General features: G+C 34.8%; 10 protein-coding genes across 15 annotated transcripts; 5 read left to right on the top strand and 5 right to left on the bottom strand.

Moving 5' to 3' along the window:
- The first annotated feature begins 4,696 nt into the window (after nucleotides 1–4,696).
- On the top strand, nucleotides 4,697–7,012 carry LOC140873868 (protein FAR1-RELATED SEQUENCE 5-like). The gene is made up of 3 exons (XM_073277141.1): nucleotides 4,697–6,521; nucleotides 6,840–6,892; nucleotides 6,986–7,012. The coding sequence occupies exons 1-3, from the start codon at nucleotides 4,697–4,699 to the stop codon at nucleotides 7,010–7,012; spliced, it is 1,905 nt and encodes a 634-aa protein (XP_073133242.1).
- Nucleotides 7,013–10,410: 3,398 nt separating this feature from the next.
- On the top strand, nucleotides 10,411–16,200 carry LOC140873844 (bZIP transcription factor 16-like). 2 transcript variants are annotated; one of them, XM_073277115.1, is made up of 13 exons: nucleotides 10,411–10,695; nucleotides 11,130–11,223; nucleotides 11,324–11,377; nucleotides 11,463–11,537; nucleotides 12,772–12,849; nucleotides 12,941–13,000; nucleotides 13,093–13,259; nucleotides 13,725–13,779; nucleotides 14,635–14,686; nucleotides 14,761–15,035; nucleotides 15,159–15,236; nucleotides 15,360–15,485; nucleotides 15,782–16,200. In XM_073277115.1, exons 2-13 carry the CDS (start codon nucleotides 11,152–11,154, stop codon nucleotides 15,857–15,859), a joined length of 1,170 nt encoding a protein of 389 aa, XP_073133216.1. In that variant the 5' UTR covers nucleotides 10,411–10,695; nucleotides 11,130–11,151; the 3' UTR covers nucleotides 15,860–16,200. The 2 variants fall into 2 exon arrangements, with proteins under 2 accessions (XP_073133216.1, XP_073133217.1); XM_073277116.1 differs by having other exon boundaries at nucleotides 14,635–14,671; nucleotides 15,782–16,199.
- Nucleotides 16,201–16,466: 266 nt separating this feature from the next.
- On the bottom strand, nucleotides 16,467–19,362 carry LOC140873861 (26S proteasome non-ATPase regulatory subunit 8 homolog A-like). Its single transcript, XM_073277135.1, has 6 exons — nucleotides 19,152–19,362; nucleotides 18,459–18,537; nucleotides 18,292–18,394; nucleotides 17,537–17,800; nucleotides 17,186–17,297; nucleotides 16,467–16,846 (listed from the first exon to the last, which is right to left on the bottom strand). The coding sequence occupies exons 1-6, from the start codon at nucleotides 19,254–19,256 to the stop codon at nucleotides 16,706–16,708; spliced, it is 804 nt and encodes a 267-aa protein (XP_073133236.1). The 5' UTR covers nucleotides 19,257–19,362; the 3' UTR covers nucleotides 16,467–16,705.
- Nucleotides 19,363–29,992: 10,630 nt separating this feature from the next.
- Nucleotides 29,993–33,163, bottom strand: LOC140873853 (3-oxoacyl-[acyl-carrier-protein] synthase I, chloroplastic-like). The gene is made up of 8 exons (XM_073277128.1): nucleotides 32,659–33,163; nucleotides 32,056–32,411; nucleotides 31,514–31,945; nucleotides 31,174–31,347; nucleotides 30,976–31,089; nucleotides 30,776–30,877; nucleotides 30,623–30,689; nucleotides 29,993–30,355 (listed from the first exon to the last, which is right to left on the bottom strand). Exons 1-8 carry the CDS (start codon nucleotides 32,828–32,830, stop codon nucleotides 30,288–30,290), a joined length of 1,485 nt encoding a protein of 494 aa, XP_073133229.1. The 5' UTR covers nucleotides 32,831–33,163; the 3' UTR covers nucleotides 29,993–30,287.
- A 1,783-nt stretch (nucleotides 33,164–34,946) lies between these two features.
- Nucleotides 34,947–36,246, bottom strand: LOC140873873 (uncharacterized). Its single transcript, XM_073277147.1, has one exon. The coding sequence runs from the start codon at nucleotides 36,169–36,171 to the stop codon at nucleotides 35,134–35,136; it is 1,038 nt and encodes a 345-aa protein (XP_073133248.1). The 5' UTR covers nucleotides 36,172–36,246; the 3' UTR covers nucleotides 34,947–35,133.
- A 2,602-nt stretch (nucleotides 36,247–38,848) lies between these two features.
- On the top strand, nucleotides 38,849–41,082 carry LOC140873875 (probable protein phosphatase 2C 80). 5 transcript variants are annotated; one of them, XM_073277152.1, is made up of 5 exons: nucleotides 38,849–39,052; nucleotides 39,319–39,411; nucleotides 39,912–40,239; nucleotides 40,330–40,473; nucleotides 40,629–41,082. In XM_073277152.1, exons 2-5 carry the CDS (start codon nucleotides 39,401–39,403, stop codon nucleotides 40,911–40,913), a joined length of 768 nt encoding a protein of 255 aa, XP_073133253.1. In that variant the 5' UTR covers nucleotides 38,849–39,052; nucleotides 39,319–39,400; the 3' UTR covers nucleotides 40,914–41,082. The 5 variants fall into 5 exon arrangements, with proteins under 5 accessions (XP_073133253.1, XP_073133254.1, XP_073133250.1 ...); XM_073277153.1 differs by having other exon boundaries at nucleotides 38,849–39,092; XM_073277149.1 differs by lacking the exon at nucleotides 39,319–39,411.
- A 609-nt stretch (nucleotides 41,083–41,691) lies between these two features.
- Nucleotides 41,692–44,347, bottom strand: LOC140873860 (F-box protein SKIP8-like). The gene is made up of 3 exons (XM_073277134.1): nucleotides 43,700–44,347; nucleotides 42,979–43,175; nucleotides 41,692–42,202 (listed from the first exon to the last, which is right to left on the bottom strand). Exons 1-3 carry the CDS (start codon nucleotides 44,111–44,113, stop codon nucleotides 41,944–41,946), a joined length of 870 nt encoding a protein of 289 aa, XP_073133235.1. The 5' UTR covers nucleotides 44,114–44,347; the 3' UTR covers nucleotides 41,692–41,943.
- A 1,129-nt stretch (nucleotides 44,348–45,476) lies between these two features.
- LOC140873833 (calcineurin B-like protein 8) lies at nucleotides 45,477–47,531 on the top strand. Its single transcript, XM_073277107.1, has 9 exons — nucleotides 45,477–45,594; nucleotides 45,957–46,082; nucleotides 46,227–46,309; nucleotides 46,424–46,483; nucleotides 46,617–46,725; nucleotides 46,812–46,864; nucleotides 46,947–47,027; nucleotides 47,102–47,214; nucleotides 47,316–47,531. The coding sequence occupies exons 2-9, from the start codon at nucleotides 45,992–45,994 to the stop codon at nucleotides 47,383–47,385; spliced, it is 660 nt and encodes a 219-aa protein (XP_073133208.1). The 5' UTR covers nucleotides 45,477–45,594; nucleotides 45,957–45,991; the 3' UTR covers nucleotides 47,386–47,531.
- A 1,007-nt stretch (nucleotides 47,532–48,538) lies between these two features.
- On the top strand, nucleotides 48,539–49,434 carry LOC140873859 (uncharacterized). The gene has a single exon (XM_073277133.1). It carries the CDS (start codon nucleotides 48,700–48,702, stop codon nucleotides 49,276–49,278), a length of 579 nt encoding a protein of 192 aa, XP_073133234.1. The 5' UTR covers nucleotides 48,539–48,699; the 3' UTR covers nucleotides 49,279–49,434.
- Nucleotides 49,424–51,857, bottom strand: LOC140873858 (GDSL esterase/lipase At4g10955-like). Its single transcript, XM_073277131.1, has 3 exons — nucleotides 51,788–51,857; nucleotides 50,692–50,826; nucleotides 49,424–50,522 (listed from the first exon to the last, which is right to left on the bottom strand). The coding sequence occupies exons 2-3, from the start codon at nucleotides 50,790–50,792 to the stop codon at nucleotides 49,556–49,558; spliced, it is 1,068 nt and encodes a 355-aa protein (XP_073133232.1). The 5' UTR covers nucleotides 50,793–50,826; nucleotides 51,788–51,857; the 3' UTR covers nucleotides 49,424–49,555.
- Between the last annotated feature and the right edge of the window lie 917 nt (nucleotides 51,858–52,774).

Here is a 52,774-nt window from a genome sequence, read left to right as displayed (position 1 = left end):
GCAGAACTACAATCTCGTGTGTTTTACTTTTGTCGTATATCAGCAAATCATGTTGCTAAAGTTATAGCTAAAACGGTTGGTTTTATACCTAGTTGTTAAAGCAGGATTACACATGTCGCCTTCGGCTATTTCTGATGTCATTTGTCTTACTGAGTGTGATGAAATTCTTAATTTGATATATATATATATATATAAACTCATGTGAGATGATCTCACGGTCAATTTTACGATAAGAATTTCCTATTTGGGTCATCCATGATAAAATATTTTTTTATCAAAATAATAATACGTTTTATTGTAAATATAAATAGAATTGACTCATCTAATCGATAAATATCCATGAGACCGTCTTACAATATACATATTCAAAAATATATATACATGCATTGATGCATATTCTCGATTCTACCGAAGCACGTCTCTCTCATTTAACGATCATTTTTGCAACAGATTTATCATTTATTTATGATTTATCAATCTATAAAGAAACTGAATTGAATCCAGAGGAAAAAGAGAGAGATTGTTAAGGTTTGAGACCGAGATCAATATATGCAACCGAGGGAAATTCGATTGGTTGGATTGACGGGGAATCGATACACGCAACGGAAAATCATTGTCAGATCAAAGTTATTGTGAATGTTGTGACTTGTGATTATGATCTGTTTCGAGGATATTTAATTAGTGGCCATTTTTTGAGTTCAAAAGTAGTATGATGATGCATGAAAGGGGTAAAAATCACATGAAAATTGGTTTATATATGGAGCTCATGCCGTCCGAATTCCAAGGAAATCCAAAAGGAAACAAATGAATGAGTTTACGGAATTAAGAAATTAACGAGTTTCATGTTTATAAAGTATAATAATAATAGGAGCATATTTACATATGAAAAAATTGTCAGTGTGTCTTTGATAGCATGCCGCATGCGACTTGATGGAATTCGGTGGAAATCCAATTTCAAATGAAATCGGTTGTTGCTATGCTTATATATGTAATAATATAATTAACTTAGCTCGATACCTATCATATTATAAAATGCTAAATATATATATACATACATATATATATACATACATATATATTATATATGTTTCAATAAAACTAAGTGGAAAAAAGAAAAGGGAAAATAATCAAATTGTAAATGTATCTTCAATCTTGTCATATATCTTTCGTATAAATATTAGATATAATTTGATTTTTTTATATATGATGAACCAATCCAATATACACCACATGATTTGATAGAATTACTGTTAAAACATACATTTATCACTTCACATTTTTATCATAACACAATTTCGAATAAATGATTAAGCTGACGGTATAATATGTTATGTACTCATTAAAGAAGATACGATATGTATATTCGGCTAAGTTTTTTTGTTTTTGTTTTTTATCTTCGAAATATTAGGACATATCATTATATATATCATTATATATATTATGAGTTTATTAATTCAATCTAATCCATTGTTTACTTACAAAAAAAATCATTTTTCTTCAAATCTCAAGGTCCGTAATTATACATTGATTTCATGGGATTTCTCATTCTCGTAATTATACATTGATTTCATGGGATTTTTCATTCTTAATTACATGAGGTATAACATATCCTTCACAATATTTATGAAAAAAATTCTATATAAATCCTAATATACCCTTTTTAATTTTTTTGTTTTCCTCCCAATTTCTCATATTTTTTATGAATCATTTTATCAATTTTATCTATTTTTAAAAAATACATAATTTTATACTCAATAATTTCAATAAGTGAAAATGAATCACATTTGAATCAATAATAATTTATAATATTCAACAATAATTCAATCCAAATTATATGAATACAAAATTAAACATAATATTATTTATCATATGTGGAGGGTAAAACTGTAATTCGTCCATTAATCATTATTTCAATCCCAAAATTAATAACTCAAAGTAAACATGTTATTGTGTATCCATCATTATTCAACATTCTTCAAAATCATTTTAATAATCCTAGTATGATTTATTCACATATAATCACATCTCATAAAGTAAACGCAACCTATAAGTGATAGTATTGTAATTATTATATTATATTGGCTATTAAATTGATGTCTTTTTTTTAAATAAAACAAGACACTTTTATTAGACCGGAGAATTTATATAAGAAATTAAAGTGGAAGAATGATTTATATATTTCACTAAACCACACCTAAAAATAGCCTCCGAATAAGAGCATGGATAGTAGATAACTTGATTCGTAATCGTTTTGAAACCAAAAGTACACGATGATATATTTTAACAAGGATTATACAATCTTGAGCAACAAGATCTGAATATGGATCGTGCAAAGTCGCAAACAAGAAATTTGGGCTTCGTTCGTGTTAGATGTGTATATATATTGTTTGAGTTACATATATTTTTATATAATCATTAATATTTTTTAAACAAAAAATTCATCAACTAATAATTAGTGCGTACAAACTCCAAACTTCGTATCGGGAGGGTCGATCCTACCCCCATAAGTATTACCCCATGGGGTAGATGACACTCACTAATTAGGAAAATTTCATCATATCCCATGAGTATTACCCGACTTTGTCTATGCTAGCACATGGGCACTGCCCATGTGCTGCATCCAATGACCCATATTTTTTTGGATTTGATTTGATCTCATTTTAAATGAGATCATATCAAGTCCAAAAAAACATGAACCGTTGGATCTCCATTCGGGCACTACCCGAATGGGGTAGCATAGACAAAACCAGTATTACCCCCATGGGACAAGTGGAATAATTTAATTGGTTAATATCATTTGAGCATCACATGATTGAGTGAGACCCTTATGATAAGAACGGATGCGTCGATGCTAGGCTGAGGGTAGTGCCCTCAGCCTATCATCGACTGACACGTGGCAGTTATTTTAAAATATTTTTTTTAAAACATAAAAATCGGAATTATGATTAATTGGAGCGAGATCTCCAACCATGGTTACTTTTGAAATTATAATCTGAAATCCGCGGGACTTTTCCTCTTGTAATCTTACAAGTTCGGCGGCTTTCTCCTCTCTCGTAATCTTACGAAGATTACAACCTTGGTGAAGACGAGATTCTGCAAATTTATTTTGATAGCCTGTGCATCGCCGAGTTCGAGCCCAAACTCATCGAAAGTGCATTTCGACGGGATATTTTGTTTGAAGATCCTCTGGTTTGCAATCCTCAAGGTATGTATGTTAAAATATTGTATTTTCTATGGATTGTGGAAGTAAAATTTCTGAAGTCTGAAGTTGATTTTTTTGGGCAATGGGCGTGAGGGATAGTGAGTTGGTGTAGAAAATATTTCAATTGGAGACTTTGGATTGGAGTGCAGAAGTTAAAAAAATCTTGTTTTCTTGATTTCTAATGGGAGATTCCTTATTTAATGTTGTTAGATTATCCTAAAAGTAATGGTCAGATCCCAAAATTTGAAAGCTTGTTTGTTGTGTTCCCAGATTTTCAAAAATCATTGCCCGCTTGAGGGATTTCAGATTTGGAGAAACAAGAAGGGAACAATATTAATCGATCCGCTCACGCTGCTACATAGTGATCCCCCTCCATCACGGTATGAACTAATTTATGTATATGGTATATAAAATTCTTTTGCCTTCTTTCAGTAATAATCATTTGATATGGAAGTATATTTTGAATTTGAAAGTGACGTTAATGCGAATAAATTTGTATTGAATTGCCCTCATTCATTCCAGAGCCTCTGTTCAACTATTAATCTTGAAGAATGGTGATTTTGTTCTCTGATTTGGTTCAAAGATATGATTAATACATTGATAATCATATATCCAATTGAGGATACATAATCTTGAAGAATGGTGATTTTTTTAATTAGGATTATTATGGTTCATATATAAGCTTGGTTCCACAACATGTTCGTATAATTTGTTAAACTTCATTCTTTGAACATACATTGATAATCATATATCCAATTGAGGATACAAACGCGTTAACAATAAGTATTTACTGAGCAAAAGCTTGTCAAGGCTCTCATTAGCAACATATTCATAAACAAGAAGTAGAAAGATTTTCTGCACCCATCGAACAGTAGCCCAACAAGTTTGCCTCATTTTAAAAATCTTTCCTCCCCTGACTTGATCTATCTAACAGTTTCTTTACAACTATTAGACTTGATACATACACTTGACTTATTAAGTTTGGAGAAAAGGTAATTATGACACTTTTTATTTCAAATACAGTAAATTCTTAGAACCTCGATTTTTGGTCAAATTATCTCTCTTTCTTTACTTTTAATCATTATTAGATTTATTTACATTTTAATCTTTTTTCTTTTAATTATAGACTTGATGGGAGACAACATTGAAGAGGTTGAAGTTGTAAATTCATAATATTCGATTCCTGAAGACATTGAGGTATTATCTACCAGCTCTATTGTAGATCAATTGGAGAGTAAACTACTTGTTGGTCAAGTAGTCAAAAGCGTTGAAGATGCGTATTTACTTTATTGCAATTATGCGCATGCTAAAAGGTTCAGCGTCAAAAAAGGTGATCAATGCTACTTTCCTGGCACTACTGATTTACAATCTAAAGAGTTTGAGTGTTCATGTGAAGGTAGTAAAGATGAAAAACGCTCTTTTGAAAAAATTCCTATTTACTTGAAGCCGACTAGTAGAACAAAATGTAAAGCGAAGCTCAAAATTAGTAGGCAAATGGGTGGGGAATGGAAGGTTGGTAGGTTTGTCGTTGAGCATAATCATGACATGGTTGCGGTTGATCAAAGACATTTGTTAAGATCATCACGGAATATTTCTCATGCTCAAAAATCCACTTTAGAAGCAATGGTAAATGTTGGGATTTCTGTGGCTAATGTTGTAGCTTATATGGAAAATGATGCACAATGGTCACATAATTTGAGCTTTATTAGAAAAGATGTATACGATCACATTGGTCGTATAAAAAAGCATACGAAAGTTGAGAATGGGGATGCTTCTGCCTTACTTCATCATTTTATAAACAAGGCAAATAAGGAGTCGCATTTTTATTGGAACGTTCAACTAGATGATGACAATAGGGTCATGAATTTTTTTTTTAGGGATTCGAGATGTTTAGTTGATTATGAGTACTTCGGTGATGTTATGTCAGTTGACACGACTTATCAAACCAATCGTTACAATTTGATATGTACTCCTTTCGTTGGAATTAATCATCATAAGCAAAATGTAATGTTTGGTTTGGCATTCATGTCGGATGAAACTGAGAGTTCGTTTGAATGGTTGTTCAGAACTTTTCTTGAGTCTATGAATGGAAAACAGCCTGAAACAATTTTCACTGACCAATGTCAAGCCATGATGAATGCAATTGAGACGGTATTTCCGTATTCACACCATCGGTTATGTCAGTGGCATATTAACCAAAATGCTCCGTCACACTTAGGGAGTTTGAATGGTGATACAAGATTTAAAATATTGTGGAATAAATGCATGAGTCATTGCGAATCTGAAGAAGAATTTGAAGACACGTGGAGGATTATGATAGAGGAATACAATTTGAATGGTCATAAATGGCTAAATAATATGTATGCATTGAGATACAAATGGGCTACTGCATTCAGTAATCACAGGTTTAGTTTTGGGCTTTTAGCAACTTCTAGAAGTGAGGTGACAAATGCAGTGTTGAAGAGATTAGGAAACAATGCCATTTCGTTGTATGATTTTGTGCTAAATTATGAAAAAATCATAAAAGGGTGGCGTGATAAAGAGAAGGCTGAGGATACACGGTGTCATCATACAACAACACCAATGATGCTGAAAAATAATCCATTGTTGAAGTTTGCAGCTGATTTTTATACTCACACCGTGTACAAGCTATTTGAATTAGAACCAATCAATTCTTTGAATATGCGGTTCATTCAGATGCCCTCAGATTTCAGTGTTTTCTCTATGGAGTTCAAAGTAAAATCTCATGATGAGAATTCAAGGGTTAGACAGGTGTTATTCAACAAGGAGATACTTGAAGTAAAATGCACCTGTAAAAAATTTGAAACAGTGGGAATACTTTGCAAGCATATTCTGATGATCTTTAGTTTTTTGAATCTGAATTATCTGCCCAAACCATACTTGAAAGAATGCTGGATGAAAAAGTGCAGAAACAGAATTCATCAAAATTTTGTTTTGGATGGAAGTGGAGTTAGAATTGGAAGTGTTTGTGAATCTGAGATGGTCTTTGTGAATCATATAATGATATCGACGCATGCTCTTAGCATGAGATGTAAAGTTCATGATATTGCAAGAAACAAGTTGACAGAAATTCTTAATGATGCGAGGGAACAAATAGATGATTTGTTTGAAAAACTTAAGTTGGAAGACCCAAAAATTTGTGACAACTGGGTTCATGAAGACAATAACCTATTGGATGACATGCTTGTGTGTAATCCTCCTCAAGTGAAGTCGAGAGAAATTACGAATAAAAATATCCAACGCCATTGGGATGATAAAAGTAAGAAAAAGAAAGGAAAAGGGAAAGCTGATCGATCAAGTAAGTTTATTTCTCAAACTAGTATTGTTATTTTTCCAATAAATTTTATTTTTTCCTTTTCATGTGTATAGATGCAAAAAAAAACAAAAACCAAAAGACAAAGCTCTCATCAGTCTCAATGCCCGAATAGCCAAGAATCAATTTATCTCCCACATCAAAATCCTACTGTTGTCCAACCATTTCATCCATTTGAACCTGCATCAATCGGATCTCAATTTGAAAGTGAACCACATCATTTGGTTGTTATAATTTTTCTACTCTTAGTTAATGAATAAAGTAGTTCTATGGAATCTTATTTATTTGTGTATTTGGTTGTAGGAAAGCAATACAAACTTGTATCCACGTGGTCAAATGAATATATTCTCATATCAGTTTGAAAATCCTCAAACATTCCAAGTAAGAAAATTTGGTAGATGCATAACTTGTTACAAAATGATATTTTTCATCTTTCTTAATTTTTTCAGGGTAATGATGCTGATAACACTAGATAGCTCAATATAACAGATGAGTTGTCTTAACTTTTTGAGGTAGATCGTTTGCATTTTTTGATAGTTGTTTAAGTTGCGGTAGTTGTTATTGTTTGTCAGTTGTTTATATTGAGTTCTTGTTTCTTGTTTTGGTGCACTGAAATTGAAGCCATCAGTAGATAAAGGAAGAACATGTGTATGCTATTGTTATTGAGATCTCTGGCGGTGACGAGGTAAAAAGCTTATGATAGTAAAGTTCAGTGAAACAAAGTTGAAGGGGAGGAGGATGCTTTTGCTTGATTGAATTATAACTACTAGCACAACATTTTTCAGTATATGTTATGAATTTTACTTTATGTTCTGGCATTTTTTTGCTTTCTTTTATGGAATTTGGAGGGTTCTTAGACTTCAAATGGTTGAATCTCGTATTGTTTCTGGCAAGTTACATAGCTTGTATTCTTGACTATCTTGTATTGCTTCAATTTTTGGAATGAAACGAGTTACCCCTTGGTCCAAAATCCCCTATACTCGCTCATAATATGGTCATTTTGAAGTGTTTTGATGTTTTGATCAATTTAGAAGGATAGAAATGATATTAACACAGATTCAAGGCGCAACAAAAATCTGGAATGGGATTTCGGGGCGCAGCTGCGGGTCCAAGACGCGCAGCTGCGCAAAATTGCAGTGCACTCTTATGAGTGCACTGCATTCTTTGCGCGTCTGCGACCCTGTTAACGCAGACGCGCAAAGGGCATGCGCTTCTGCGCTAACCAGCAGCGCAGAAGCGCATATGAGCAGCGCAGGAAGCATCAATTTTAAGGGTTTAAATGATTTTAATGATTTAATTGGGTCTTTTGATTATGGTTAAAATTTTATTAACAAGTTCAAACTTCAAGCATCGACTTTAATGTTCGGATCAAAAACATCTTCTATATATTAAAAGTTTTTTGACTTAAAATTAACCTAAAAGTTCATGCTATTTAAAAGCTAAATTCTTACATATATCTTCTATATATTAAAAGTTTTTTGACTTAAAATTAACCTAAAAGTTCATGCTATTTAAAAGCTAAATTCTTAAACCATAAAACGGAACAATGAAAACGTTTATTTGGCCTTTTAAGTGTGGTTAAATTTTATATACAACAAGTTTAAACTTCAAGCATCGACTTTAACTTTTGGGTCAAAAACATCTTATATATATTAAACATCTTTCGACTTAAAATTGACATAAAGGGACTTAAAATTGACATAAAGGGACAGTCTATTTTAATTCATCCATAGAACAGAACAATGATAACAACGTTTACGATCACGAAATATTTTCAAAATACAATCACACTAATTGATCTAGAATTACATTACATCACAGTTTCTAGCACAAACTAACCACTGCCATTCAATCTCATCTCTTCTAACTTTTGTTTCATGTCGTCCATTTTTTTCATGATTTGCAAAACATCATTTTGCAAATTTGACAGAGCATCTTCCAATTCAACAATTTTTTCTGCTTGACGAGAATTTCGTTGTGAACTAGAAGCACCACATGAACTTTCCTTGCTCTTTGTCGTGAATGAATTAGTTGGACGTTTTTTCACATAGTCCTCAAACGCTTTTATCGCCTCTGCCCTACTAGAAAACTTCTCGTATAAAAGATTTTCGTAATCTTTGACTTCAGCGTGTGTTTCTACCCAAGATCCATAAACACCTGGATTCTTTCTTTCAAAGACAACGTAGGCTTTTCCCTAAACAAAATTCAAGATTCCATATTCAAAAAATCATATTATAATAAAATAAATCAATTAACTGTCTGTGACTCACCATCTAAATAATATCAAAACCTGGTGAGATAGATGAGTGCTCCTGTAAAAAGGAAATTTCAATCTCATAATCACCATACATAACAACTACTACGAAATACAAGAACTCTAGACTTCCTCTAAATGAAATCTCAGCTAAGATCTTTACTATTGTAGATAGATGTGACCATATAATACTGATACAATGATTCCTCTAGAGATATTATGCACATATATAATCTAAGATTTTTCAATATTCACATCAATCCAGTGGTCAAATACAATGAAATCTAGTGGACAATTAACACAAATTCATGTTAAATTCAAAAACAATTGATCCCAAATATAATACTTGGCCTGAGTTTAATTTTCCATGTGCATAACTTCAACCTGTTTCGGCTCCGGGTTATGTCAACTATATTTGTTTTCGATTGAAGAACAAACCAAGTACTGTCCCTGCACATCAAAATTTTGAAAGAAGAAGAAATTTAAGATGACACGAAAATGATATAAAGCCCACCTAGTCGAAGAAAGAGGTAAAACGTACATCTTCTTCCTTCCAAAAAAAAAAAAAGAAAAAGGTTAGCGTACATCTTCCTCCCAAAAAAAAAATGATATAAAGCCCACCCTAGTCTCAAAGAAAGAGGTAAGCGTACATCTTCCTCCTTTAAAAAAAAATTGTTATAAAGCCCATCCCAGTCAAAGCAAAAGGTACGAGCACATCGTCTTCCTTCCAAAAAAAAAATTGAAATCGAAATTTTTTTACCTTCAATCGAAAAGGACCAAATGCTGCATAAGCACTAACCGGAAGGAACGTCGCTGTTGCTTGGAAAGGCTTAATATGGAGAGCTCAAGACTGGGGATTCAAAATAATTTTAGGGTTCTCAAGTTTCAGAGAGAAAAGGTTTGAGCGAGTAGGGCGTAGATTTTCCAAAATGAGATATTTGGGATTTTTTGATGATTTTCAAAATAAAAAACCCATGTGTAAGTTAACCATGGTTGGGTGGTGAGTCAAAAGAGGGACGAAAATTTAAAAAAAAAATTTATAAAGTAGCGCCACGTGTCAGTCGATGACTGGCTCAGGGCAGTGCCCTGAGGCCAGCATCGACGCATCCGATAAGAACCAATAAAATGATTCCACCTATCCCATGGGTAATACCCATAGGGTAGAATCTAATCAACCTAGAATCTAATCAACCTACTGATTAGTTCAAATTATGTGGGGCACACTTAATTATGTGGGGTCCACATGATTTGAATCAATAAAATGCTTCCACCTATCACATGGGGTAAAACCCATGGGTAGGTTCGAATTTCCCCTCTGTATCGGATGGTTGGATCCTATCCCATGGGCATTACTTCATGGGGTAGATGAAACTCTTTCATTGGTTCAAATTATGGGGGCCCCACATCAATCATGTGGGGCTCGCATAATTTGACTAATATTATGCTTCCACCTATCACATAGAGTAAAACCCATGGGGTTGGATGAAATTTTACCTCTTTATCCAACTACAAATTCTGTCACGGGTCTGAGATTGCCCCGACCCGTAAAATCACGCAGCATAACACGTGACCCAATCGCAGCCGTTAATCAGTCCACGAGCTCCACTATTCAATCCACGGTGTACACCACATCGGCAAATTCTCTCTGCAAATCGGCAGAAAACGACGCGGCCATGTGGACGATCTCACGAACGAAGCCCTAATTTCCTCCCATTTTCCCTCATATTTTTTGGAATTTCTTGCAATTAAATTTTAGTCCCCCCTCCATTCTTTCACAAAAATCAATTTTATTATTTATTTCAATTAGCTGTTCGAATCACAGTTTATAGTTGAAGCAACGCAGGAATTTGAGCTGTTGCGAGCTGAGTTGACACAGTCATTCAGATTTGTGGATCATTTTTAGCGGTAATCTTTGTTATTAAAAATTATTTCAGTTTTCTTACTTAGATGATTCATTTGACGAGTGTTTGAGTTGCCATTTTTTTTAAAGCGTGGATATTTTCATACGTCTCTGCATGCGTGAGTTTGTTGTGTTGATGTTCTGATTTGGGTTTGTAAAGCGAGGATTTAAATGCATGATATTTATTTCACTTGAGGATTTGATGTTAATCACGGGACATTCGAGATAAGCTTTTGCCATTGCTAGAGTTATACTGATACATGATTTCCGTCTACACTAATCCTTTCTGGAATACATCTATACACGCTAGCATGTTATGTGAAGATTTTCGCTGACAGCATGTTAACTTTATTTTTTATCGAAATAATTTGTTGTAATTTTCGGGCAACGATATATAATGGTTTGATTGTGTGAAAACCGGATCAATATGTTGATATAGGAGGAATTCGTGAGGCTTAAACATGGGGAATGGTGAGATAGACAAGTCCTCCAAGGAGGGGAAGGAAGCAAAGGAGCCAACGACTCATTTACAGGTGGGTAGTCTTGTTTAGGGCTCTTGGTTTCATCAATTCTGGACTTCTCGTTGATTATCCAAATCAGTTTTCATCTTTTTTCTTTTTTTTGAGTTTCTAGGAGCACAGTTCAGCTGGCTCTGGCATGGTTGCCGCAGATTGGTCTGGCTTCCAGGTTACAATTTTTTTTCAAGATACACATGTTTTCCCTCAATAAAACTAATATCGGTAGTTATAGCGCAAGAGTTTTGGTTATGCAGGCATATTCCCCTATGCCTCCACACGGGTTCTTGGCATCAAGTCCACAGCCGCACCCTTACATGTGGGGTGTCCAGGTATTAGATTTCTTACTTTATTTGGTTTGATAATCTAGTGAAGTAGATATTCTGTCATTGCGAGGATCAACAAGCTTGCAAGAAATGCACCACATTTTACTAGCGATGAAAATGAGGTAACTTTTACTTAACAAATACAAAAAAGATAACAAAATCTGATTTTTCCGACCCCTGAAGTCTGAACTCGATTTATGGTGACATCCCATCAAGAAATTTTACCATGATTTCTTGAGATTCCAGCTAGTTTCAGCACACAAAGGACTTTTTATGGTTCTTGTAGTAGACTATAGCACTTGTGGCTGGACAGCTTGTGAAATTTAGGAGAAATGAAACCAGTTGTCATAGGTAGGTAAATCCGTATCATAACCACAAAAGGATATTTTTTCTTGCTAATTATCAACTTCTAAGAAACGGTTTTTGTTTTGGGCATTGATTGATGGTTGAACATAAGTAGTGTTGTAAATGGCGGTGGCGGGGCGGTTAGTGACCGCATATCGCCTAGGCCGTTGAATTTTTTATTTACTACGTTTTATACATAATTTTATATAATCATGTAATATATGCATAAATAAATGTGGGTGATTGGGTTGACTATTATTTTTTATTAGAAAGTGTAAATGTTTTAATGAATTGATTTTTTTTTTAATTTTGGCGACTTTTGACTGTCCCGTCCGCCTTGCCCACCCCGGCTCGCATTTGACCGCCTAAGGCAAAGGCGGTGCGAGTGATGGCCTCCTTCCACATAGGCGCTGCCTCGGACGCCATTTAGAACGATTTAGAGGTGTTACAAGTAGCCTGAGAAAGATCTTTCGAAGAAGATCCACTGAATTTTAGAGAATGATTTCTTGATCCAGATTATTTATGAACCAGGATGAGGTTGAAAAGGAGAGAATGAAGACCCATATTTGAAACTGAAAGAACATTAAAGCTTAATTAGATGATTTCGCGATGATGTACTTGTAGAACCCCAACATATTAAGCCTAAACAAGGTTACCCCATGCTCGATGTGTACAAGCTCGTTCATCACTGAACTAACATCCCTTCCTCAACTGAATCTTCCTAATTCTGTCTGTATTTTCCTTTTTTTTTTTTTCCTGGCTGACCCTAAATGAGTGAAAGCTCTGATGCTATTGGAATCTGAACTTGTATAAATCTTCTAGTTACTTTTGTTTTCCATTTTTGTGTACTTCATTAGATTTTGCTTGACATTCATATCTCTTCGGCAATATGCAGCAATTCATGCCACCCTATGGAACTCCACCTCATCCATATGTTGCAATGTACCCATATGGGCACCCATCTATGGCTCCGGTAGTCTCATAATTTCCTTCAGTTTCATTGCTAAGATTCTATTTCTCTCCATGATTGCCTGAATCTTGCCCTTGTATTTGAACCTGTTCAGGGATCATATCCATTCAGTCCTTTTGCTATGCCTTCTCCAAATGGTGTTGCCGAAGGCACTGTAAGTTATTATGGCCTTCCTACATTTTGTTCACACTTGTAAATAGCAAGTTTTGAACTTATCAAAGAATGATTTTCAAATGTTCATTAAAGGGCAACTCGACTGGAAACATCGAGGTGGATGGCAAGTCGTTTGAAAAGGAGAAACTGCCAATCAAAAGATCTAGGGGAAGCTTAGGCAGTTTAAATATGATTACAGGGAAGAACAATGAACCTGGAAAAACTGCTGGTGCATCTGTAAACGGTTTGCATTCTAAAAGGTATGGAAAATGAATGAATGGATTTGGTTAAGGTACCATGTAAATTTCATTATATATTTAGCGGAGTATGAAAGCACAAATATCAATAATTTGTATTTGTACTTTTTTTTTGAAAGGAATAATTTGTATTTGTATTTGTTTTCATTATTGGGTAGATCATGGAGACAGACTTCGATATTATGTTTAAATGTCCTATTTAACACGAGCTCTTGTGAATTCCTCAACTTTTTCATGGTTGATGTACTGCAGAGTTTTTTTTTTCTCGGCTTCAAGGGTCATCCCATGCAGCATAATTTCTCATGTTTTACTCATTATTCAATCTCTTTGTTTGCTTATACATGCTATATCATTTTGTTTTCTTATTAGCACAGAGTTGTGTGCAAATCTTCATGCATTGTACATGTCTGCTGTTGAACGCTGTTTCTTATTTGATTTTCAAACTGTTGCTCTGATAAAACTTTGCAGTCCTGAGAATGCTAGTGAGGGTTCAAGTGAAGGGAGTGATGCTAATTCTCAAACTGTAAGTTGCACGTCGTACAACATCTATGTTATATGATTATGAATCACACGCCTGAAATTAATGCTGTTAATAGACATTACTTAAGAAGTTGAGGGATCGATACACATATTTTCTTGGGTAAATGTGGTTGAGATTCTTCACGATCAGATATTCGAGATCATATGAATTTTATCAAACAAGAGTAATTTTTTATTTTAAATAACACAGCTAATGAATAATGACTGGAAATATTGTAGTTGATTCTATAAGCTAAGGAAGTCATCCATCTTCTTTGTTTTACCCCATTATTGTTTCGAAAAGAAAAGCAAGAAAGCATGAAAGAAAAAAAACAAGTCTACAAATGTTACTCAGCATTTTGCCCATTCACATTCTAGTTGTTTTTTAGAACTCTGAGAAAATCACTCATTATTAACTGTTGAATTGGATTTGGTGAAGGAAAATAGATGACTAAATTTATAGTCATGGCTCTATGTTAGCTCTGAATGTAAGGGTAAAGCTTGCCAATGGTCCTCATTATTTTTTTTAGCAATCAGGTTCTATGGTTTTTGCGTTACTGAAGGATTTATCCCATCTAGGCTCTAGCAAGATTAAGCAGATAGTAGGGATATGTTGTCTCTCTCATGGTCTAATAAATTGATATATTGAAAAGCTTATGAATAGAGTTTCATTTGTATAAATTTCACATGGCAAAGATGTTTTGTCTCTGAAAGGGTTCTATTAGTTGTGTGCATTCTCCTTGGCAAAGCTCTCCTTGTGCTCTAAAAAGTTTTTAAGCGCAAAGTATGCTCAAACAATTAGATATCTGATACCTCCCACTTACAACTTCTTCTGAGCCTTGTTTCATTACTTTTGCAGGACTCCGGAGAGAAGATTAGTGGCCAGCAAGATTCAGGTTCTGTCCTAGGAGTTTTTACTTCTACCGCTGGCTATTTCTAGTTTCGAATTTTTGACTTCGATCCTTATCATGATGTCATGCTACAGCTGAACTGCCACAAAACGGCAATACTGCTCACAGTTCTCAGAATGGGGGACTGGGTACACCTCGCCCTGTGGCCATTGTGCCAGCGGCAGGGGCTGTGAGTGGTATTCCTGCTCCAACCACTAACTTAAATATTGGAATGGATTATTGGGCTGCTGCGGCATCATCATCTCCTATTCCTGCAATTGGAGGAAACACTCTTACAACTCCAGTTGCAGGAGGAGTAGTCAATACTGGATCACGAGACAACTCCCAGTCACAGCTCTGGATGCAGCAGGTTCTCCTCCCCTTTTTGTCATTTCCCTTCCTTCTTTATTGGAGTTCACTTGTCCTCCTGTTCTTTTACATCTGATTTGATTCCGTCTGCATATTGATCATCTACATGTTTTTTGTGAGTCAGGATGACAGGGACCTCAAAAGACAGAAAAGAAAGCAGTCTAACCGGGAATCTGCTCGTCGATCCCGATTACGAAAGCAGGTTCATTGTTACTAACCCCCAACTATTCTTGATTAAGCAGGCAGTGAATCCCCCCTACCGTTCTTGATTAATCAGGCACTGGTTTATTTAATGATGTCTTTTGCTTTCATTCATAAATTTTAGGCAGAATGTGATGAATTGGCGAGTCGAGCGGAAGCATTAAACGAAGAAAATGCATCTCTTAGAGCAGAATTGGCTCGTATAAGGAGTGAGTACGAGCAAATATTTGCCCAGAATTCATCTCTGAAGGTATTATTAGTAGACCAGTCATCTATCATACAATTCTTACCATATTCTGTTTACCTGTGTGGGCAACGACAATAAGAAAGCTCCCACGGCTGGGCTGTCTTGTTAGCACTCAGCCTTTCACCGTAGAAGTCTGCCACACATGATACTTTTGAATATGGCTCGTTTTTGTTGTAGTTTGACAGTAATGTATTCATATTCTTGTAAAATTTAAAATTTTCCACTTGTATTTACTCAAGTTTTGAGGATCAGTTGTGCGCGATGTTCTACTTGTGAGTCATCAAATTTTGGTCTTACAGGAGAGACTCGGTGAACTCCCAGATCAAGATGATCCGAGATGCAGACAGGATGATACACATTCAGGTCATGATTCATGAAGAGTCAACAATAAATTTTGTTGCTGTCTTATTGCAGATTGAATACCTGTGGCTTGGCCTATTAATACCAGTGAGTGAATCCCCGATTTGAGATTGCATGTAGTTATAAATATACTAGAGCTGGTCATATTTAGTCTTGGAACCTGCATCTGTGATCAGATGACTTTGATGCTTGATTTGGCCAGTCTTTTGTTGTCCTCTGTAGGTAGAGCTGGTGATTCTCTAGAGTCCATATCTTTTATTCCATTCGACATTTCTGTTGCTCTGTATGTATAGATGAATGATAAATATTCCTTCTCGCATTTTAAAAAGTATGTTTTGAGCAGATGTACCATTCATTTATATATGCAACAATAGCAGAACACCACACCCATTCAAACAGAAGGCTTGGAGGGATAATAAAGTGATCCTGTCCTTAACATCGTCAATGCTACCGTGGTTTGAACATACCAAACACTTGTTTGTTCCATTTCATTATAAAAACTAATTATATGCAATGCAAATCCGGTTAGCTACGGTTATATAGTCATATCATGAGTCAATCTACATTGAACGGATGTTTTCAAAGTTGTAAGAACGAAACCTGATTAGACAAGCGTAACTCATATCAAACAAAGCACGGACCACTCTACATGTTTCTCTGACATGCAGAAATTTTAATGTATGAGTAAAAGATAACAAGGCAGCAACAAAAAGTTGAAGTAACAAGCCAAGCAGGCTGGAACAAGCACACGACGGAATTGTAACAAAATATAATTTTTTTAAGCTCAAACCCTCTGTAACAATGAAAAAGTACCAATTCCCTAAGTAGATTATGGAAATATGGAATCAACAATAACACGACTCTCAAACAATCCGCTCCAATTCCCTAGCATAACTTAGAGTCTGGTTTATAAGCTGCAACGACGGAATTTCCTTGCAAGGCGTGGAGTCCTTTGTTTTTTGGAAGTACACAAATCCATTCTTCATCTCCCACTCCGGATGCTCCTGAATTTTCAATATCAAAATAATCATCCGTGTGCCTGAGATATACAAGCAATTCGACTAATCTGGAGCAGTTGTTTGTCGGGAAAATCACTTCTCCACCGTATATGAAACAAGGAACTTTTCCCAATAGACATAAATAACTAATAGACAGAAACTAGTTTCCACCAATTTCTGTTCGTAAAATAATTGTCCCAAATAGGACCTGAGCACGTAAACCTTGAAAGATCAAGAACTTAAACAACAGATGGAGAGTTGCAATTCTCTTGGCTGCAATATATTTACAATTTTACATTTCAAAGAACCTCGGGTGGGGAGAAAACAGTGAACCAAGAACTTTACCTCCTTTACATATTCAAATAACTCTTGATCTGAAGAAAACAGCAGCATTTTCCGTGCATCATTTACTGAGAGGCACTCATAAGCCTTTTCACTACATCCAGCAATCTCATCCCTACCAGTAAAACCACGTTTAAAGTTCCAAAACCATGAAGAGATTCATTTTAACATGATGGACAAGCACATTTAGAACAAGGAGTAACTAGTGAAATTGAGAAATGGAAACAAAGCCTACAGCCACAAGAAGATGAGATGTAGAGACTAATCATGGAAAATAGGATTCAGCGAGTGTGTTAAATAAAAAAGCCGTTCTATCTAATTGCAGTCTACGACCATAAATCAAGGAAATCTCACCTGACTGTCTTTGCCAGTAAATCAAGGAAATAGACATATGTTTCATGAGGTACTGTCTGCCTAGCATTCAAAACACGGTTGTATGCTCCTTCCATGAAGGATTGCTCCAATTCAACTGCATGTTTGACGCAAGGATTCTCTAGAGCACCAGGAGAAAGCAACTCCAACTCAGTATGGAATTCTGCTATACGGTTTTGTACAAGGAGTCTCAAAAGGTTGAGGCCTAAAATAGGATACTCCTGAGGTGATGGCGGAAGACGACCACTGTTCAACAATTAGAAAAACAAGTCATAGCCAATCCCATAAAAAAAAAAAATTGTTCCAAAGTGCTTCATACTATATATTTCACAAAAAATAGATTAAGAAAGCACACAACTGGTCGGTTTCCCCGGACATAAGCTAACCACACAACATTGTTTATAGTCAAAAAGTGCAATGAAACTCTGGCCCAACGAATGTTAACTTTAAATATAATAAACCCATCATTCACAGGATCGATTCGTAAGAGCAGAGATCGCTTCAATTTACGTAATTAATATCTGCATTTTGACAAAGTCACATTCATGAAAATTTAAATTGAAGAACAAACATGCTAATAAAGAGCTTGCTAAATTATTCATGATCCGTGAACTCCTAAACCGAAACTAGAGTAAAAAAATATAGCCAGACGAGTTTAAAACTGATTTCTCACCCATTATTCACCTAGCAATCTAACATGTAATAGACTTTTCTGCAAAGATGGGTAAAACAGTTACCGGGCATCTGTATAGTAAGGTTTCAGTTGGAAAAAATCCCTCTCAAAAGCATCATGATCCTCCATCTTTACGCTCAGGACAACAGCATGCTCATATATGTCCCCTAAAAATGGTCAAACTTGAAGGCATTCAGAAGGAACCTTGCAGGTAAAACAAGATATACTTACTTGCTATTGTCAATTCATGAATTGCATTAGGTGTTGCTTCAAATAACGGAGGTAGACTTTTGAATCCTATCAATGAAACCTGAAATAAAATATGCCCCAAGGTTCATGATCAACGTTAAACTCAATCAATTCCAAAGAAACAATGCTTCTCATTGCACTATAACACCTCCATCCAAGTTAAAACTAAAGAAAGTTATCTTCCTCACATTTCAACTTTGAAATTACCGAGCATATTATCGTGAGCCCAAACTTGAGCTGAAAGCAACTAGGAGAAAGTCAGAATCTAGTAAATTTGTTCATTGATTGCAGCCTCTACGCCTATGTTTCGAATAGAAAATCAGCCTATGAGAGGACGAAGGAGGCTGCTCCCTTCACTTAGTGAAAACTTTCATAAAACCAGATATCCTATCATGACATATCGAACCCATATCATCTTCCATTGCAAGAGCTAACGTTCGTAAGACTCCAAATTCACCTCCAGATTCACATTAACATCAGAATATCATATCAATGAACCGTAAAATAATCAACACAGAAAAAAATCAAGATCTAATTTTTTTGTAATAATTTCTACCAGAAATTCCAATATACCGGTCGAACGAGTTACATAATAATAGAAACTTCAACGTTTCACCAGCACAGTATTCAATTAAGAAAAAAAAGGTGGATGAATTCAGAAATTTGAAGCTTCACCTTGAGCTGCGAGAGGAATTTCGTACAAGTATCGAAATCTTTCCGCAAGAACGCGGCTTTGAATCGCTCAAACACTTGTGACAGCTCTGTGAACTTTGGATCCATCTAATTTCTTCAAAATTTTGCGTGAATACTTTTCTATAGAAGAATTTGGAAGGATGCTCTTCTTTCTGCACAAGAAACCTGGCGACAGGAAAATGGGTTTGGAAAGAATGAATGGGCGGGCGGGGCATTTGACCCGTTATTTGGTTCGAGAATCGAGACTCCTTACACTATATTTGGCAACCAGGATTTTGGGGGATTTGATGGGATTTGGATTTTAAAATCCCATTTCTATCGTTTGGCATGATGACTAAAAAAAAAAGGAATTTGGATTTGTTCAGGAATTCCCAGGATTTTGTGGGATTTCAATCAGTGTAACCAAATCCTATCAAATTTGACAAGATTTGATGGGATTTGGATTTGAAAAATAAATAAATAAAACACCGATCAAATATTCTTATTCTATTTTACCTTTGTCTTTCTCACTTCATCGATGCATCTTTTTTCATCAGTCATCGCTTCTTCCATCAAATTCAACCTGGTTCGAATTTTTTTGACTTTAATATTTTGATCGATGCATTCTATTATATACATATATTAACGTTTTGTTTTTTTTTTTTCCAGATTTTTGTTGCTTGATCGTTAACAGAACTGGTAATTATTATATTCTTTGTTTTTCTCTGTTATATTCTTGGTGATAAAAAGTGTATCATGTATTGCACCTAACTTCTGAATTTTTTTTTTCAAAAATCCTTACCTGTGCGTGCCTTTTATTTTTTTTTTTTTAAGAATCCCTACCTGGGTTTTTAACGACTACTTGAGTATAATCATGTAAAAGACTAAAATATTGTAGGATGGATGATATACGATTTATTGGATGCAATAATTATAGTGCATGTGTGTTGCACCTACCTCTGCCTTCTTTTCAGAATTCTTACATGTGCTTTTAATTACGAGGTAGTGGAAAAAATCTTGAAAAATACAAAAATAAAGTAGTATGGTGAATTTATTTTATTGCGTTGTTATATATGATTCATGTATTTTGATTCCACATGTTTTGGTAATAAAAAAAAATTGTGTTATTTGTAAAATTTTTTGAATTGCACGTCTATACCCTCTAGAATTCTTGATAACGTGAAAACACAATTTATGGATTGAATTAGTTTGATAATTGGCATAGGTTTATGACATATAATTTGACATTAAATCTAGATTGTTGACTGGAAATCCTGTATCTTACCATGCGGCTGATCTTTTCTTATAACATATGTTTACGTCATGTGTATTGTATTAATAATTATTATAAGACTCAAATTAATTTGATAACTAACATATGTTTTGGACATGTAATTGACACTAAATATTTTTAAATAAATCAAATGCTCATATATATTATTTACGATGATTTCAGTATTTATGGTGTTGCTTTATGGGAAAAGACTACATCTTTTATATTTATGTTAAAAAAAAAGTGTCTATTATTCTTCCACTTGGAGTTTGGGATAGAGGGAATTAGTCGTACATTTCTGAATTCAAGTTGGATTTATGCAACGATTTTCATGTTATATATATATTTTTTATTTTATAGATGGATAGAGTCAAAGAATCAACTCGACGATCACAGATGACAGTTATAGCAGTAGTAGCTTGTGTTGCTTACTTGAATATGTTGTTTTATAAAAATAAGAGCTACATAAGTAGCATTATATCAGAAAAAAGATTTGAAAAGAGATATAGTTAGGAAGGAGTTAATGCATCGTATTGAAACCGATGAAAGAATTCGTGGGGTGCTTCGTATGGGACCAACTGCGTTTATGAAATTTGTTGCACTATTACGAGAGAAAACTTTCCTCAAAGATACTATTTACAGCAGTATAGAAGAACAATTTGCAAAATTTTTGTATATTGTTGGGCAAAACGAAAGTACTCGCTCGATGGGATTTATATTTTTACGATCTGGTGAAACCATCAGTCGACATTTTCATAATATCTTGAGGGCAATCATATCTCTTCAAGATCAATTTATGATCCAACCTGATGGAAATGAGGTCCCAACTGAAATCTTTAACAATCCAAGATTCTATCCATATTTCAAGGTAAAAATATATAGATAAAGCTTTAAGAATTGTTCTATTAAAATATTTAAGTCATATCTGATTAAAAAATAACATAATTTTGATACATATGATAGGATTGTGTTGGTGCAATCGATGGAACACATTTTCGTGTTAAAGTATCTAAAGAAAATGTTGCAAGATATAGAGAAAGAAAAGATTTTTCCACACAAAATGTGTTGGCTGCATGTACCTTCGACTTGAGGTTTACATACGTGTTACCTGGATGGGAAGGTTCTGCAGATGATGGGCGTGTCCTTGAGGATGCACTTGATAGAGAGGATAAGCTAAAAGTTCCAAATGGTATTTCATCATACATATACTAATAAAATGTTAAAAAATAATAATAAAAAATAAATATTAATCCTCAATTAATTTTGTAGGTAAATTTTATCTTGTTGATGCTGGATTTATGCTAAGAGATGGTTTTATCGCCCTTTTCAGAGGAACTCGGTATCATCTAAAAGAATATAGTAATCGTGGACCAGAATCTCAAAAAGAAATATTTAATCACAGACATTCGTCTTTGAGAAATTCCATTGAAAGAGCATTCGGTGTTTTAAAGAAAAGATTTTCAATTTTAGCCAGTGGTGCCGAGTCTAACTACAAAGTAGAAACTCATTCAGAAATTATATTAGCATGTTGTATTTTGCATAATTTTCTCATGGGAGTAGAACCCGACGAAAGATTGATTGCCGAAGTCGATAGTGAACTAACACATGAAGATATTGTGAATGAAAAAAATGCAAATTCTTGTGGTAGATCTGAAAGCAGCAGAAATGGAATAATGATAAGAAATAGAATAGCACAAGAAATGTGGGAAGATTATGCATGTGGTCCTACTTAGAATATTTTGCTTGTCATGTACTTTTGATTTAATAATATTATGTTTGTTTCTTTGATTTTTATGTAAAATTTATTCCTATTTCTTGCGTGATTTCTTATTCTGTTTGCTTGTCATGTACTTTTGATTTAATAATATTATGTTTGTTTCTTTGATTGTTATGTAAAATTTATTCCTATTTCTTGTGTGATTCCTTATTATGTTTGCTTTACGGAAAAAACACTAATTGGAATCATTATATAATTTAATATTTTATGGTATTTTTTATGATTTAAGCTTTGTAATGTTTACATCCTAGGAAATTAATTACTAAATTTTGGATTATTTAATTTAAAAGATGACTTAAGGGTAGTTTAGTCAAATTTATAATTCCAAATTCAAATCCTTTTTTTTTCCAAACAAGAAATGGATTTATAAATAACATTTTTCAATTTTAAATCCAAACAACAAATGGAATTTTAAATACATGGATTTTCAAATCCAATTCCAAATCCAATTCCAATTTTAAATCCAAATCCCAAATTTGAAAGAACCAAACACACTGTTACTCACACCCGGATCCAATAAATGGATGACAATTCACTAAAATATATATTTTGTTAGTGAAAAATAAAAATTTATTATAAAAACTAAAAAACTCTAAAACTTAAAATATATATCAAACCAAACACTTATAAAATCTTTTCTCTAAACTTGTGTTATTTCTTCACAAATGTTGAGGTCTATTTATAGATCCTCAATTGAGAAATGCCCAAAAATAAATATATCATCCATTACATAATCAAAAATTAAAATATCATCACATCACCATCACAATAATTTTTAATCTAATTTTAATATATAATTTCCAATACTCCCCCTTGTGATGATGATCGTGATATTACGTGTTTGTATACTGCATCGTTAAAAACCTTACTAGAAAAAACCCAGTGAGATAAAAACCATAGCAAGAAAAAAAGAGTGCAGCCACGTAAACTCCCCCTCATGTTAATACGATCGATTCTTCACATACGCTGTAGATTTCGCATCCCAATATTATATATATGCTTTCTGAATATTGCCGTAGGAAGCGCTTTTGTGAAGAGATCTGATGAGTTCTCACTTAATTGAATGTAACAGATATCAATATCTTTATTCTTCTCAAGCTCTTGAGTGTAGGCAAAGAACTTTGGGAGGATATGTTTGGTTCTGTCACTTTTGATGTATCCTTCTTTCATTTGAGCAATACATGCAGTATTATCTTCATACAGCGTCACAGGATTTTTGTTTACTGATAATCCACAAGAAGTTTGGATATGTTTAATCATTGATTTTAGCCAAACACATTCACGACTTGCTTCATGTAGCGCAATAATCTCGACGTGATTTGATGAAGTTGTTACTAGTGTTTGTTTCTGTGAACGCCAAGAAATTGTTGTGCCTCCACGAGTAAATACATATCCGGTTTGGGAACGTGTCTTATGTGGATCAGATAAATATCCAGCATCAGCATAACCAATGATACTTTGATTGTTGTTTTTTGAGTACAAAAGTCCCAAATCTGTCGTTTCTTGTAGATAACGGAATATATGTTTAATTTCATTCCAGTGCCACTTTGTTGGATATGAACTGAATCTTGCTAATAAATTTACAGCAAAAGATATATCAGGTCTAGTGCAATTTGCAAGATACATAAGGGCACCAATGACACTTAGATATGGTACTTCTGGACCAAGAATAATTTCATCATCTTCACATGGACGAAATGGATCTTTTTTCTATGTTTAATGATCTTACAACCATTGGAGTACTTAATGGATTTGATTTATCCATATTAAAACATTTAAGGATCTTTTCTGTATAATTTGTCTGGTGAACAAAAATTCCACATTCTTTTTGTTCAATTTGCAAACCCAAACAACACTTGGTTTTCCCAAGATCCTTCATTTCGAATTCTTTTTTCAAGTACATCATAACTTCTTGAATTTCTTTATTCGTTCCAATGATATTTAAATCATCAACATATACAACAATAATTACACATCCGGATGTTATTTTCTTGATGAAAACACAAGGGCATATTGGATCATTTACATATCCCTTTTTCATCAAGTGCTCACTTAGCCGATTATACCACATTCGGTTGCTTCAACCCATATAATGATCTTTGCAATTTTACAGAATAAAATTCTCTGGGTTTTGAACTTTGTGTTTCAGACATCTTAAATCCTTCAGGGATTTTCATGTATATATCACTATCAAGTGATCCGTATAAGTAAGCTGTAACAACATTCATAAGACACATTTTCAAATTTTCAGACACGGCCAAACTAATCAAATATCGAAACATAATTGCATCCATAACAGGATAATACATTTCTTCATAATCAATTCCAGGCCTTTGAGAAAAAACTTGTGCAACAAGTCTAGCTTTATATCTTGCTATTTCATTTTCTCATTTCACTTTCGAATAAAAATCCATCTGTATCCAACAGGTTTTACACCTTTAGGTGTGAGAACTATAGGTCCAAAAATATTACGTTTATTTAGCGAATGCAATTCAACCTGGATGGTATCTTTCCATTTGGCCCAATCATGACGAGTTTTACATTCTCCAAAAGATTTTGGTTCATGATCCTCATTTTATTTATGATGTCACATGCCACATTATAAGAAAATATCTCATCAATATCTTCTATATCTTTTCGGTTCCATATTTTTCCAGTATTAATATAATTGATAGAGATTTCACGTTTCTCGTCAGTTTGTGGTTCTGACTGAATATTTTCATCATCAGGTGTTTTTTCTAGAACACCATTTTCTATTTTATGATCATCGTGTTTCTCTATGCCTTTTTTTCCGAGGATTTTTATCCTTGGAACCGACTGGCCTTCCACGCTTCAAGCGTTTTATGACATCATGAGTGTCTTCAATTTATTTCTTTGGAATTTCAATTCGAGCAGGGGCTTTTACAACATGTATATATGATTTTGTTACCCCTTTTGTGTCTGCAAATGCATATGGAATTTGATTTGCAATTCTTTGCAAGTGCACAATTTGTTGTACATCTTTCTCACATTGTTTGGTCATTGGATCCAAATGTAACAATGATGGTACATACCATGTGATTTTCTTTTCGATGTGTTTCTTTTCTTCCCCTAACATTGGAAAGATTTCTTCATTAAAATGACAATCAGCAAAGCGTGCTGTAAACACATCGCCTGTCTGAGGCTCAAGATATCGAATGATTGATGGACTATCATAACCGATATAAATATCGATTTTTCTTTGAGGACCCATTTTTTATCGTTGAAGCGGTGCAATAGGCACATACACCATACATCCAAAAATTCTCAGATGAGAAATATTTGGTTCTTTACCAAATGCAAGTTGCAATGGGAAGAATTTATGATATGCACTTGGTCTGATGCAAATTAATGCCGCAGCATGTAAAATTGCATGTCCCCATATAGAAATAGGGAGTTTTGTTTTCATAATCATTGGTCTAGCAATCAGTTGTAGACGTTTAATCAATGATTCAGCTAATCCATTCTGTGTATGAACATGAGCAACATGATGTTCAACAGTAATTCCCATTGACTTACAATAGTCATTGAAAGTTTGGGAAGTAAATTCTCCAGCATTATCAAGTCTTATTTTTTTGATTGTATAATCGGGAAATTGATTCCGCAATTTTATTATTTGAGCCATTAATCTTGCAAATGCCACATTTCGAGTTGACAATAAGCATACATGTGGACCATCTGCTGGCGGCATCGATCAATACCATAAAATATCGAAATGGTCCACATGGTGGATGAATTGGCCCACAAATATTACCCTGAATACGTTCAAGAAATATGAGTGATTCTGTTTGGATTTTAGCTGGTGATGGTCTTATAATAAGTTTTTCAAGAGAACATGCTTTACATTGAAACTTATTATTCTGAAAGATCTTTTGGTCTTTCAATGGATGACCATGTGTATTTTCAATAATTCTTCGCATCATTGTTGAACCAGAATGTCCCAATCGATCATGCCAATTGGTTAATATTGAATAATTATTAACCACCATATTTGATTTGATTGACCTTATATGTGTATAAAGCAATCCAGTAGGGAGCATTGATAATTTTTCAACCACATATTTCTTTCCTGATTTATATGTGGTAAGACACATATATTTCTGATTTCCATCAGTTATCGTCTCAGTATCATATCTATGAGAATATATGTCAATAAAACTCAACAAATTTCTTTTCGATTGTGGTGAATATAAAGCATCATTTATCCGAAATTTTGCACCATTTGGTAACAAAAACTGTGCTTTACCACAACCTTCAATCAAGTCTACAAGACCTGATATGGTATTCACCATTGTTTTTGTTGGTTTTATTTCCATGAAATATTTTTCATCTCGCAGAATAATGTGCGTTGTACCACTATCCGGCATGAAAATTTCCATGATATTATTTCCATGTTTGCTCATAGCATTTTCCATATCAAACTTCACAAAAATGCAATAAAGAAAATTAAGTACAATACAAATGCAAAATATAACATGCTTTATAATACAAGAATGCATGAAAAATACAAATTTGTTACAATCTAGTCCCACCAATCTTTTAATTAATGTCTTTGAAATCATTCAAAAAATCTGCAGCATTGAAACTAGTTGAATCAATTAAATGGTCACTTTTTTCAATAAAATCGGTCTCTTTTTCTTTCCCCTTTGTCGATTTTTTATAGAGCTTGCATAGGTGCTCAGGGGTTCGACAAATATGTGACCAATGTCCTGGAGTGCCACATCTATAACAAACACCCTCAGATCTTTTTGAGTGATTTTCATTTTCACTCGTATTTTCATGCTGCCTTTTTGGTGGGTGGTTCGTGACGTTCTTTTGAGATGAGTTATTGAAATAACTATCTCGATTATTTTCATATCCACGGCCACGACCACGACCACGACCGCGATAATTTTTACGTCCACGTCCACGCTCACTTCCTCGACCTCGTCCACGACCAAAATATTGTCTATGCCTTTGATTTTGGTTTTCATTTTTAATTACGACATTTGCTTCTGAAAATGCCGTTGAACCAGTGGGTCGGGATTGATGATTTCTTACTAACAATTCATTGTTCTTTTCCGCCACAAGAAGACATGCGATGAGTTCAGAATATCTCGAAAATTCACGCACTCTATACTATTGTTGTAGAGTTATATTTGATGCGTGGAATGTGGAAAATATTTTTTCAAGCATTTCCATCTCAGTAACAACATGCCCACAAAATTTCAATTGCGAGACTATTCGATACATCGCAGAATTGTAATCACTGACTTTTTTAAAGTCTTGGAATCTCAACGTATTACATTCATCACGGGCGGTCGGGTGTATAACTTCCCTTATATGCTCAAATCTTTCTTTCAGCTATTTTCATAAAATCATTGGGTCTTTTTCTGTGAGATACTCACATTTCAATCCTTCATCAAGATGTCTACGTAAGAAAATCATAGACTTTGCATTTTCTTGTGAGGATGATATATTATTTTCTTTGATGGTATCACTTAGACCCAATGACTCAAGATGCATCTCTACATCGAGAGTCCATGGCATATAATTCTTTCTAGTGATATCGAATGAATTCAATCTTTGCCAAATTTGACATGGTGGTACTAGAAAAATAACAATGCATTTTATTAGTTAATTTCTATTAGTACGACAATACAAAATAATGAAATAACGAAGATTACAAGTGCGTGTACAAATAGAGAAAAAATATGTGGTGGAAAATCGCTGGTGAGTACAAAACTCGTGAGCATGATGATCATAGTCGTTATGAAAAATAGCCTTATAAATGCCATCATCTTCATCTTCGAAAAATCGAGGAGAAATTATTTTGAGAAAAAGAGTGAATTGGTGTGATTGAAAATGAGTTTGAGTGAACATATTTATAGGGCAAAAACTAGTCGTTTGTTACCGTTGAGGGTAAGAAAAAATCGAGTATGTGTTGAATAAAAATTCATGATAATCATGTGATGCATATAATGATAATCATAATTGAATATACGCAATAAAATATTTATCATATCACGTTATTATAAGATCAGTGTCCTAGACAACCTCTTATATAATAACATGAAATTATATATTGATATAGTTAGTATATATACATAATAAATATATATATCACGTTATTATAAGGTCAGTGTCATAGACAACATCTTATATAATAACATGAAATTATACAAATATAATTAGACAATAAAATTATATAAGCAGTAATGTATAATCATATCACGTTATTATAAGGTCGGTGTCATAGATAGCCTCTTATATAATAACATAAAATTATACAAATATAATTACACAATAAAATTATATAAGCAATAATGTATAATCATATCACGTTATTATTTAAAAATCTTAGAGGCTTTTATACTTATCGTATCCCTTACTGGGAGTGTGGGATGTCGTCTTAACATACTCCCAGGATTTATAACAAGTTTTTTTTAAAAAACTTATTTTTTTTATAATGTCTGATAATAACATGATATTATATATTAAATATATACACAACAAATAAATAAACAATAAAATAAATATACTTACTTGTTAAATATTTTTGTCTTCTCTTTGTGTTTTGGAGCGTCGAAAATTATAGAGAACCTTCGAGCGATCGTGCTGATAACGTGTTGTGAAAAGTACAAATTTATGGTAAAAACTAAAAAACTCTAAAACTCAAAATATATATCAAACCAAACACTTATAAAATCTTCTCTCTAAACTTGTGTTATTTCTTCACAAATGTTGAGGTCTATTTATAGATCCTCAATTGAGAAATGTCCAAAAATAAATATGTCATCCATTACATAATCAAAAATTAAAATATCATCACATCACCATCACAATAATTTTCAATCTAATTTTAATATATAATTTCCAATATATTTATATTTATTTAATGTTAAACAAAGTAACGCTGACAATGGATCGAGTTTTCAAATGTATTATTGTTGTATAAAAAAATAATACCATAAAACTTAAATTTTACCTCTTTCAGTTTTTTTTAATTACCTCTTTCATGTTTATATAAACACCAGTTTCGATGGCACATACGATGCGTGTATATTAACAAATTTTCTTTTTAAATTTGAAATAAACTTGCTGGGTGATTCAATCAATATCCAAATTGTTTGAAGAAAAAAAATGATATTTGAAATTTCAAATTTGTCATACCAACGAACCAAAAATAGTTACTATTGTCATACCAACGGACCAAAAAAAGTTACTATCCACTTCTCAGCCTTAATAAAATTGAAGAGATATAATATTTATTTTAATTGTAACGGATTTCAAGTTAATTCAATAATAATGTCATTTCAAATTTATTCTAATTTATAATACTTACATAAGATGTAGATTAATAATTGATAATATTATTTAATTGCAAGCAATAATACCTAATCCGTATATATTTTCAAATTCATTTCCTCAAATACAATACCCAGGGGTAGGTGGAGCTCACTAATTAGTTCATATCATGTGGACCCAACTCAATCATGCGAGGTCCACATGATATGAACTAATAAAATAATTCCACCTATCCAATGACGTTTTATCCCGGGGTAGAATCGAATTTTCCGATAAGCGTGTGTGTTTTTTTTTTCTTTAAACGGTTAGTTTTAACAAAAGAAAAAAAACTCAGCACGATTTCAGGTACTTGGGTTCGCCGACCTGATACGTTTGTCGCAGCAGAATTCATATTTCGGATTTAAGCATTTAGGCACGCACTAATTGATTTAGTGAAAAAATGATCGCTGAACCATCTAAAATTTCTAACTTTCACAACAATCCCTTAAATAAAGAAAGATTTTTCAGACAGGACAATATTCGCTTCTTGCAAGAAAACTTTGTTATTAGCAGAACATTCAGAAAATAAAAAGCAATATTACAGTTTTATTCGTCGATACATAATGCATGTGCTCTCTCAGATGAATCTTAACAGAAGTAGTAGCTAGTGGGATCCCGCGTTCTTCATGATGCTAGATATCTTCTCGTTCTAAATAATAGTACTTCCCTTTGAATATATGTATACCTTGGTATATATGGAGGAAAACTTGAAAATGGAACAACTTCTGTGATCAGATTCTTTCAATTAAGGCTTGAATGGCGCAAACACGACCACAGAATTGTGCCCGCCAAAGCCGAATGAGTTGGATATGGCTGCAGGGATTTAAATTTCAAGGTTATAAAAGGCTGCATTGCAAGTTTTTGTAAAGATATATGTGCATGGAAAATGAGTAAATATTCGGCGCAGGAAGCAGAAGTTATCTCATCTCACTAAAGCTGAAAAGTTTAGTGTGTGCGAAAACACGCCCATAATAAAATTGTAAAAAAGCAGGTGCAGGGGGGGGTGTCCACCACCCTTGACAGCCCTCCTCCCATGCTGCCAGTGGCGCAGACGGCAGAGCTAAGGATAAGAACACGTACCGACGTTTACTTCATGTTGTTTCTTTACATTCGGGACGGTGTCTATTGTGACATCAGGTTCCAAATCCTAAACGGAGACAGAGTGAAATTTAGGACAAACATGTACAAAAGGTGCATAAAACTTCATCAAGTAGTTGTGTTTTCTAGCTTTACATATTGATTGATCGTAGGATGTAACCAGCCCGTGTTGATTGCTTGAATGGTGACTATTGCTTCAAGTCCTCCCGCGGCTCCCAGCCCATGTCCAATCATCGACTGAATCAAGAAAATAGGAAAAATAAAAACTTAGACGGCAGAAAATAAAGATAGATTATTTCATGTTACATGGATAGTTACAGAAAAAAGATTTTCACCTTGGTACCATTCATCTTGATCTCGGAGGTATCCTTGAAAACTTCTTTGATGGCATTGACTTCAGCAAGATCTCCCGCTAGAGTTGATGTTGCATGAGCATTTACATAGTTAACCTGAAATTTGCAAATTTCAGATCTTTCTTTATATTCAAGAATCTGATTAATTCAATCTTCATCAAAATACCATATGGTGATCACCTCTTCGGGGGCAACCCCTGCATCTTTCAAACTCTTGACTATGCAAGACGAGACCCCAAGTCCGTCTGAACGAGGATCGGTCATGTGGTGAGCATCACAGGTTACAGCACCTCCCAGGTATTCAGCAATGATATTTGCTCCTCGTTTCATTGCATGATCCAAGCTTTCCATGATCTGGACAAGATTTTATAATCCATGAACTGAACGAGTGATCCTTTTAAGAGTAAGTTATAACTTCTGACGTCTGATACTTTGTAAAAACGAGCAGCGGCTGTACAAAGTAGTGAAAAAACCGACTCTTCAACATACACGAAGGTGCAAAAACTGACCGAGTTCTTACCAGTACACCGGAACCTTCACCGATAACAAAACCATCACGGTTTTTGTCCCATGGTCTTGAAGCCGTCTGTGGAGCGTCATTTCTTTGAGACAATGCTCTACAAGCAATGAAACCTCCAACTCCACTTGGTATGATCGGCGCTTCAGTCCCTCCAGCCACCATTATATCTGCCTCGCCTCTTCTAATATGATTTGCTGCCGCGTAGAAGCAGTAGTTTGCTGTAGCGCAAGCAGTTGAAATAGAGTAATTTGGCCCCATCAAGCCGGTATCTATAGCCAATAATGCCGACCCCATGTTGGAGATCGAATAAGGAATGAAAAAAGGAGACATTTTCTTATATCCCTTCAGTACCAAGGATTCAATTCCAGAACTAAAAGCAGAAATGCCACCAATCCCCGATCCCACCACCACTCCTATTCTCGTCTTGTCCATCTAAGACACATGAAGGAGAAATGTTACACAAGTCACCAGCAGAACATGGAAATTGGGCCATTATATATAGCTTAATGAATTTCACAATTTCACTCTTGAAAAATACTCACAGTTTCAAGAACTTGTTTCCCGAGGTTAGCATCGTCAAGGGCTTTCTTGCCAGCAACCAAACCATATCTCCAGCAATCATCGAGGCGTCGATCATTTTTTCCATCAATGTAGCCCGATGAAGAGAAACCACGAATCTGGCCTCCGAATCTAACAGAGTACTCTGAAGCATCGAACCGGTCTATAGGGGAGATGCCACTTGTTCCTTCAAGAAGTTTGTTGTAGAATGTATCAACGTCGTTCCCAAAAACCGAGACGAGACCCATTCCAGTAATGACAATCCTTTTCGTTGGATCCGTTTCTCTTCTGGGAGCTGAAGTTGTTGGAGAAGCCACAGCCTTAATTCTTCCGCATCTTGCTGCCGAGGGGAGATTATAAATTCGATCAACAATTCAAACTATGATGCAAAAGTGCGACGAATATAAATACATGAGATCGATCGAGACACTAATACAACACGAATGAAGAAAGCAATATTAGCATATATCATTCAAAATAAGTATCGATCAAAGATTACTTGGCTAATGGAAGTTTGAAGAACTCCATGAAAATGGACAAACCAGCAAAAACCCGCATCAATACAATGATAATATAATCAAAATTACCAGAAGTGGAAGTAAACCCCTTGGCCTCAAACTTATTTAACCCCATCTGCAAAGTTTCAGCAGCTCTAAGCCCATTATACTGAAAAAAAGGAACACCACTTCTCCCTGATGATTCTTGGCTCTTCTTGCAGACCAAACCAGAAGAAGACGCAAAAGCATTGATGGAGGCCATCTTTTTCCCCGATCTAAAACCCAAAACAGAACCCCCCCCCTCAAACCAAACTTACGAACTATAATATAAGGTAAACAGCCCAAGAAAGTATAGTTGTTTGAACTTCGATCGAAGGAGTTAACAATGAAGGTTTCTTGGGTTTTCTTGGAAAATTAATTGTGTTGGAGAATCCGCAGCTTCTGTTGACATGCTGTAATCAATGGTTTAATGAACAAATGCGACGATTACTGCAATTTTTCTCTAGGAAATGCGTATTATAGAGTTTTGATTATCTTTCCCATGGCTAATACGTTTATGACATATATGCAATACTAGCAAAGATAATTATTTCAAGAAAAGAAAATTGGTTGGCCGCTAGCTCTAGCTATGTAACACAGTCTCTATGAATAGTTTTAACTACTTTCTAACTACTTTTTCTAATTATTTGTCGCCAATCAATGCATGCCAATTAATACGCCTTTGTATAGACGCAACTGGTAGCCCCACCTAGCTGTCTTAAATTTTGTTTAAGATTGTTTGTTTGTTTTTTTTTTTTAAGAAAATTGTTAAAGTTTTTTTTAATACTAGCGAATATATATTCAACTGGTATTAATGAAACAATAATAAAATGGCATCGGATATTATTCTCCAACACCACTAATGAAAACAATGGATCGATATATATAATAAAATTGACATTCGACATATCATCTCAACTATTAGATTTTGCTCAAGTAAATTTCAAATTATTTGATTTGCTTGGACGAAGAAAAATATTGAAGTGAATTATCTCATATTGGTCGCACGTCGGGGTGCAAACGAATCGAATCGAGCCGAATAATGGTAAAATTTTAAAGCTCGAATTCGGTTCGATAAGAGTATATTCGAATTCGAGCTCGATAATTTCAAATATTTTGGCTCGAGCTCGGCTCGAAATGAAATTCGAGTTTGAGTTCGGCTCGAAACATTCGAACCTATTCGTGAACTAGTATAGCTCGGATATTATGGTTCGAAAAGCTCGAAATATTCAAAAAAATTCGAAATGTATATATATGTATTATATAATTATATTATATTACTTAAATATTAAGGCTCACGAATTATTCGCGAACTATCGAACAGAATAATTTTGGCTCGAGATCGGTTCGAAAAAAAGTTCGAACATGTTCGAATTCGGCTCGAGTTCGATAAGTTCAATACGAATCAAATATTTATCGAGCAGACTCGTAAAGCTCACAAACCGGCTCGGTTCATTTACACCTCTAGTCGTACTCGCACGTCCATTATATAATTTTAAAAATAATTGTGATGAATTTCAAATACATTTAAAATCATGAATGTCATTGAAAATGCATGAGTCGATTAATACTTCCTCGTATTAAATCTATTTCCAAACTAAATACATTCATGCAAGCACAGACTTCTTTAATCTCTTCATAATTGTACACATGGAAGGACTTTAACTTTTGTTTCGCAAAATTTAATAGCCTCAATTTTTAATTACATGATATTAAAAACTATTCAATGGATAAATTGGGCCGCCAGAAACAATAAACTTATAGGCCGTGAGTAAAAATGGTACATGGGCCGGGCCGAATAGAACAAAACACACGTTTACAAATTTACAATAGCAAAGAAAACAGAATATTTTTACTTGAAAGTCATGATCTGCTTATCCGTTTGGAATTTCTACTTTATATTAATAGCTAATATTACATCTTTTGATACGTAATATTGATATTAATTACTATCATCACAATATTTTAAAATATGAACGAAGTGTAAACAAATATTATAAAAACGAAAACGAGTTATATACAACTTTTCCACCTAATTAACTTTATAAATACAATTACCTCCATCAAGCAAAATATATATATATTTTTTTTTATTGAGAGCCTCCGTGTGATTATTAGTTATGAATCATTTTCGCAGATTAATTAAATTTAATAGTTGAAGATCTATAGATATATAAGTCCAATTTAGCTTATTAAGCATATGATGTTACATTCAGAGCCATGTGATAGAAATTGTTTTTGCACCATAAATTCAAGCTCCATGATCAAGACACCCCACTGCCGTATGCCATATATAGCCAAGCATACCACATGTAAAATTTGGTCACTCACACTAAATCTTGAAAGTACGTTTCTATTTTCTATAATTTTAATTAATCATTTTTTTTTATCGTTGATAATATGATACAATAACGCCACATCTACGTCACGTCGACCCCCAAATTCACAAACATGAAATTACAAATCATGCACACACCATATATAATATGTAATAAAACACAAAATGAAAGTGATGGGATGGGGTGATCAAATGCATGCGGGGCATTGGACCAATCCATTCTCATTACAAACCCCACACCTCTCCTTGTTCCCCTCCACCACAATCTTGCAGCTTCCACCGCAGTCCAAGCATGGAACGAACCTGGCGCCGCCGCAGCCCTCGCAGCCCAGCCTACCCACCCCTCTCTCCACGCGAGCCCAGTTCAGTATCCTCGGCAGCCGACCCGTTTCGTTCAAATGCACAACTTCCTCCACTCCGCCCAGGTATCTCCCCTTCACGAACAGCCTCGGAACACTAACTCCCTCGCCCAATAGTTCCTTCAGTTCGTTCAAGAATCCCCCGTGTAACGATACGTCCCTCTCGTCGAACACGATCCTGTGCGTCTCCATCAGTGTCCGGACTATGTTGCAGTCCTCGTAAGTGCGCCGCACGCCGCCTATGGACGTCGTGTAGAGCACGACGGCGTCGGATCCGTCGGGTGGGCATCTCTCTTCGAAGTCGGCTAAGGGGTCACGCTTCACGAAACCCGCCGCCTTGCCTTCCTTTTCTCGCTCTAATTTGTCTATCTTTATGAAAATATTGTCCTTCAGCGACTTGGAGACGTCTGGAAGATTGATCCCTTTTCGTGATTCGCTGAATTTCTTCGATTCATGAGTGGGTTTTGGTTCTTTTGGAGAGATCTTGGCTTCCAGCTCTTCGAGCGTGTGAAAAGTCAAGTTCTTGGGTGGTGGTGGTGGTACAGATTCTCCTCCCTCGGCGGCGGGGATATGATCTTGAGCCGGTGGCGGAGGATCGACTGGTTTGAGCTTGGGTTTGATGTCCTCCAGCGCCTTGCTGACCTCTTCCCACGTGCGAGGTGCATCTTCAATGGAGTTGAGCTTCTCTAGAATGGTGGCTGGCAACTGATGAGAGGGCTGCTTCTTCCCAGATAATTCCGGTGGCTCGCATGACTTGAGCCACGGCTCTTCGATGGAGTTGATGTCGAAGACGGCGAAGCTGGACGGCGGAGGGCGGTAGACTCCGGCGGGGGAGACGTCGACGCTTTTGGAGGAGGTGCATCCCATGGTGGGGAAAGTGATAAGATTGGAGAGATGGGAAGATTATGGGTATTGCATGAGAAATGAGTGTGTGGGTTTAAGAATAATAAGAGTGAATTATTAATTTTTGTGGCTACGAATAATTTTGGGCTTGGATAATTTTTGTGGTGTTGGTTTTGAGTAATGGGCCCATGTGAGAAAAGAAGCCAAATTTGTGAGTGTGAACAACATCAACACACGTCTATTCTTTTTGATTTTTTGATTTGGTCCAAAATGTCTTATCAAATTATTAGGAGGGGAGTTTTGTAAAAAAAAAAAAAAAAAACCCTTATATTCATTATAGTACTTTGAAGTTTGAAATAATTCATTTTAATAGTTTTAAATAGATGTATGACATTATCTGTATCCTAAATTAAAAAATATAAGAAAAGTCTATAATGATAAATTAATTTAACTAGAGGGATTGGTTGAGTACGAGAATAGAACTCTAGGGAATCTAATCTCATTTTGTTTCTCGGTAGCTCGATAACTCGACCGTAGAATGGTCAGCTATTAATCTATTGGTTGTACGTTCGAATTATATTTGGGGAGATTTGATTTATTTTGAATTAACGTATTCAGAATAAAGAGACTCACTTTGACCTTAAATTTTATTTATTTAATTTAATTTTTTTTTTTTGCAAAGTCATCTTATCTCTTCCTGTTATCCAATATTTTAAAATGGCCATCAATATGTTGGTGTAGGTCTAGCAAAATCCTTTGCTCCACAACTGGCCTGGGGCTATTTACAACTAGGCAATCAATTATTTCATTGACTCTCCCCATATTGTAATGCAAGCTATGCGAGATGCACCCTTTTATCTGAAGTATTTGATAGTGTTATACTTACAATTTAATATTTCTCAAATATGAGACAAATACTATGCTGCACCTGAAGTTTTACTTAAGTGTAACTCATCACATATTAACAATAAACATGCCAGTACTTGTCTAAGCAGTTGATTCAAGCTGACTTGATGACATGATAATGAAATCTATATCTTTTTTTTAATTATCCCCTTGTAAAATATATATGCACGTATGTATACGTACTTAACTTTTTTAAATTCCATCTCTTATTTATTATTCCATATATATTTTTTAGATTATTATATAATTTTATTATTATAATTTAAGAGTTAATTATAATCAACATGAGTTTTATAAATAAAATGAATATTTCCCCGCAAAGCATATATCAAATGGATGTACGTAAATGAATGAATGCCTTGTACGTAAATGAACTGAGATTGCATTATAATGTTACGTCTGGGGCACAAAATTCATATAATACTTAAGTAAATGAACGTTAACCTCAACCGAAAGTGGAATGGTTTGCACAACCTTTCGGATACCAGAAATAAATAATTTACGATCTATAAAAAATATAAATAAATTATGTCCACTTCTTTGTATATGCACGAAATATTTGTGCTATAATCACTAGTATAAAGGTTATTTAATACTAGCCAATACTCCGATATATATATATATATATATATATATATATATATATGTTGTGTGTATGTATAGTTTGTTTATGTAAAAAATATCGGAGTTTATAGTTTGATAATTTGATTTACATTACAGGGTAATTTGCTTTATATCAGACTTTTTAAAAATAAATTTGGCATTCAATAAAAAATAGTTCAATGATATGATTTGTAAGCAATTTTTTTGTCACTGACAACCAGGGATTAGTTGAGGATTTTGAGTATAAAAAATTGAGAAAATTACAATTTTGGTCCTTATGTTTGTGATTAAGAATCTATGATCGTCTATATTTTCATATTTTACTTTTAGTCCTGCGTGTTTTGATTTTTGTTAATTTAGTATTTTTTTCGAAAATACATACGTGACACTATACAGTATACACGTCAGCTCCACATTAGCACTGCATTGGTTCCACATCAACTTCACATAGAAAAAAACTAAAATTACAAAAAAACAAAAAACAAAAACAAAAATAACCGACTAAAACTTTTGGAAGTCACTTGGCAATTAAAAAAATTTGGCTAGAAAATGTGAAGTTTTGTTAATTAAAAAATGATAAGTGCTTTCTAGAAGCTCAACCGAATATTATTTTAGCCGTTTGGTATTGATAGTGATTTTTTTTAAAAAAAAATTTTTTTAAGCTCTAATTTTGGGTTTATGAAAAAGCTATCAATTTGACTTAAAGAATATTTTTTTAAGTACTTAAATAACCATTCAAACAGGGGCTTAGACTCAAAACGTGATATTTTTAATATAAAAAAAATATTGTATTTATTTACATTTATATCATATAATAAATATGAAACGAACTGTTATTTTATTTTGGAAAATGCTACATGTACACATTGATTTATACATTGGGTTACACACTACACATGAAATTACAAAATTATCTTTCCACTTGATTTGAAAAAAATCTTTCGAAAATACATTAAATATATTTATGTAATTTCAAGTGCAACGTGTAACCCAACGTGTAAACCTCCGTGTACACATAGCATCACCCATTTGTTTTATGGTATTAGTAGTTTGTACCAAATTCAATTAGCGTACTTTAAGTTGGTGTTTACACCGTCTAAAATTAATAGATTTTTAGAGCTACCCAAAAACCAAATTTACCATAAAAGGTTTATGTTTAGACTTTAGAGATACCTCTAATTGGTAAGATGAACCCAAAAACCAAATTTACCATAAAAGGGGAAGAGAATAATGGGAGAAACGCGATCAGAGTGACAAAGAAATAATCAATAATGTTCACATTTTTCGATCCAGTCCAGTGAAAGTGCATCCAAAAGAATCCCCCTATGTGTTCATCTCTTGGCTGCTGGCCAGTTACAAGGCGAAGAATGGAAGCTTTTTCTGATCCTGCGCCGCGGTAAAAATATGGGATATTGTCGTTCTTCTGTTGGTCGATCGTGAGCATTTTAGCATCTCTGATTTGCCTTTCATTTGAATGATTTGTGCATATAATTTATCTTTTTTCTTTTATGTTTTGAATCTTCTTGCTCAAGATTGGCAGATGCAATGGCCGAAAAATCAAAACCCAATTTTTGTTAATTATAGTAAAAGTTTCCCCCAATCTTTTTATTGCTGAAGTTACGTGAATTGTAAATATTATTAATATTGTTTTTGTTACTGAAGAGTTGAATAACATTTTTCGAGCTCCTATTTTGCTACTGATGGCACGATGAAGCATGATTGTGGGTGATTTTGTGGTCTGTATATGCATGCAAGGTGAGTGTCCTTTCCTGATCCTCAGCTGAAACCCAAGTTACCTCAATTTTGTTGACCTAATATGCACGTAAATGTTATTTCCCAAAAACTAGAAGTAAAATCTCGAGTTCTGTTTTAGTTGAGAGCAGGCACAGTGTCCACCACAGACCTGGCCGCTTCTAGGTACGAATGCATGCCAATATGTTATCATTCAAAGTCGTTTGATCTGGGTTTCTCTAGTAGTTTAAATGCATATTCTGTTAAATTCGTGAAGCGGAGTTTTATGCGGAAGTTATCCAATTGATCCTTGTGATACTTGTACTGTTGTACACATCATATCTGTAAGTGCGATTCGCTAGTATATTAGGCGATGTGTATCATGAAATGATTAATGATACATGTGATGTGATCTGGTGGATGTTTGAGGATAACTTATAGCATAGGTTGGTTAATATGTTATATCTCCTCGAAAACATCTACAAAATGCATGTCTGAAGCTGACTTTTATCAAACTTCTTCAGTACACAAAGAAGTCTGAAGATGGTTTGTGGAGCCTTTTACATCCCAAAGGAGAGAGCGTCCAATCCTCGAGGGGATGATGCTCACTTCCTATTTGAGGAGAAGCAGACAATTGGTGTGGCAGATGGTGTAGGAGGCTGGAGTGAGAAAGGTGTTGATGCTGGAGAATATGCTCGAAAACTGATGTCCAATTTTTTTGTAGTGCTCGGAAACTATCCTACCGTGGAAAGTAATCATAATCTTAATCTTAAACGCATCTTGAATGAGGCATACTCGAAGACTAAGGTTCCAGGATCCTCCACAGCTTGCATATTAACACTCAAAAACCATGTGAGGTTTTGTTTTGTTCACTATTTCAGGTTTTGTTTTAGTCTCTTTGCAGGTAATGTAATGGCATTTGTTTAACTTTTTATTAAACAGTCCTTGCATGCTGTTAATGTGGGAGATAGTGGATTCTTGTTATTAAGAGATGGGGAAGAGTTCTACAAGTCACCAATCCAGACTAGTCGCTTCAATTGTCCGTATCAGCTTGGTAAATGTGCGTCTACACCAAGTGTGGCACAGGTATTTGCAGTACTGTAATATACTTCTTCACTGTTAAGAAGATCTAAATGTTTGAGGGTCCGGCAAATAGATTGAGTCAGGCTTGGTTTCAACTACTTCCAAACACACGTTTGTTTTCTCAGTTATCTTGTGTTGTGATTGCCATCAATTCACAGGTTTCTGAAATGCCGGTACAAGCAGGGGACGTTATTATACTAGGCACTGATGGCCTATTCGATAACTTGTTCACAAAAGATATACGGGACGTTGCCAACTTCTTAGGAGGGGCAGGAGCAGATCCAGATCAATTTGCAAGGAGCATTGCCGAACATGCTTATTATAATTCCATTGATAAATCAGCTTTTACTCCTTTCACAGAAGCGTCTTTAAGAAATGGAATGGAATATTTTGGGGGCAAGAAAGATGATATTACCGTAGTCGTTGCTTTCGTTGTTAGTTAAACAGTTTGGTTTCTTTAATAGATGTATATGAAAAAGGGTGATTTGGATAATGGATAAACTTTTAGTATTGCACAAACTTTTAGCAGTTTGGCCCTTCGTAAATATAATTCTCTGCACTCTGTTATTATTTATGTTATAAAGTGCATTTGGCCCCAATCTTGTAATGTTTTGATGTGATAAAATTCTCGGATGAATATCAAAATGATGTAAAATACTACAATAAGAACACACAATTCAGGAACTTCCACTCATTGTATGGTGTTTGTGCGATGTTTTTTTTAAACATAACCCTTCACCCTTATAATAAGTTGACAAAATTTTCTTTATATAAAAATAAAATGTAACTTAAATTAAATGAACACTTGTTTAAGTTCATTTCTCTTACTTTTTATTATTTAAACCGTTTTTATAATAAATTAAATAAGCTATAAAGATATCTACAATTACTATTATTTTTAAAATTTATGTTCCGCATGCATTATGTTGCAGGGGGTGTTGTGTGTTATGAATTGAAGTTCGCCTATTTAATATTTTTAGGTATTGGCTTCTTCCAAATTTCCCTAATTCCCTTATGGTCCCTTTTTTTGGTTCGATAATAAGATAATTGAATGATTAATAATTTGATTGATAAATAAGGATATGTCTTGTGTTTGGATTTTTTTTGGCACTGTTATTTAATTTACCAAAACATTCTTTTTGTCTTTTAAGAAATTTTTTAACTGTTGCCTGACCTATCACGAAGCATGCACATACGATAACATATGCAGTGTAACTGCAGAAAAAGAGCTTCAATTCCACAAGTTTTTCATTCCATAAAAAAAATTGTAAAGGAACCAAAAGCTTCAATGAGTCGAACAGCTTCCTTTTAGCCGAGATGTCATTCAGTGTATCCATGAGAAGGGGTAAAACTTATATTTTTCGGGGAATTTATATACGAAGTTTAAAGTTCTTTTTAGTATGAGAGACAACTCTACTATTTGTCCCTGCTTGATCCGCCTCTAAGCATTCTCATCGTGATGCCCCCAACCTCTTATCCATGCGGAAGAAGCTGCAAACCAACTCCATGAATTAACAATGCTGAGGTATGATGGTGCACCATGTACCACCTTCCATGGTGGAACTCGTAAACATTAGTTACATTAAATGCCTCGGCATCTAGGTCAATGTAAGCATTCATGGATACCCAAGCCATATCTGTCAGCACCCGAGTTTTGACATCTCGAATCTGGAAATCAGCGACATTCTCCCAGCTAAAGGCTAGCTGCCAGCTCTCCATGACCGCATTGTAACTGCAAAGGGAGTTTGAAAAAAGTTTAAATAGACACTAACAGGCTGAAGCAAATACTTGACAAAAACGTGATCAATATATATATATATACTTTGAAATTATATATATATATATAGTTGACAAAAACCCCTCCATGCTTCATGATTCTCAATCGGATTGTCTTCCTGGCACTGCATTCTGACCATACGTTCCAACATGTAGAAAAGACTATCAAACTTGGTTTATGTCAACCAAGCATAATCTTTCAGGACTCCAAGTCCACGGGGTTAAACATAATAGCATGAAGGTAAAAAGCAAATGAGTCAAAGCAGCAAGCAGACTAAATATAATTGACGAGGATTTATAATTTTAGTCTTTCGAACAAAAAAAAATGTCATAATAGTCACCATACAAGGGGGATCGCAAAAAGAGTGAATGACTTATACTTTAAAAGTAGTGTATGTCGTGTAACAGAACCTAACGAAGTATCCGTTAATCAATCTCAAGTTCCATACATTTCAACAAAATTTCTAAAATAGACACCTTAAAGAGCAACAGAAGATTAAACAGAGAATTTAGATTTCAAAAGAAGAAGTTAGAGTCCAAAGCAAGGTGTGAGAAACAAATCTATAAATCCTTTGCGCAAAAGATGTGACTTGATTATGAATCAAATCAAACAACAAGGAAAGAAGAGGACAATAATGAGTAGCAGTTATATTTTACCTTTTATAAAGATAAAGTTAATATTAAATTAGCAAGAGCTGAAAATTTTCCGTGGATGGATAGGAAAACGCATACCCACTAAATGACTCGCCATTTGCATGAAAACACTTCACATAATCCGCATTGAGCCAAAATAGAGCCATATCTGGAAGTGCTCTGTCTCTCACTATTCTATAAAACTCCAAATTGATGTTTACAATGGCTCTCGTGGCTGCATAATAGGCTTTCCATCCATGGGGTGGTGTCACATGATCTTGCTCCAAAGTGAAATCCTAGACCATGAAGGGTCAAGCAACAGATTCAGCAATTCTCACAATTGCAAACATAAACGGAAATCATCCTCCCTTGTTTCTAATTTACAGGATCAAATGGCCCTCCTAATCCTGATTTCAATCCAGGTGAACAAAGAGAATCTTAACATATGGATTCTCATGCATCCTAAACAAATTAAAGAAGAATCTGTAACCAACCTAAAGTTGGGAAAAAAAAAACTTATCATCCAAATGTTGCTTGCCAAGTCTCCTGCATGTATCATGTATGATTTACAAACAACTGCTCAGGTTTTCAAAACAAATTCAGAATTTTCAACTCCATAGTTATATGCAAAGACTAGGCATCCTACATTGCTAGCACTGGAAGTAAAGTAACAAAATTTCGGCGAAAACTGAAGACAACCGCTAGGTAAGCTAAACTGACCCAAAGAGTCACTTCAAATTGAACACCTAAAAGAACTAGCATTGCTTCGTGGATCAAAAAGTTCAGAAAAAAATTTAAAAAAATTGAAATAACATAAAACCTTATGAAATAAGGCCTTCCACGCGTTATCATCATTGGCAGCTTCACGCATGCGCGAATTCGTCATGGAAAGCCTACAGAGGCTGGGGTAGTCCAAGTAACTCAGCGCATGCGTCGTGATCTCCGGCACCAACTGCTCCATCATAGACACCCCGGTCTGCCTCTCCGCCGCAATCTCCCCATTCTCACCCCCATTCAAAAGCGCCATCATCTCAGCACCGCTACCACTTTTGCACTCCTTCGTGGCACGTGTACAATCACCCCAATTATTCAATTCAGACTTACTCGATTGTGATTTCCCCTTGCGGAAAATCAAAACAGTCGCGACGAAGAAACAGGAAAAGGTCACCGCTGCGGCCACGAAGGACGACGAGCAATAGCTTGCGAAGGAAATTCTATAAATACTAAACTCCATTCATAGGTAACGAAATTAAATAAAAATCACAAAAGGGGCTGCTGCAATTGCCACAATTCATGAAACGGAGCAAGAGACAAATCGGTGTTTGCCACATCCACACCCTGAAAAAGGGTTTAGGGTTTGGTGCGCGACGGATTGATAATACAATGAGAAAGAGGGGAAATTGTCAGGCGGCGGAGGGCATGGCGGACGAAAAGGAAGGTGAAACGGAAGAACGACAGGTCAAATGTACATATATACTCAAAACGTGACTGAAGGGGTAGTTTGCCGATTCCTTAAAATCCAACGACGCCGTTTTACCGAATAATTTACTTTTTTATTCTTTTATATATTATATAAAATATTATATTATATTATATATATATATATATATATATATATATCTTTATCTATAACTATGTGCTATATTTTTATTAAACAAAATTAAAACCCCCAGCATTATACATTCGGTGAAACTTTTAAATTAATCATATCTATTAAAAATTACAATAACGAAATATTATTTTATTTTATACAATAATAACGCTATATATATAGTCCAAATTAATGTAATGATGGAGTAAAAGCATGTTTGATCAATAACCATGAGTTTGATTATTTTATCAATATGACGCACCTGTCAGAGTTTTACTCATTGTGATTTACTGATTAACGGAATTTGTATGTTATTGCATTAGTAAAAAATTACCGAGTGTACACCAAGTTTTTATTATGATTTTGTTATAAATTATTTCACAATAATAAATACAAACTCTTCCCATTCAAGATTTTTGCAACCATACTTAATATTTAGCTTCTTTAGAACGAAATGAATATAATAATAAAGAAATAAAAACTCTTATAAATTATATTCTTATAAGATAATCTTTTATTTGATCCGTTTAATAAAAAATATAAACAAAAAAAAATCAATTTTCGTCGTAAATATGAGCTAATTTCAATTGGTCAAGACAACTGGTATTATTTTTCTTTGTAAAATATCAATTTCCACATCTATTTTAAAATTTGTGTACTACAATAAGCACAATCCACTGGTGTTGATATTACGAAAGATTAATTTTATAATATAGTTAATTATATATCCATATATATAATATATGATATGATATAATATAATATAATATAATATAATATAAAGTGGCACGTGTCATTTTCAAACCATTTGGTCGGTCTGATTGTCAACCATGAATGTCATAACTCATTCATATAATTAAAAAAAAAAAAAAAAAAAATCCCTCTCTCCTCGTTTATGTTACAGTTTGAGCAAGTTTGACAGTTGAAAACTCTAACCGTCCTAAAAAGAAACATTAATAATTATAATTATAACGAAAAAGGTTGCAAAAAGTCAGAGAATTTGAATCAAAGATTTGATCACGCGTGAATTTGAAGGTTAGAAAATCCAGTATAAATATATGCTTGACCCATTTATGAAGAATCAGAGGCCAACACTTCCACCACAAGTCCACAACAGTAAACTGGTGAGTTCTTTTCGTTTTGTTGTGTTTCCTCTTCCTTTGCAAAGTTTCATATTCTTTTTATAAATTTAGTCCAAGGGCGAATTGACGAAATAGTCGGGAATCGAAAAATTTATAGGGAAAATGTTTATCCCACTGGATCTGGCCTAGATTGTAGAATGAAGATGATGTTGGGGAACTAAACTTTTTTGGACGAGTGTTAGGTTATATCATGCCTTTTGCCTAATGGATAGATCAAACTGGCCGTTATGTCGATTTCTTGAAGTTTCATGTTAATATATATATATGGGGCCTATTTAGATTACTTTGTTAAGACTGTTATTTATGAGATCATGCTATCAATTCAACTCTACAATCTTGTGCAGCTTTCATTTTGCAATTCTTGGACAAAAGCCGCATAATGCTTTCAATTGCGAGGTGCTTTCGCCCGTCTAAAGCCAAACATCCGGCCGGATTCCACTATCACACCATTCTTGCTTCCGAGACAGCTTGTGAGTTAGATTGCATTATAATCTTAAGAGCATACTTGCAGACAAACTCGAATCATGAACTCCTAGTTTCATTTATGTTAGAGATATTTTCCTGGTTCGTATCAATTCGTTGGATTCTGAATCTTGACTTGTTCCTATTTGCAGTTAATGTGAATGAAGTAGATGCTCTGTATATCCTATTCGAGCAGCTGAGTAGTTCAGTGTTCGATGATGGTATGATTCACAAGGTACTGTGAACTCGGGGTGGCCCCAGAAAATTCGATAACTGTAAACTCTTTTATTTTGTGCTAATGGGAATCTCAATTAGTTTGTTATTTGTCTTTTGTATCGTTTGGTTTCAGGAGGAGTTCTATCTTGCACTTTTTAGTCGCAGTAGCAAGCAGAATGTACTAGCAGAAAGGGTTTGTATCACTTGTCAATTGTCATCCCCTCTCATATTTTCCTATCTGTTCTTTCCTGAGTGTGGTGATTCGCCCCGGTATTTTGTCCTCCATTTTTCTTACTAAAACTAAGTTCATTGTCTCCCCATTTCAGTTATTTGACCTGTTTGATGTTAAGCGCAATGGGGCCATTGAGTTTGAAGAATTCGTTCGGTCTTTGAGCATCTTCCACCCTGATGCACCAGAGACAGATAAAGTCGCATGTAACCAACAATAAATTCATTTTGTAGTCAAAATACCAATTCCAAGAACAATTATAGAACTTGAACAAAAATATCTGATCTTGCAGTTGCATTCAGATTATATGATCTCAGGCAGACGGGTTTCATAGAACGAGAAGGGGTAAGCATTATTACCACATTATACATTTGTTTCATGTTACAACAGGTTTGTTTCATCCTTTTTTGGTTGTTGGATATTTCAGTTAAAGGAAATGGTGCTTGCTACTCTGAGGGAATCAGAGTTGTCTCTCTCAGATGATGTCGTTGAAGCGATCGTCGAGAAGGTATACATCAAAATATAATCATTTGATGTACTCGAAATCATGGAGTATCTTACTCGTATATTGTTTTCGGGCAGACGCTTTTAGAGGTGGATTCTAAGGGAGATGGGAAGATAGATATGGAAGAGTGGAAGGAACTGGTTGCCAAAAATCCTTCTCTTATAAAGAACATGACTCTTCCTTATTTAAGGTTAATCCAAGATCTATACATACACATACATGTTTCTTTAATGTATAAATTAAAGAGTGAAAGTTTTTTGATGATATATATGTATATATGATATGTTTCAGGGAGATAACTCTAGCATTTCCAAGCTTTGTGATGGAAACTGAAGTTCCAGATTCAGAACTCGTCCGTTGAAATTTCAAAAATAGCATTTTTTTTAAAAAATATAATTTATATATATATAGACACGGTATGTTATTTGTTTGATCAATTGTGTAACATGTTGATCATATTCTTTTTAACTACAATTCTGCAAGCTAATTCCCCTACAAGATACAATGTAGCAAGCCATAAATATAATGGCCTTTTTTTTTTCCTGCATCAGTTGTGATATTAACGAAAAAAAATTTATAATATTTTATTATTATTTGAAAAGTAAAAACATCTTATTGCTCATGCCGCCCGCAGGATACTACTAAGGGTGCTCACATTTTTTCAAAAACCGCTCGAACCGACCACCTCGCACCGTCGTATTTTATTTTTTGAAATAACCGCGGTTTTAAAAAAAAATAAAAACCGCCCCGCCGCCATGGTTCGGTTATAATTTTTGGCCCAAACTGCCCCGCACCGCACCGCCGTGTATAGTGATATTTAACTAGAGTTATATTTATAGAACATTGTATATACATTATACACAATAGATTCGATCATATGCCGCCTCCACTCTCTTCTCTCCCAACTCTTCTTCAAAAAATTTTCCCCTCTTTCCCTCTTCAAAATATATTTACTACTTATCTATACAAATATTAATCTTCAACTTGCCTAAACATATTATAGTTGATTAACTTTATTTTGTCGCTTGATCGTTATTTTATTTAGTTTTATTTTGTTTATTATAGTTTTCATTCATTATTCTAATAATTTGAATAGCTTTATTTTTTTTTCATTTTACCTATCATTAAAAAAACCTCGAACCGACCGCAACCGCTTAAAACCGCCGAAAATCGCGTAAACGATTTTACATATAAAACCGCAACAAAAAAAATATAATATAATCGAACCGCAATTGGCAATTCGGTTTGAACTTCTTATGAAAAACCGTCAAACCGCACCGTGATCACCCCTAGGTACTATCATGCGGGCGACGTGTAACTCATGATTGGTTAAAATCAATGAGTTTTATGTGAGGCCCATTAATTTTAACCAATCAAAAACTATCACGGGTGGCATCGACTTAACCGTCCTATAGACAGTGATTTGAAAAAAATACAAAATTTCAATTTCAAAGGGTATAAAAGGGAAAATTAAAGTTAATTGATGTGGCCGTAACAGTAAACGCTGGCAGGCATTATGTATCTATCGCCTTCAATTATTTGACAGAATCCATTGGAAATGCTAAGATATGCTTTCCTCAATCTCTCCGAAAAGCTTCATCTCAATTCCACTTATCGGCCACTCTCATTCCCTCAGATTTTGAAACACTGATTTTACCGAGCTTCAGATCCAGAAATGGGCAAGTCTAGTTCCCACACGAACTTAGCCTCGTGTCTTCTGGCCGCCATTTTCTTGATGCTCGTAATCGCCGCCGCTTTCATCGTCTATTTCACGGTTTTCAGGCCAAGAGACCCCAAACTCACCGTCAACGCAGTCCAACTCCCCGCATTCTCCGCCGCTAACTCAACCGTCAGCTTCACTTTCTCTCAGTTTGTAACCATCAGCAACCCCAACCACGCCGCCTTCACTCACTACGACAGCTCGCTGCAGCTGCTGTACGCCGGAAGTCAGGTGGGTCTGTTGTTTATACCCGCCGGGAAGATCTCCGGAGGTAAGTCTCAGTACATGACGGCCACATTTTCCGTCAAGTCCTTCCCGCTGTCGGTTCCTGTGCAGCAAGAAAGCGTTGGGCCCGCTGCACCAGATGGGCAAATTGGTTTTGGGTTCGGGCCGGGCATGGAGGTGGAAACCAGGCTTGACATGGCGGGTCGGGTTCGTTTTCTGCATTTCTTTACACATCGGGTGGAGGCTAGAGCTGAGTGCAGGGTAGCCATTGGAGTTGCCGATGGATCTGTTCTAGGCTTTCACTGCTAGGCGCTCACTGTTCATCTGAAATTATATAAATTTATTGCGACGCTTTTGTGAAATTTAGTCTTTCGTAAAAAATAATAAGGTGTTTGAGATATAAAAATATGTTTGTTTCTCTTAAAATAATATGAGAGAAAAATTTATATTTTTGTAGTAAAAAATATCGATCGGTTGACTTGAAATGAAAATGTACAGCAGATGGATAGAAGAATCAGCCGCCTTTGCATCAGGCAAACGTTTTCAGAGAGTAAAAAGTTGGGTAGATTTACAAATAAAATAAACATCAACTGTAGTTGTAAATCTTGGATTCCAAGTGCAGATCACATCTCCACCATTGATGAATACCATGAGCATCTTTGAAGTCTCTCGCCCGAGAGCGGTTCACCGTAAGATTGGCCGAAGGAATAAGATGCAGCGGCTCTTCGGACTGCACACCCATTGCATTCAATAGAAGACCTCCGATCGAGTGTTGTGTCGCCAACCTCTCAATACCTCCTGCTCCGATATCATCCATCCGTTTCCGGTGTTCAAAGTACCCGACATACTCAGAGCAGATATGATCAGACGGGTTAACGTATAGACATGGCAACCATGAAGAAAGGGCATGAAACGTCCCCAAAGAACGGCTTGTTTGGTGGTTGTTTTTCATTGCAAAAGCCAGTCCTGCCGTGATCACGCTGCCTGCTATTCGAATGCCGTGTTTCACTTTCTTATCCTTGATTCTCTCGATTGGTGCTGAAAAGAACGGTGGATTGAACAAGAACGAATCAAGGAAAACCCCGGTCTTGGCCATGTTCTTTCCAGCCAGCATTGCCATGGCAGCACCGAGTGAATGACCAGCTAACCAGACATTTGCACTTCCGAATGTAGCAACCACATGTCGAACGGCTTGTATTGCTACTTCAAACCGAGATGTCAGATGCAGCCCATTTTTTATGACGTGGATGTCCAGCTCAATGTCTCTTGAGAATGCATCTCCTTTGGTTATGGTGCCTCGAAATGCGATTACATATCGTGGAGCCTCGTGTGATGAAGGGTTGTTTTGGGTGGAAGTGAGTTGATAGATGGCACCGAATATACAAGAATCAGCATCATCTATAAGGAGACGGTACAACTGAAAATGGAAAGCATCCCACCACCGAGAAGCAAGGGTTAGGCTCCCTTCTCGTTTTTCCTGGCGGTCTCGTTCCAAGATGTACACACTCTGAACCAAACTAGCTGCAACAGACCTTCGATGACATGGATTGTCCCTGGGAAACAACATAAATAGTGCATGAAAAGTTACTCTTAACTGCGGCAAGCTACGTTAATCCAAGTTCACAAGAACAATACATAATGAAATGCCAAGAATCGTAAGATAGTATGGCTCTTAGCTGTGAAAGATAGCATCAGACATAGTTTAAGACTTTTAGTTCATACCAGTCAACTTTAGTGAGGTGCAAAGGTCCTGAAATGTCGAAATTTTCCCTGTCCGAAGTCGTAGAACCTGAAAGGTCCACAATTTGCCCTTCTGATGCCATAAGCTAAGATTCTTGATTTAATCTCACCAAGAATCTGCATATTGATCATACTTGGTAACAGACGAAACAAGAAATCTACAACCTCTTCATCAGCGCAGGCATATGCTCAGAACAAAAATGAGAGTCCATAACTCAACAAAATTTCTAAACATCAAATTTCAGAAAAGAGCAGGCGAAAAACCAAAACATAGCATCTCCAGAATGCCTAGAAAACCTATGGCATCGAATTAAAATCACAAAATTGGGACAGCAGAGATTGAGTAATAGAAAATGAACTAAGATCTTCGAACCACGGCAAAGAAAGCCCAAATCTTTTTGTACAACTTGCAGGGTGTAACATAAAAATGTTCTTGAACTAAAAATTAGAGTTGGCCTTTTCGGAAAGCACAAAATTTTTTCATACATTTGGTTTTAGTTCTGTGTTTCAATCGCTCCACATCAAATGAAAAAAACCCAAAATTTCCCCAAAACATACGGGTTTCGTACAACTAATATACATACGCACGAACTGGATCCAATAAAACTAATCATAGCTTCACAGACAATACTGTAAATCTTTCCTTCCAACTCCAATGTGGCACCCAAAAATGTATATGCTCACATCCGGACCTTCAATTGTACACAATATGTGAAATCCAAAAGCAAAAGATAAAAAAAAAAAAAACGAAGCCAGATCCAAGCACGTTATCCATTGCCTCCGAATCACCTCTTCAAAAAACAACACACAGAAGCCAATTAAACTCACTTCAAAGAACCGGCGTCACAAAGAAAACACAAGTAAAAGCCCACAGCTGGAATCTTAATCTTAATCTTAATAATAAAAAAAGGTCAGAAACTGTAAGTTTTTAGATAATAAGATTCGAGATGTCCATTATTTTACGAAAATTACAACAAATCCCATCTGGGTTCGTCATAAATACACGCAATGTCACAAACCATTGCATACATGAATCGTATAAAAGGGGGAGAAAATCGAAAAGAAGGAGAAATGCTACCTGCAAGAGAACTGGTTGAGTTTGCAGCAAAAGCGTAGGCTAGATCGTAAAACCGGAGTTAAAAATAAAGAAATGCGAGAATTTGGGCGTTGAAGTGTCGCTGTCCAGTTTTTGTTTAAGGTTGTAAATTTGGGCACACGGTGGGGTCAATGAGATTGGACTTTGCAATAAAATCATGGATTTCAAATATTAAAATAAATATAAATTGTTGTTGAATCCAATTCGAGTTAATGGGATGGGCCGATGGGATATTCGGACCCGGGCTAAAATTGTAGGTGTGTTGTCATATTTTTTTTAGGTCATTATCAAGCTATATTTTTGTGTAAACTATTTATATTAATAAAAAAATTGTTAATAAAAATTTTAAAACATCTAATCACTGAAAATAAAAGTGATGATTGTTTTTCCTTTGAAAACTCAATTTTATGCACTTCTTAAAAGTAGCTTCAAAAGATGATGACATATTGATTCTGCTTCTACTAAAATTATTCTAGTCAATTTATTTTTATCTTTCTACTTTTATTTTGAAACACTAAACGCTCTACCATCTATAAAATTTAATCACCGATTAAAGCTATTGCAATTATTTGAGGAGTGTTTATAATGTCTATTCAATCGTCTTCCAACTTAGTTGGTAGTTGGTAATTGTGATTTTAAATGAAGTAACTAATAACATTGAATCATCATTAATGTAAACGTGACATTATGATCGACTTTTTATATAAAATATAATATAATCTACATACACGCCTGACATTATAATTAACTTATATATAATACAAATACATGTATAATAAAGTGTAATAATAATTATAATTACCCGAAAAAATGTAGTAATAAATAATAATGATAATATAAATTATAAAATGTGATTATCCAAAGCGAAGGCAATGATTTTAGCAAATTCAAAGTGAGCTTTGAGACTATTTTAAATAAATTATTTAAATAATTATATGATTGACTCTTGATAATTTTCAATTGAACGAC

This window comes from Henckelia pumila, unplaced genomic scaffold (assembly GCF_033568475.1).
Source record: "Henckelia pumila isolate YLH828 unplaced genomic scaffold, ASM3356847v2 CTG_80:::fragment_3, whole genome shotgun sequence".
Taxonomy (NCBI): domain Eukaryota; kingdom Viridiplantae; phylum Streptophyta; class Magnoliopsida; order Lamiales; family Gesneriaceae; genus Henckelia; species Henckelia pumila.
This window is presented reverse-complemented; position numbering and strand designations above follow the sequence as displayed.

What these genes read in the sequence shown, in the direction of transcription:
- LOC140873844 (XM_073277115.1), top strand. Translation starts at nt 11,152, where the DNA reads ATGGGGAATGGTGAGATAGACAAGTCCTCCAAGGAGGGGAAGGAAGCA. An exon ending in AACGGTTTGCATTCTAAAAG is followed by an intron (nt 13,260 to 13,724) that starts GTATGGAAAATG and finishes AAAACTTTGCAG; the next exon opens with TCCTGAGAATGCTAGTGAGG. An exon ending in TTCAGGTTCTGTCCTAGGAG is followed by an intron (nt 14,687 to 14,760) that starts TTTTTACTTCTA and finishes GTCATGCTACAG; the next exon opens with CTGAACTGCCACAAAACGGC.
- LOC140873858 (XM_073277131.1), bottom strand. Translation starts at nt 50,792, where the DNA reads ATGGCATCAGAAGGGCAAATTGTGGACCTTTCAGGTTCTACGACTTCG. An exon ending in CACCTCACTAAAGTTGACTG is followed by an intron (nt 50,523 to 50,691) that starts GTATGAACTAAA and finishes GTTGTTTCCCAG; the next exon opens with GGACAATCCATGTCATCGAA.
- LOC140873875 (XM_073277149.1), top strand. Translation starts at nt 38,982, where the DNA reads ATGTGTTCATCTCTTGGCTGCTGGCCAGTTACAAGGCGAAGAATGGAA. An exon ending in TTTTCTGATCCTGCGCCGCG is followed by an intron (nt 39,053 to 39,911) that starts GTAAAAATATGG and finishes AAACTTCTTCAG; the next exon opens with TACACAAAGAAGTCTGAAGA. An exon ending in TATTAACACTCAAAAACCAT is followed by an intron (nt 40,240 to 40,329) that starts GTGAGGTTTTGT and finishes TTTATTAAACAG; the next exon opens with TCCTTGCATGCTGTTAATGT.
- LOC140873873 (XM_073277147.1), bottom strand. Translation starts at nt 36,171, where the DNA reads ATGGGATGCACCTCCTCCAAAAGCGTCGACGTCTCCCCCGCCGGAGTC.
- LOC140873861 (XM_073277135.1), bottom strand. Translation starts at nt 19,256, where the DNA reads ATGGATCCAAAGTTCACAGAGCTGTCACAAGTGTTTGAGCGATTCAAA. An exon ending in AATTCCTCTCGCAGCTCAAG is followed by an intron (nt 18,538 to 19,151) that starts GTGAAGCTTCAA and finishes ATTTTATTTCAG; the next exon opens with GTTTCATTGATAGGATTCAA. An exon ending in TCATGAATTGACAATAGCAA is followed by an intron (nt 18,395 to 18,458) that starts GTAAGTATATCT and finishes GACCATTTTTAG; the next exon opens with GGGACATATATGAGCATGCT.
- LOC140873859 (XM_073277133.1), top strand. Translation starts at nt 48,700, where the DNA reads ATGGGCAAGTCTAGTTCCCACACGAACTTAGCCTCGTGTCTTCTGGCC.
- LOC140873860 (XM_073277134.1), bottom strand. Translation starts at nt 44,113, where the DNA reads ATGGAGTTTAGTATTTATAGAATTTCCTTCGCAAGCTATTGCTCGTCG. An exon ending in GGAAGGCCTTATTTCATAAG is followed by an intron (nt 43,176 to 43,699) that starts GTTTTATGTTAT and finishes TTCATGGTCTAG; the next exon opens with GATTTCACTTTGGAGCAAGA. An exon ending in AATGGCGAGTCATTTAGTGG is followed by an intron (nt 42,203 to 42,978) that starts GTATGCGTTTTC and finishes CTCCCTTTGCAG; the next exon opens with TTACAATGCGGTCATGGAGA.
- LOC140873833 (XM_073277107.1), top strand. Translation starts at nt 45,992, where the DNA reads ATGCTTTCAATTGCGAGGTGCTTTCGCCCGTCTAAAGCCAAACATCCG. An exon ending in AGAATGTACTAGCAGAAAGG is followed by an intron (nt 46,484 to 46,616) that starts GTTTGTATCACT and finishes TCCCCATTTCAG; the next exon opens with TTATTTGACCTGTTTGATGT. An exon ending in AGAGACAGATAAAGTCGCAT is followed by an intron (nt 46,726 to 46,811) that starts GTAACCAACAAT and finishes CTGATCTTGCAG; the next exon opens with TTGCATTCAGATTATATGAT.
- LOC140873868 (XM_073277141.1), top strand. Translation starts at nt 4,697, where the DNA reads ATGGGTGGGGAATGGAAGGTTGGTAGGTTTGTCGTTGAGCATAATCAT. An exon ending in AGGGAAAGCTGATCGATCAA is followed by an intron (nt 6,522 to 6,839) that starts GTAAGTTTATTT and finishes ATTTGGTTGTAG; the next exon opens with GAAAGCAATACAAACTTGTA. An exon ending in ATGAATATATTCTCATATCA is followed by an intron (nt 6,893 to 6,985) that starts GTTTGAAAATCC and finishes TAATTTTTTCAG; the next exon opens with GGTAATGATGCTGATAACAC.
- LOC140873853 (XM_073277128.1), bottom strand. Translation starts at nt 32,830, where the DNA reads ATGGCCTCCATCAATGCTTTTGCGTCTTCTTCTGGTTTGGTCTGCAAG. An exon ending in GGGGTTTACTTCCACTTCTG is followed by an intron (nt 32,412 to 32,658) that starts GTAATTTTGATT and finishes TCCCCTCGGCAG; the next exon opens with CAAGATGCGGAAGAATTAAG. An exon ending in ACAACATGAAGTAAACGTCG is followed by an intron (nt 30,356 to 30,622) that starts GTACGTGTTCTT and finishes AAATCCCTGCAG; the next exon opens with CCATATCCAACTCATTCGGC.